This window comes from Nerophis ophidion, linkage group LG03 (assembly GCF_033978795.1).
Source record: "Nerophis ophidion isolate RoL-2023_Sa linkage group LG03, RoL_Noph_v1.0, whole genome shotgun sequence".
NCBI lineage: Eukaryota > Metazoa > Chordata > Actinopteri > Syngnathiformes > Syngnathidae > Nerophis > Nerophis ophidion.
In genome coordinates, this window is record NC_084613.1 from 56,691,458 (window position 1) to 56,763,546 (window position 72,089).

The window sequence follows — 72,089 nt, forward strand, 5'->3', positions numbered from 1 at the left end:
TACTGACTGTCCAGAGTCGAGACCCAGGATGGACCGCTCGTCGGGACCCAGGATGGACCGCTCGCCTGTATCGGTTGGGGACATCTCTACGCTGCTGATCCGCTTGAGATGGTTTCCTGTGGACGGGACTCTCACTGCTGTCTTGGAGCCACTATGGATTGAACTTTCACAGTATCATGTTAGACCCGCTCGACATCCATTGCTTTCGGTCCCCTAGAGGGGGGGGGGTTGCCCACATCTGAGGTCCTCTCCAAGGTTTCTCATAGTCAGCATTGTCACTGGCGTCCCACTGAATGTGAATTCTCCCTGCCCACTGGGTGTGAGTTTTCCTTGCCCTTTTGTGGGTTCTTCCGAGGATGTTGTAGTCGTAATGATTTGTGCAGTCCTTTGAGACATTTGTGATTTGGGGCTATATAAATAAACATTGATTGATTGATTGATTGAAAACACATTTATTAATGTACCTGCAAATAATTCCTCTATAGCTGGGCAGCAGTTGACAGAATCTCTAGTTAACATTTCAACCTGGCTTCAAAAATCTCAATTAACACAGAATGTTCAGAAAACAGTCTTCATTTGCTTATCAATTCAAGCAGAACCTTCAAACAACTTATTTAATGTATACATAGGTAATTAAATTATCCAAGAAGTTAAAGAGACATAGTATTTGACTTGACAATAATCTAAACTTCCAGAGCCAAGTAAAAAGTGTGTGTAAAAACAATTTGAACTGCTTTCATTTCATTAGAAGAGAACTGTGTCAAGCTGCTCTGTTGTATCTACACACGATATTCCTTCATTTCTCCTGTTGTCCCCCTCATGGTCGTAAACTTCACCCACAGTCTGACGGAAAACAAACAATGACATTCGACTACAAAATTACAACACTCCAAGAGAATACGAAACAATATGATCTTCACTTACAGACATTCATACGGCAACACAAATGATTGGTGAACAGGAAAGTATGGAACTGAAAGCTTTCAGCAGCATAGATTACAATAGTCTAGAATTAGGTAAGGATTTAGATGCAGATACAAATGTTTTCTTCCACACCAGGAATAATTGTTTTTTTATACAAACTAACAATATGACGGAAACACAAAACAAGCTGTCGATTATTCATTTTAACAGCAAAGTTTGTATGCTAACCACAACAATGTGAAGCATTTTTTGAAACAATTCAACAAACCCTTCAAAGTTATCGCTATCTCAGAAACATGGATGGATGCAAAAAAGGGAATGGATTTTGACCTGGAAAGATATGAACTAAATTATATAAATAGAACTAACAAGAACGGAGGGGGAATAGCTGTGTACTTGATGAAGAACCTCAACTACAAAGTGGTAAAAAATGTGTCACTAGCTATTGCTAATATCTTAGAATGTATTACCATTGAAATATGTCAGGAAAAAAACAAAAACGTACTCATCAGTTGTATGTACGGATCACCAGAGTCAAACATTGATACGTTTGAGAACTGGATTAAGGCAACTTTTACTGAAATCAGTCAAACAATAACTTTCTTATGTGGAGACTTCAACATTGACCTCTTGAACCCAAACAAACAAAAGCCCACAGATTACTTTGACACAATGTATAGCCTGAGTTTTTATCCTAAAATCACAAGGCAAAGCAGAATCTCAGGACGCAACGCCACAATTATTGATAATATTTTTACTAATACTACAAGTGGTCTGCTAATATCCGACATCAGTGATCATCTGCCAGTTTTAATAATCTATGATGGAAACTACTGTATGGTTTTCAGGAAAGAACACACAGAAGCTACTAGAAGTAACAGAAGAAATTATCAAATTAAAAAGATAGTTTGACAGAAACAGACTGTCTTTGAATCTCAGTAAAACTAAAATAATGCTATTTGGTAACAGTAGAAGGGAAAGTCAAACACAAATACAAATAGAGAGAGAAGACACTGAAAGGGTAAAAGAGAACACATTTTTGGGTGTAATAATAGATGATCAAATGAACTGGAAATCTCATATAGAAATATACAACAAAGTAGCAAGAAACACGTCAATAATTCATCAATTTCTACTGCTTATTCCCTTAGGTGGGTTAGGGGTTAGTGCATGTGCATCATAATAAGAAGGTCCTGGGTTCAATCCCCAGGCTCGGGGACTTTCACTGTGGAGTTTGCATGCTCTCCCCGTGACTGCGTGGGTTCCCTCCGGGCACTCTGGTTTCCTCCCACATCCAAAGACATGCACCTGTAGATAGGTTGACACTGATGAGGTGGCGACTTGTCCAAGGGGATCCCCGCCGTTAGCTTGGTTAGGCTTCAGCACACCTGCTACCCCGAGATGCACAAGCGGTAGAAAATGGATGGATGGAATAATGGGTGCATCAACAAAAGGATTGAGCAAAGATTGTGAATACTTATGTGCTTGTGATTTTTATCTAGAGAATTTTTAATACATTTACGAATATTTAAAAACAACTTCAAATTGTCAGTATGGGGTAGTGTGTGTAGAAATTCGAGGACAAAAATGGAGTTATTCAATTTTGGACTAAGGCTGTAACTAAAGTTGTCCCAATACCAATAATTTGGTTCCGGTACCAAAATGTATATTGATACTTTGATACTTTTCCAAATAAAAGGAACTACGAAAAACTTTAGTATTGCCTTTATTTTAACATAAAATCTTACAATATAATAAACATATGTTTTCTATTGCACTCAAATAAGAATTTTAGAATGTTAAAATATAAATTAAAGGGTATTAAACACATTGGGCTTTTCTTGTTGCACTCAAAGAACCATTTACAATGTTCCATATTACATATAGTCTGCCATAATCAAGGATTAGATCAGAATATATTAAAAAGCTTTATTGACATTACATTAAATGCTTCATTATTTATGGCTGCCACTCCTGGTCTGTGCTTTAAGAAAAATACATTTATTAGTAAGTACTAAAAACAAAACTTGGGATGAATGTACCCGGATAAGATACATAGCAGGTAAAACACACATTTGTTAAAGAGAAAACACAAATTGTAGCAATTTATTTCACAATTTAGTCATTTCACTTGATTTAGTTGACATGGGCGGTTTTAACTCCGCTAATATTTGGCATCAAGCCATGTAGCTCTGTGCGTGTCTACATGTTATGTATCTACATGCGCACAGCAGGGGAGCTGGTTTACCTATGAGAGTAGCGTGTGTGTGTTTGCAAGAATGGCCACGTGTTGTCTCAGTGATGTCAGTGAGTGAGTGGGTGAGTAAAGAGAAAGAGAGGTACCGCGTGCACTGCGCAGTAGAGTGATGAATGGTTCCGGTTGTGTCCTGCAAAACTATTAACAAAGCAACCAGATTGTCACGAATCGGCGGCCTCATCATTCTGACCGGAAAGTGGAGCTCAGCAGACCCTTTGCCGGGTAAAGTGAAGAGTGTTACCCCTGACGAAAACATCAACCCTGCAAGGAACGTCTGCCATGTGATCCTTGACTATGGTCTGCACCGGAGCTGATCAGCAGGACAGGTATAACAACTACATTATTACCTGTCACTCTTTGATTGATTGATACTTTTATTAGTAGATTGCACAGTTCAGTACATATTCCGTACAATTGACCACTAAATGGTAACACCCGAATAAGTTTTTCAACTTGTTTAAGTTGGGGTCCACGTTAATCAATTCATGATCTTCATAACTCATTGTGCAGATCTGAATGCTTATTATTTAAATGTTTACCTAAGTTTGAAGCAACGGTGGTAATACTCCATATTGCACTTCACTCACCTTCTTTATTAACCAGTAGTATTGTCGCTTTTTGCCATTCTTCTCCATCACGATGTTATTGCTTGTATGTCCTTCGTGTGTGCGTCTTGACACACTTAGCATCATGCGCCTCAGATCCGTAGTCACCGCCGCACAACGGTATTTGGATGAAAGAACGGTACCGGTATTTTTCAAAGGTAGTATAGTAACCGATTTCAATTAATTAGTATTGCGATACTTTATTAGCACCGGTATATCGTACCACCCTTGATGTAACATAACGAAATGTGGAAAAACTGGAGCGCTGTAACTACCTTCCGGATGCACTGTACCTATAGCGTGTGTGCTATTGTGTGCTTAGCCGTTGTGTAGCTGATAGCTCCAAGTAGCCTATTGCCTACAACGTTTTCCCTTTGTGAATGACTTCACTAAAATGCAAGGAAAGACCAACATTGCGTGCTTATTGGAGGACATTTTGATAACTGGGTGTCCCACTTTCCACAAGTTAATGGGCTGTAGGACTGCTTAAATAGAATACTTTAAACTAATATCAAACCAATATTAATATCGGATCAGGGCACCCATGAAAAATTCCATAGAACTCTTAGTTGCAGTCTAAATTTTATCTTATTTATCTCCCTATGAACCCAACAACACACAAAATCTAACTTGGCCTTTGTTATAAAAGTTGACGCGACAATGTACATGTCTAGCAAAGGCAGCAATGTAGAAGAACTTAAAAAAAAATATATATATATATAAATAAATGGGTTGTACTTGTATCGCGCTTTTCTACCTTCAAGGTACTCAAAGCACTTTGACACTACTTCCACATTTACCCATTCATACACACTCTGATGGAGGGATCTGCCATGCAAGGCACTAACCAGCACCCATCAGGAGCAAGGGTGAAGTGTCGAGGTTGGCACTAGGTAGGGATTGAACCAGGGACCCTTGGGTTGTGCAAGGCCACTCTTCCACTGCGCCACGCCGTCCCGCGAATAAAAAAATAGATATCAAGTTTGCCTAGCCACCTCTTACTAGAGGTTTCTAAAACTTTCTGCATTTACAAAATCAACAACAAAGTTAAATATGTGCTTATTCAGTGATGTAATTTCACAGTTAAATCAATGCTCTGTGCCAAATACTGCACATAAAGAATGGTTGACAAAATACTCTCCTTTCATTAAAGTAAATCTGCCTCTTACTCTAATCTACACCATTTTCCACAGCTACTTTCATGTGAAACCACCATAGGTCTCCTGTCTGACCCTGTGCTCCGTAATGACAAGTAATGACACCAGTGACACTTGAATTCCTCAGGCGGAAGCACTGCCAACTCAAAAAGCAGCAGTCTGAAAACCTTAGAACTACCAATGACTGTCTGTACTGATTCATATTTACAACATGAAATTATAAGGCAAAAACCCTGAAAATGTGAACTGATCGAGTCGTGCGTGAAATCCCACAGTAGCAGGGACTGTTTTCCACTTGCTGCAGCACATTTTCAACCATCATCTGTGGAAGCTGGAGCAATGAACATTTCTGCGGGTGAAGGTGCCACTCTTTCTTGTGAAACACTGATTAGTGTGCATAAGTTTAACTTTGCCACTGTTTTGCCTTCACGCTTATGATAATTCAACAACACATGCTGTTATAAGCCTATAGGAGAGCTGTCAAGTTACCACAGCAAAGTATACAATTAATCGTTAAAAAAAAAAAAAAAAAATCATGTATAAATGCAGATTAAACACGCAATTTACATTGACCACGCATGCTCCCTTTACCATAACCGTGGAGGCCAATGCATACACCAGTGCAAAGATGATGTGTTTACTAGTATATTATCGACTGGTATACATCAACCCCCTAATTTGCAATATTATTGCAGACTTTTTCAAAACGTGCACTTTTCTCATGAATGTTCTGACATCTTGATGATAAAATAGCATTTGTGTAAAAAAAATATTGGGGTACTTTGACTATTTTTTATTTAATTCCCCCAATGTCAAATGAAAACAATTGATATGTTAAAATGAATCATGAATGAAAAGGATCATAAATAAGTATAAACCAATAATATGTGAACCCTATTTACACATGTACAACATTCTTTAACTGCGATGACTATTAAGGTGCCATTTTGATTTTATAACACACAACAAATACAAACAAAAAATAAATAAAAACATAAGTTTACTCTGTTATATCTTTTCATGGTCCTGCTTTTTTAGTTGAGTTTATTAAATACAGAAATAGATCCCCTGTCAAGTTTGTTCCATAAACTAACACATTTGACTGAGATGTATCTTTCTATTGTCACTTTCTAAAATTTGATCTTTTTTTAAATTTCAGTTTCCTTTAGGTTATAATATTTTTTTTCTTTTTACAAAACTGTGCTTTATAATTTTTTTTTAGAATATTGTACTCTTACCATTTCAATAGATTTCAATAATTTGAATATTGGGTTTGTGGGTTCCTTGTATCCACTTCCACCAATGACTATTACAGAATATTTTCTGTAAAAGGATTACTGGATTTAAATATGTTAAGTCAACTACGATCAATTGAAATTAATCAAAATGATAACGTATCTGATTTTAAAAATGTATCGTTTGACGGAATGCTTAACTATGACGGTACAGTAGTTGAATTACAAAACCAAAATGGTCATGAGATGTGCTGCGAAACTTGAGGTGACGCTTCCTTTTAGACTGAAGACAGAAATGTCATTGTATTAGGTTTTTATCCAATCCATCTTCAACCTATGTGTACCAGTGACGTGCTGTCAGGGGAGGCAAGTGAGGCAGTGCCTCACCTGCCACCTGGTGGCTCAATCATGAGATGTTCCAAAACTAAGTAATAAAATAAGTTTTAATATTTCTCTTTTGGTTTATGCTTTCTATGTGATTTTGGTGTGGTTCCTGTATATATTGATAATTTTCATGGTCAAAATCACAGAAATTCCATGTTTCCTGATCAAAACAATGCAGCAGATGAGAAGTGAGGCAGACACAGGCGGTGCCTCCACGGCTACACACAGTGTGTATTGGGCGTGCGTGTAAGGGGGCGCATGCTTGTTGCCACGTGGAAAAGGCAGGTCTTGAGACAGCAAGTACCTCTGCCTCAAGGTAGGGGGCGATATATTGCCAACTTGCGGTTAGATGCCTCAGCAGTATTCTGATTTGCCACACGGTGAGAAGTGGGGGCGCTCAAGCTAGCAGACGCAGGTCTTTCCAGCAGAAATCAGCATTTTTGTATTTTCTTTTTAACTGTATTTATAACAAACATGGCCTTTTTATTAGAGTAAGCCAGTGTTGGTGAGGATTTTTTGTCAGATGCAAAAATATTTTTTAATTTCTTGGAATGAAATTGAATTAAATGAATGTTTCTGCCAATATGGAGGATTATATACTGTATCCAAGATTAAATACTTCTCTAAACTGGACTTTAAAACAAAATGAATGCGAACATACAAAGTATGTTTTCATGGAGGATAGCTATTACTGCTTCAAATACAAATACAGAAAGATAATATACACTCACAATACTTGATTTAATTTGTTAAAAGCAAATGTGACCAAAAAGTATTTAATAACTTTATCAAATGTTTTTTGGACCCATTTATCATATCATAATATCATTATTATAACGTTTTTATGAAAGCGACTAACTCTTTTTTTTTTGTTCCTGTAACTTTAATGTGCAACCTAAATCAACAATGACTAGAGCTGCACATATGAATTCAAGTAAAAAAAAAAAAAAAAAAAAAAAGAAGAAAAATAGTATGTGTGCCTCACCTGGTGTTTAGTTCACCGCACGTCACTGGTGTCTATTTACGTATGCGTGAAATGGCGGCACAGAGGCTAACAATAAATCTGTGGGGATGAAAGTACAGCACACATTCGGTCTTTGTAAAGAATGTTGCCTGCAAAAGGGGATCCACAGTAAACATTAGTTGCACAGTAAAGAAACAGCAAACGCTTACATGGTCCAAGGAGAAGACCTCAAGACTTTGTTAGACAACAAAAATGTTGGCATAACTAGCTCTTACTAAGAGTTAAATCATCAAGCCACATTTCAATAATGTTTATTTTACACAAAGAATACAATCATATACAAACATTAATAATTTAATCATAAAAAAGTCAACCACACATACAGGTAAATAGCCACAGTGGAGATCTTACAAAAAGGAGTGAGGGAAAATGTAGAAATGGGTTTAACCTTTAGGAAGTAAATCATCTTAGTATATGTAGGCAAGTACTAGGAAAGCATAACAATCCACCAGAGAAATGCACATTAAATGTGACCCAGAAATGTCAGTGGTGGGAAAAAAAACCCTAAAATATTACACACCCTGGTCCTTGAGTGAAAAGGTTTACAACTTACGTGATTTACTATAAAGTTGCGCTGTACATCGTTTCCTCTAATTTAAGGTAGTGTAAGGCAGAAGGTGATCCATGTGACACAACAACTTCAAACATCACCAAATATTTACATTACAATGACTTGAAATTATTTTGAGACTTCAAAATTGACAACAACCCTGCTGTATGGCACTGGGATCTCATAAGTTGCCGTTCACAGCAACACGGTTTCAAGTTTTCTAAGGCGTGTGCAAAAGGCAGGAGAAGAGCAAGTAAAGGCCATGGACAGGAATTCTTAACTGCTTCCCTCAAACTGTTTCAAATAACGTGAACAGAGAGGAAGATTTCTGCTGACTTTGGCACATAACTGAAACACATGTACACATAATTGATCTGCTCTGTTGTTCACCTCGCTGGGTGTCATTTGCATTACTACAGTCATTTCTGTCAGTGCGAGCCCCCAAAGGCAAATAGTAGCAAGGCCATGTCGTCAGAAGAGGTGTGTTTGTGGCTCCTGATGGGCTTTTGGCCAATATTTACAAGATGAATACAATACAATGAAGTGGGGCTGGGTGGGAAAAAAGTGTACCTTGGTAGGTAAATATCAAATGTAATATATTCCAACAATAAAAACGGCAACAAAAATTGTATTTGATGCGGTCAGATAACAATATATATATATATATATATATACACAATAAAAATTGTATACAATAATAATATATGTATACAATAATACAGTGTCTGGTTTACTTCAGGAATAAAGTGACTATATTCTCAGAGTGTTTTGGGGGGGATTTACAAGGAAACTTTTGCTAATAATATATTTTGTGATTTCCTCATGAGACTATTTCTAATAACAAACAATGCTTTTCAGCTCATAATGTTTGTTTTTCCTTTAACAATTATCCTTGAATTAGCTGTAAGTTGTTTTTTTAAGTCACCAGTGAAAACTTGATGACCTTGGTGCTGCCACAAGGCTGTTGTGTACAGTCAAAACAAAAAGCAATCTCAGAATAGACACCTTTCATCAAGGACTTATGAACGAAACGTAAAGAAAAACGTTCTCTTAGGACAATAGATAAACTTGGGTTGGAAAAAAAAAATACTTAATCTGCCCTACAATGGACTTTGTCTGTCCTCATCTGGTGGAATTGTGCAATGAGAGACACATAAACCCTTTTGACTATACAGACTACTGCTATGCCCACCTTTTTAAATACTCTAAAAACACCAATATGGTGTATGTAATAACTTATATGTTCAAACATATACTGTACATCATTTTCTAAATGGTCAACGCACAGAAAAGAAGTGTGGAAGAGGAAAACAGTCGATTTGATCATGATTGAGATATGAATAAGACATTTGGCCGACATTACATAAATAGAGCTGATAGCAACAGGATCACAGGAAGCTCAAATACTCTGGATTTTCATTTGTAAGATAAAGAAAACATTCATTTGGCTCGGTGGTTTATCCTATTCCTACCCCAAAAGCGCAATGGGGTGTCCAATTTTTTTTTTTTTTTTTTTAAACAGTTCACATTAGAAAACCTTCCAATACCATTACAGTTCATAAGACAGTTCTTTGTTCTTTCAAGGTTCTGTATTGTTCTCCTTTGAATATTCCTCGACAAGCGTCTCATAAGAGTGGCTCTGTTCAGATACATCACTGCTAAAAACACAGAAGTCTGACACTGAACTCTGCTCCTCTTTGGAGTCGCTTTCAATGTTCTCATCACAAGTTGTTATAGATAATTTCGCTTTGGAATCGTCGTTATCCTCCTCCTCCAGATTGCTCAGAAAGTTTTCCTCATCGATGAAAGTAATATTTGCATTTTGGAACGTAAGGGAATGATAGTCTTTTGAATCCCACCTCCTTCGACTACTTCTTCCACAATCTCCCAATCCCGGATTCTCCAAGTCCACATCTTTGTCAAGTTGGTTCTCATATATTTGGTCTTGGTCAAGTTCGGCATCCCTGTCGACATGATCCTCCGTTAGCAGCAAACCGCTGTCAGAGCCCAGGAGGTAGTTTTTAGACTTTGAGAAAGCAACAGTGACACAGTCACTGAAGCTGTATCGCCTCTTGTGCCGTGGTGAACGCTCTAAACTAAGAATCGTGTGGCCGTTAAACATAGGGGCGTCATTGCAGCTCTTAGACCTAGACATGTCTTTGGCATCGCTGTTGGCGTTCCCTAGGCTACTATTGTCTCGCTCATCACTTTTTGTGCCAATTTGTTTGATTAGGTCATTGTAGCCTTCTTGCTTCTTAGACAGGAATCCAAAGATGTTGACATCCTTAGGAGTGGGTGGCAGGCGAAGTGCGGCCTTGTGAGACTCTTTGTAAAGCCGTAGCTCATCGAGAGATAGCTTGCGTAACTTGCGTCGTTTCTTCAGTGCTTTGTGGGCTTCGACCACCATTCGTACTTTCCAGTTGAAGAACAAGGAAAGCCAGGCCAGCCCAAGATAAATCCACACTTCCACAAAGTAACGATACAGCGTTGGGTAATCTTTGGTGGGTTCCACACCTGACAAGACAATACAATGCAGGTTATTGTTGCTGTCCGAAGGGATTTTTCATCATTATTCAAGTATCTTAAAACATACCGAAGTGACTATTTTTTAGACGGATAAAAAACAGGAAAATTAACCTGTTAGGACAGTCAAAATCAATCCAGATAAATCAAAGTGCATTATTAATTTAACCGAAATTGCAATACATGCGCAGCCTAATGACTCATATTCCCACAATTCCAATCACTGGTGGGCCAAATGCTATCTGACGGCAGAACCAACTTGATCAATAAGGGGAATTGAAAGTGAATAACGTCCCTCTCAATAGGAAGTCTCCAGTAAATGTAAACAGTACAGTTTTAACAGAACATGCAGGATAAAGTCAAAGTTAAAAGAGTGTAAAGTGGATTTATGAGATTATCGTAAGAAGTGATTATGTTTAGTAAGATAAGTTTCGAGGTGGAAACTTACCTGCTACCAAGTCACCAAAACCAATCGTTGTCAAGGTGACAAAGGAAAAGTACAGGCCTTCAATATATGTCCAACCCTCCTGGGACATGAAAACAAAAGGTGGAAGGACTAAATGGATCAGCAACCCCCAGAGAAGAAATATAGCTGTGCAGGTAAACTGAGCCTTTCTCTGGAATAGAGCGAACAAAACAGTTCAGATGGCTTTTTGTTCAGGAGATGTACAAGCCAATATCAAATTACCAGTGAAAATCCTTTCTTGGTTAGATATTGGCCAAAGTGCTTGGCTCGTCCACCAAAGAACTTCCCAAGCTCGCTGATCCAGGTAAGACACAGAGGCACACCAAAGAGCCCATAGAAGATACAAAACACACGTCCAGTTGAGGTTTTTGGAGCAATGTTTCCATAACCTTAAAGAAAACAGTGAATGAGAGTGAACAAACAATTTACCTCAACAAGACAATTTAAATTCATTGTCAAAATCTTTACTATAACAAAATATCGATATGACCATTTATCACAATATTGCAATTCATGTTTTGATTATTGATGCGATGATTGTTTTGGTGCTTTAAACTTCTTTCATCGTTCCTTCCAAATGGGACTAGTCACCGTTTTACATGTCATACAGGACCCGATACAAATAATTTGGTGCCGGTGCCAAAATGTATATCGATACTTTTCCAAATAAAGGAAACTACAAAAATGTTCAATATTGGCATTATTTTAACAGAAAATCTTAAAATACAATAAACATATATTTTCTATTGCACCCGCATAACAGTTTTACAAGGTTAAACTATAAATTAAGGGGCATTAAACCCATTGTTTTTATTGTTGCACTCAAAAAACAATTTACAATTTACATATATAGCCAGCCATAATCAAGAAATAAGTAAGAGTAAAATGAAAAGCTTTATTGACATTACATTAAATGCCTCATGATTTATGGTTGCCACATGGTATGTGCTTTAGGAAAAAACCCTCGACCCCAAAATGGACAAGCGGTAGGAAATGGATGGATAGTAAGAACAAGTAAGTAAGTAAAAACAAAACTATGGATAAATGTACACATATAAGCCATGCAGCAGGTAAAACACATTTGTTAAAGATAAAACACAAATTGTTGGAATTTGTTACAACATTCAATTATTTCACTTGCATTAGTTGACATGGGAAGTTTTAACTCCGCTAATATTTGGCATTAAGCCAGGCAGCTGTGTGAGCATCTACTATCTACATGTGCACAGCAGGGGAGCTGGTTAACTTATAAGAGTATCGTATGTGTTTGTGAGAATGGCAACATGTTGTCTGAGTGACGTCAGTGAGTAAGTGAGCAAGTAAAGAGATAGAGAAGGAGCGCTTGCACTGCGCAGTAGGACGTAACCTGCAAAACTATTAATAAAGCAACCAGATTGTCACGACTCGGCAGCCTCGTCATTCCAAACCAGAAGCAGAGCTTAGCAGACTATTTGCCGGGTAAAGTGAAGAGTGTTACCCCCGACGAAAACATCGACCTTGGAAGAAATGTCTGCCATGTGATCCTTCACTACGGTCTGCACCAGAGCCGAACAGCAGGACAGGTGTAACAACTACATTGTTACCTGTCACTCTATAACTCCTAGTGCACTTCTGAATGCTTAGTATTCAAAAGTTTACCTAAGTTTGAAGCAACAGTGGTAATACTAATCAGCACATTTGGCGAGGCGTGTTTTAAAGCAGAAATTGCAGCACGGTGCTTCCCTGTTTAAAGTTAGTTAGTTTTGAAGCCCAAAAAACTCCATATTGCACTTCAAGCACCCTCTTTATTTACCAGTAAAAAAATGTTTTTTTTGCCATTCTTTTGCCATTCAAGATGTTATTGCTTGTATGCCCCTTGTGTGTGCGCATTTTGACACACTCAACAGCATGCGTCTTGGCTCTATAGTCACCCATTAATTAGTATCGCCGTACTTAATTAGTATAGTAATATACCATAGAACTCTAATAGGCACATACATACGTACTTTCACACACACATATAGCACAAGAATACGTACACATAAATACATGCATTCAACCTCTGTCCTGTCCCCCTGTTGTCCTCATAATTCCCCCCTCATCTCAGAAAGTAAAAATTGAAAGACACTATAGTGAGCATTATTGTTTTACAGCAGGTGTTAACATTGTCACTTTAAAAACATGCAGGTGTAGGTTTTTAAAAAATATATATTTTCTTGAAACAGTGGATGTCCCTGCACAATTATTTGCACTTAACAATAGTAATACATATGATTACAACATTTTAGAATTATGCTTGTCTTCAATTAATTAGAGTAAGTGTTTTTTATCCGAAACATTCCTGTCACTTAATTTTTCATTTTTTTGGACATACAACAATATCGTATTGTTGCCTTAATAACATGATAACATCGTACGGTTAGATCCTTAGTTTGAAGTACTGCAGATTGTAATCTTGTTAAATAATGCTGCAAAGTAAAAAGTATACATTTTTGTTTGTTTTTGTTCGACCATAAAAACACACGACTTTTTTGCAAAGGTATTAGAAACAATATATCAATAATCATGGTATGGCCATATCTAGATAGAAATGCTATTGTGAGCCTTGTATAACATAATGTTTTGTGAGGTAGCATTACATTCCCAGGTCTAGTACTTACCTATAGTAGTTATGACAGTGGCGGCAAAGATGACAGCGTTGGGCCAGTTCCAGTTGTTGAAAGTCTTGTTGCCAGTTATAGTGACCCCTTGGTCAGCAGCATCGGAGACTATCTGAAGACAATCGAGATAGAAGAGTTAAGTGTATTTAGAACATTCTAAAATATCACTTTGTGTTAATTGTCTAGGCTCAAATTACCTCCCCAACATCCTCCCTGTGAAAATGGTGATGGTATCTAGTGGCACAGTCGATAAACTGTATTAATGGTACGGCACATTAAACTCCAGATCTGTATCGTTCTAACCACTGCTTACACACAGGAAGGCCAGTATTACTGTACATCTCCTTGAAGATCTGTTTAATTCCAAAGCAACATGGAATGTGTACATCAGTAAAAAAAAAACAATTACATTACTTTGTTCTATTACCCCTATCTCATCCGACACTGAACTTATTTTGGGTTTGGCAGGTGTATTACTATAACTTTTCTGACTGAATTATTTTGAATCAAGCTCTTTATATTGTGCAAGGTTGAGGTAATTATTTACGTGCAAAATTATTGATCTCATTATTTGTACAAGTCCAGGTTTAATGCTGCATGTGCTCCCTTATGAGCAACTGCGACAAGTTCTGGCTTAACTTTTTTCAACTAAACTGGGGCCAGGGAAGCGCACTGTGCTTGAAGCACAGATCATCCAACAAAGCAGACTTCAAGTGTCAAGTCTACCCAACCAAAATACAAATTGCTTAGTGTAAGTGTGCCCAAAAAAACGGAATTAACCAATCTTTCTTTAAATGTTTGATTAATTTTTTATTCTTAATATACTGCCTGAGACACATTACACTTACATTAGGTAACATAGGGCGAAGTACTTCAGTAATTATTAGGTGAATTCCCTGGTCAAAAGAAGAAATAGTAAATAAAGAACCAACTGTAAAATAAAATAAGTTTTTGATTAGGCCGATTCACTGATTTGTTAGAAAAAAAGCATACCGTATTTTTCAGACTATAAAGACACACTTAAAATTGTTTAATTTTTTATAAAAAATTACAGTATGCCTTATAACCCGGTGCGCCTTGTGTTTCAATTACTTATAGTTGGGATGACTTCGAACCAGTTTTACATGATGTAATGACAAGTGTGACCAGTATATGGCAGTCACACATAGGAAATAAGTGTGGACTGCAGGTTGAATGAAGCCATTTAAATAAATGACTCCAGCTAGCAGTGGTAAGACAAAACCTTTGATGTTTGATTGCGAATATAGAACATTACAAAGAGCGCAAAATATTTGATGCACATTCTAAACGAGTTGTTTGGCGGAAGTGTGAAGGAATGCAACAATGTCATAAATATCCCCACAATACTTCCACGGTTTGATTTCAAATTTTTGGGACTTATGCAGATCCCAAATACACAACAGCAAGTACCAATAGGTAAGAAAAGTTGGTTTTGCATAATAGAGCCCTAAAACACTGAGTTGGGGGGGTTAAACAGATTTACGGTGTAGCGCAGTCCCTGCATCCCGTACACATGGGTGCGGCCTTTTCCAAGGGCTCTGAAAGCAAGCGGCATCTCTGACGTGTTTATTTCCAAATTTGTCGTATCTTGCGCTGGTCAGAGCTCTGCCAGCCTGTCTTAGAAATCACTGTGTATGATCAGAAACGCTTTAAATGTATCCAAACTCTCGTAGTCTCACTGTATAGTTTGAGCTTGTGTTTTAGCTAGTTAGCCTTAATGTAAAAAAGAAATAAAGATGATTTACAAAACTTAAATATCACTATTTTTCTTATAATTTTTCCCTGTAATAATTGATTGATGGATTACTCAATCACTGAAATAATTAATAGCTTTGATTGATTGATTGATACTTTTATTAGTAGATTGCACAGTACAGTACATATTCCGTACAATTGACCACTAAATGGTAACACCCGAATAAGTTTTTCAACTTGTTTAAGTCGGGGTCCACGTTAATCAATTCATGGTACAAATATATACTATCAACATAATACAGTCATCACACAAGTTAATCATCATAGTATGTACATTGAATTATTTACATTATTTACAATCCGGGGGGTGGGATGAGGAGCTTTGGTTGATATCAGAACTTCGGTCATCAACAATTGCATCAACAGAGAAATGTGGACATTGAAACGGTGTAGGTCTTACAGTAGGATATGTACAGCCAGCAGAGAACATAGTGAGTTCACATAGCAAAAGAACAAGTATATACATTAGAAGTACATTTGAGTTGTTTATAATCCGGGGAGATGGGATGTGAATGGAGGAGGGTATTAGTAAAGTGTTGAAGTTGCCTGGAGGTGTTGTTTTAGAGCGGTTTTGAAGGAATATAGAGATGCACTTACTTTTATACCTGTTGGGAGTGCATTCCACATTGATGTGGCATAGAAAGAGAATGAGTTAAGACCTTTGTTAGATCGAAATCTGGGTTTAACGTGGTTTGTGGAGCTCCCCCTGGTGTTGTGGTTATGGCGGTCATTTACGTTAAGGAAGTAGTTTGACATGTACTTCGGTATCAAGGAGGTGTAGCGGATTTTATAGACTAGGCTCAGTGCAAGTTGTTTTACTCTGTCCTCCACCCTGAGACAGCCCACTTTGGAGAAGTGGGTTGGATTGAGGTGTGATCTGGGGTGGAGGTCTAAAAGTAACCGGATTAGCTTATTCTGGGATGTTTGAAGTCTAGATTTGAGGGTTTTGGAGGTGCTGGGGTACCAGGAGGTGCAAGCGTAATCGAAGAAGGGTTGAATGAGCGTTCCCGCTAGAATCCTCAAGGTGTTTTTGTTGACCAGAGAGGAGATTCTGTAGAGGAATCTTGTTCTTTGGTTGACCTTTTTGATCACCTTGGTTGCCATTTTATCACAGGAAAGATTAGCCTCTAGAATGGAACCTAGGTAGGTGATCTCATCCTTCCTGGTGATAACAATGTCACCCACTTTTATAGTGAAGTCACTGACCTTCTTAAGTTTGATATGGGACCCAAATAGGATGGATTCCGTTTTACCTAAGTGTATGGATAGCTTGTTGTCAGCGAGCCAGGTGCAAATATTGAGGAGTTCAGCACTGAGGATTTGTTCCACCTGTGACTTGTCTTTGCCGGATACCAGCAGGGCCGAGTCATCCGCAAACAGGAACAATTCACAGTGGCATGCTGATGGCATGTCATTCACGTATATTAGGAACAGTAAAGGTCCTAGTATACTCCCCTGAGGGACTCCACAGCTTACTGAGAGGGGAGGGGACATGGTGCCGTTCACCTCTACCACCTGTTTCCTCCCCTCCAAGTAAGATTGCATCCAGCTTGATGAGGTTTCGTCGAATCCGATTGCTCGGAGCTTATCCAACGGTATAGCATGGTTAACGGTGTCAAAGGCCTTCTGTATGTCCAGCATGACCATGCCGCAGTATTTGCCCGCGTCCACCTCATGTTTGATGTGGTCGGTCAGATAGAGAAGGCATGTGTCAGTGGAGTGGTTAGTTCTGAAGCCGTTTTGGAATTTGTACATTACTTTATTAGTAGCAAGGTATCTATCAACCTGTTCACAAACTATTTTCTCCATTACTTTCAAAATGGAACTGAGAATAGAAACAGGTCGGTAGTTACCAGGTTCTAATTTGCTTCCTTTTTTATAAAGGGGGGTTACTCTTGCTATCTTGAGTACTTGGGTACTTGGCCTTGTTTGATTGAGAGGTTTATTATATGAGTGATTATTGGGGCAATGGTGGTGGCAGAGTCCATGAGGAATCTGGAGGGGATATTGTCAAGGCCGGTGGCCTTGTTTGGGTGGAGCTGAAGCCCTAAACTGAATTAGGAATAGTTGAAAGATGAGGTTAATAATACCATGAACAAAGTGACAACTTTCAGTTTCCCAGGGAAGATGTGAATAGCATATACAAATGGTTGAATTTCATGAAAAAGCAAAACACTGACTCAGAGGAAAACCATAGGGGTAGAGTACAAGCAAAATCATGGAAGTAGGTGTTGATCACTAAATGTCAGTGCATAAACATGATAAATGGCAAAACTTTCTTTAAAAATGATATAAGATAAAGTAAAACATGATAAAATATTGATGATTTTGACCATCACATTCTACAGTAAGCTTTCTATAAGATCGCAATAAACATAAACAGGTGAATGGCTGAGTGTTTAGACTTTGCGATGTGAAAGGTCTTTAAAAGCTTAGAGTCACACGCAGGTCAACTAATAATGACACAAATGACCCTGAGACAAGGCAAAATCGAGTGAAGCATATGGTAACAGACATTTTGTGACAACCTAACAAGGGGAGTTGCTGAACTGGCTTGTCTAAGGCGTTTTCACAAACCAAATAGTTGGAGAACTGGATTTTCTAATTAAAGCAAATAGTATGGATGCGCTAACAGTAAACTAGATCATTTAGAATGGCTCAAGATCAATTTGCCAATTCACACACAAACACACTATAGCCACTGATAAAATGTCAAATGGACAATTTAATTCAAAGAATGGTCAGAAGTAGCCAGTATTGAAACATGATTGGGGCACCCTTAAAACAACAATAGTGTTACAATCGACTGTTGTGTGCCACATCCATATAGTACCTCTCAGGTCACCCAAGAACATCATCATGCATATCTTTTCAACCTATACATCTTTCCTTGATGCTCCTTCTACTTACTCTACAGGCTGATGCTTATTTATCTATAAATATCTAATTTAAAATATATATATATTCGGTTAATAAAGTACAAAGGGTTCTTCAATAGAGCCAACAATATTTTTTTTGGAACCTGCGTATTTTATTTTTATATGTAGTGTTTTTTGTTTTTGTATCTTCCATCTATCCATCCATCTATCTTCTTCCGCTTATCCGAGGTCAGGTCGCGGGGGCAGCAGCCTAAGTAGGGAAGCCCAGACTTCACTCTCCCCAGCCACTTTGTCCAGCTCTTCCCGCGATATCCCGAGGCGTTTCCAGGTCAGCCGGGGGACAGTCTTCCCAACCTTTCCTGGGTCTTTCCCGTGGCCTCCTACTGGTCAGACATGCCCTAAATACCTCCCTTGGGAGATGTTCAGGTGGCATCCTGACCAGATGCCCGAACCACCTCATCTGACTCCTTTCGATGGATATCTTTCATCTATCCATCCATTATTGATAATAATTAGTAATATTTAGCCTCTATTACCACCATTCCTATCATGTATTTTATTGTTTAATTCTATTTTATTGTTTTGTTTTATTCTATTTTATTGATGTTTTTTATTATATTCTGTCATTATTAATTGTTTATTTATTGTTTGTGGATCCCCACATCTGCGATCCCCTCCAGGGTTTCTCATTGTCATACCATTGGGTTTGTCAAACAAGGACTTGGACGTGGATTGTTTCCCCGACGCAGAGGGAAGTTAGCATGAGCGAGATGTGAATGTGAGTACATCTTTTTATTTTAACACTATAACTAACAAAAGACAAAAAAAAAGCGCTCACAGTGGAGGTACAAAACTTGGCTATGGAAAAAAAACACTTGCACTATGGTATAAACTATGAACATAAAGAAAAGACTTAGCACAAAGGCAATTAACTATACACAAAAACTTACACGACATGGAAATGTGAACGAGGGCATGAAGGTAGGAACAGCATGGTAGGGTGTGAAGATGCCAGGACGAAGACAAGAAAAAGAATGACTTAAATAGCAGCTATGATCATTAGTGAAAAACAGATGTGAGGCTGAGAACAGGGACGTGACTAGGAGACCAGGTGATACTAATGGGTTGGCATGGAGACGAAAACAAACCAGGAAGTGAAAAGACAGAACTGAATGTCCAAAAAAGCAAAACATAACATGACCAAACATAACAAAAACACAACATAATCCACAGGAGTGACAGGGTTGAGTTCTTTATTGTCCTGATGTGGATCTGAAAAGCGGATGTCGTTGTGGCTTGTGCAGCTCTTTGAGACACTTGTGATTTAGGGATATATAAGTAAACCTTGATTGATTGATTGATTTCAGGGATGCAAAACTTCACGGAGCTACTGTATTTATTTATTAAATTTTTATTTAAATTTACCGAATAAGAGATGCTACTGTGCCAAGGAACTCCCTGCTCTTTTTGTTTGTTTTTATTAACTTGTTTTTTTAACAGACATATTTCATGCATTTAAAAAAAGTTAAGAGTTAAAGTTTGTAATATCATTGTTCTAAATTTTGACACCAATATGTCACTTCTACTGTACATGAATACCGGCTCCAAATATTGATGATCAACTTCCTTCAGTACTAATAATTTGTAATGACCCTGAAAAAAACATTTCGGTCGATCTCTATTACTAATCATGAAACAAATTCGTGATAATGAATTTACAAACTCTACATTCATAAAAAAAATAGGACAGTCAAGTGATAAAAAAAATGTTTTAAATCAGATGAATCACATTATTAAACTTGGCTTGCTTTAATAAAATGTGCTTAATTAAATACCCCAATATTTGGATACAATTGCAATTTTGTAGTCAGAATGCCATAGAAGAACACTTTTTAAATGTTTTACTGAACTGCAAGACATTGATGTGTTTAAAATTCGGTGACTGTAACTATAGTAAGAATTAAGTACATATTTTGAAATTGTCTGCGATAATGTAGCAAACAAGCTACAGATGTACAGCATATTTATAGATAATGTAATAAAGACATCCATAAACAACTTTACATGGTGCAACATTTACATATGCATTTACTCTTTAGTTGGTTAAACAAATGTAAGCCGTTTTCATTTTGTTGGCAATGTTGGACCGAATGTGACGTGTCACGCTATTTTTGTGAAGAAAGTGTGTGTGTGTGAGTGTGAGAGAGAGAGAAAAGTGTATTGACGAGAGACGAGACAATTGTCAATACGTCAAACGTGCCTCTCGATTACCTTGTTAGGGTTTGTCTTTTCTGCTGGGTTTCATATAATTACAAAACCTCGATTACAAAAACTGCTTATATTTTTTTCAAATGACAGCGCTGATCTCTTTTTTATACAAACTATCTCCAGTGTGTAGGACGTTAGTTGGCGACATGAACGACATCATGCAGCACTTGGTCCTCACAGATGTATAGTGTCATGTGCTGTGGCTGTCCATTTCGAAAATACTTGTTTAATTTATCTGTGGTAAATGCAAATAAACTCAGCCAGCATAGTTTGATGTCCTTTGTTTGCTGTCCATGTAGCATTAATGCTCGCAACATCCTCATGTTCAAGTTTCGCTCTAAGATGCCATTTTATACTGGATGTGCGCCAATGATAAAGCTGCAATACTAACTAATTACCTCAGTTTTATGTAAAGTTCAGTCAGAGTTTGTTTGGAATGGGGCTGAGTATGGCTGGACAATTAATTTAAATTTTATTTCGATTTTGATTATGGCGTCTCACCTTTATGAAAACATAGTAGTCGAAAAAACAACAACGTCTTTGGGCGTGGGTGGGAGGAAGCTGAAGGACCTGGAGAGAACCCACGCACTCCAATTTTCAAATAAATGAATAATTGTGATTGCAATATCAATCAAAAATAATTTTGATTATTATTTTTCCCATAATCATCCAGCCCTAGCGCAGAGCACATCATTCTAACTATCATCACACCGGCATGTGACGTGATCACTGCCTGTGCGATGCGCACTGCCTTCCGTTGGTAACAACAAACAGTGATTAATCATCTTTCAGTCATTGTAAGACAATCATTTTTCTTTTATTAATCACATGCGTCAATGTCGACAGCCCTATAACAAAAATACAAAAAAATGCACATGGTGTCTTATTAGTATTTTGCGCCAAAAATAATAGCAAAAACTCTGCCATAACCCAAAATTGCAAAGAAAATATTTCTTCTTTCTTTGAAAAAACGAAAACAAATTGCATGCTTAGCAGTCTCTCTTTTTGGCTTTGATAACCAGAGAACTGTACTAACCACAATGACTAACTCCAACAGTTATCTGGAGAGCTGGCGACTGTGCATGCTGCTTCATTCCGAGGTATTTTTCCACTTGCAGCACTTGAGCACGACATAGCCAAACAGCTGCAATGTGGGCGATTTAAGAACATGCAAAGTCACTCATGTTCTTGTTTTGTATTGACTACTGGAACAGAAGTGAATGGATTACAAACAATGTAAAGAGCGAGTGGTGTCTGTCTATGAAAATACTGCCAGACCAAAATGTGGTTAAAACAAATATCTCGTAGATGGAAAATTCTTCAGCGTTGTGGACATGTGCCGGAAAATTCTTCAGCGTTGTGGACATGTGACGTTTAATTTATTCCAAAACATCAGCAAGTTTTTTAGGCAATTATAAAAAGAACGTATTGCTACAAGGATAAGAAGGAGCAAACAATATGACCTTATTTACTGCTTTGTTTGTATATTTGGTAAAATCATAAAAAAGGGATAGGCAGTTTAAAAAGAGGCAGAACAAACATCCTAACACTGTTAGGATGTTTGTAAGTGATTACTTTAAAGTTCCTTGTTAACATTCCATGAGATAACAAGATTTGTCTAATTTAGACAACATACAAAGTAGCTTTTCTTCTTATTAAACCTTTGTTAGTTTGATTTACATTTCAATGCTGACAATGTAGCTCCCAGCTGGCTAGACCCCCTCCCAAACTGACTGGACCACCACCAACAGCTGTGCTCTAGCCTACAGTATGACTCCTGTGCAGTTGTATATCTTATCCCTATGTTTATAATTTAACTGTCAATGTTGTGTTTTTGACAAACACAGGTGATGGCTATATAATAGTGGATTGCTTACGGATAATCATTATAAAAAAAAACCCAGTCATTAAATATGGGATTAGTGCATAGCAGCGCAACAAACTTATTCTTGCATTTGAAACTGAAGCCTCCAGTAAAGTGAAGGAAATACAACTGTTAACGAGACGAACAAGACCGTAAAAAACAAACTACAGGCTAAAAATCAGCCTACTGCCATGTATGATGAGAAAGAAGCACAGGGAAGAACGATCACTAAAGCAGTTGCTCTGCACACTGTCAAGATGTGTGCGAATGAAAAATCTTGTGTTTATCTACTAACTGAAACAAAAACAATAGTCCTTTCAATGTTTTCCTTGATTACTTATTTGCATACAATGTACAATACTACATTGTATATCCATCCATCTTCTTCTGCATACCCTAGGTCGGGTCGTGGGGGCAGCAGCCTAAGCAGGGAAGCCCAGACTTTCCTCTCCCAAACCACTCCGTCCAGCTCTTCCAGGGGGATCCCGAGGCGTTCCCAGGCCAGCCGGGAGACATAGTCTTCCCAACGTGTCCTGGGTCTTCCCGGTGGCCTCCTACCGGTTGGACGTGCCCTAAACACCTCCTTAGAGAGGTGTTCGGGTGGCATCCTGACCAAAGGTCCGAACCACCTCATATGGCTCCTCTCGATGTGGAGGAGCAGCGGCTTTACTTTAAGCTCCCCCCGGCTGGCAGAGCTTCTCACCCTCTCTCCAAGGGAGAACCCCGCTATCCAGCGGAGGAAACTCAATTCGGCCGCTTGTACCCGTGATCTTGTCCTTTTCGTCATAACCCAAAGCTCAGGACCATAGGTGAGGATGGGAACGTAGATCGACCGGTAAATTGAGAGCTTTGCTTTCCGGCTCAGCTCCTTCTTCACCACAACGGCTCGATACAGCGTCCGCATTACTGAAGACGCCGCACCAATCCGCCTGTCGATCTCACGATCCACTCTTCCCTCACTCGTGAACAAGACTCCTCGGTACTTGAACTCCTCCACTTGGGGAAGGGTCTCCTCCCCAACACGAAGATGGCGAGAACCATGCACTCGTACTTGGAGGTGCTGATTCTCATCCCAGTCGCTTCACACTCGGCTGTGAACCGATCCAGTGAGAGCTGAAGATCCTGGCCCGATGAAGCCATCAGGACCATATCATCTGCAAAAAGCGGAGACCTAATCCTGCATCCACCAAACCGGATCCCCTCAACGCCCTGACTGCGCTTAGAAATTCTATCCATATAATTTATGAACAGAATCGGTGACAAAGGGCAGCCTTGGCGGCGTCCAACCCTCACTGGAAACGTGTCCGACTTACTGTCGGCAATGCGGACCAAGCTCTGACACTGATCGTACAGGGAGCGAACCGCCACAATCAGACTGTTGGATACCCCATACTCTAAAGCACTCACCACTGGACTTCCTGAGGGACACGGTCGAATGCCTTCTCCAAGTCCACAAAGCAAATGTAGGCAAATGTTAAGCAAACTCCCATGCAGCATCAAGGACCCCGCCGAGAGTATAGAGCTGGTCCACAGTTCCACGACCAGGACAAAAACCACACTGTTACACCTGAATCTGAGGTTCGACTATCCGGCGTAGCTTCCTCTCCAGTACACCTGAATAAACCTTACCGGGAAGGCTGAGGAGTGTGGTCCAGTGTGTAGGACGTTAGTTGGCGACATGAACGACATCATGCAGCACTTGGTCCTCACAGATGTATAGTGTCATGTGCTGTGGCTGTCCATTTCGAAAATACTTGTTTAATTTATCTCTGGTAAATGCAAATAAACTCAGCCAGCATAGTTTGATGTCCTTTGTTTGCTGTCCATGTAGCATTAATGCTCGCAACATCCTCATGTTCAAGTTTCGCTCTAAGATGCCATTTTATACTGGATGTGCGCCAATGATAAAGCTGCAATACTAACTAATTACCTCAGTTTTATGTAAAGTTCAGTCAGAGTTTGTTTGGAATGGGGCTGAGTATGGCTGGACAATTAATTTAAATTTTATTTCGATTTTGATTATGGCGTCTCACCTTTATGAAAACATAGTAGTCGAAAAAACAACAACGTCTTTGGGCGTGGGTGGGAGGAAGCTGAAGGACCTGGAGAGAACCCACGCACTCCAATTTTCAAATAAATGAATAATTGTGATTGCAATATCAATCAAAAATAATTTTGATTATTATTTTTCCCATAATCATCCAGCCCTAGCGCAGAGCACATCATTCTAACTATCATCACACCGGCATGTGACGTGATCACTGCCTGTGCGATGCGCACTGCCTTCCGTTGGTAACAACAAACAGTGATTAATCATCTTTCAGTCATTGTAAGACAATCATTTTTCTTTTATTAATCACATGCGTCAATGTCGACAGCCCTATAACAAAAATACAAAAAAATGTACATGGTGTGTTATTAGTATTTTGCGCCAAAAATAATAGCAAAAACTCTGCCATAACCCAAGCTCTGACACTGATCGTACAGGGAGCGAACCGCCACAATCAGACAGTTGGATACCCCATACTCTAAAGCACTCACCACTGGACTTCCTGAGGGACACGGTCGAATGCCTTCTCCAAGTCCACAAAGCAAATGTAGGCAAATGTTAAGCAAACTCCCATGCAGCATCAAGGACCCCGCCGAGAGTATAGAGCTGGTCCACAGTTCCACGACCAGGACAAAAACCACACTGTTACACCTGAATCTGAGGTTCGACTATCCGGCGTAGCTTCCTCTCCAGTACACCTGAATAAACCTTACCGGGAAGGCTGAGGAGTGTGGTCCCACGATAGTTGGAACGCACCCTCCGATTCCCCTTCTTAAAGAGAGGAACCACCATCCTAGTCTGCCAATCCAGAGGTACCACCCCCGATGTCCACGCAAATACTTCTACATTTTATAGAAGTATTTTATTCAAGACATAAGTTTGATGTTTTCACTTTATTGATCTCAATATTGGAGATAAATGTGTATTTGCATCCAATGTGCAATGTTAGTTTTTGTTAACAGAAGTATTTTATTCAAGACTGACGTATTGGTAACCAGAGTAAGCTCTTAATTTAGTTATTTGAAAATTATTCCATAAAAAGTGAATTTTTTATCTGTTGTTAAAAAAAAAAACATTCAAATTTGCACTTTGCCAAAAGTAATTCAGATGCAGTGTATGCAGTCTCATTTTAATCTAATAGTTTTTGATTAAATAAACAAAACAAATGTTTTAATTATGTATTCAAAGGTTTCTTTAAAAAGTAGGGAAAAGAATTCTGAAAAAATCGTTAATCAAACTGTATCGCCAAGGCCTACCATAACTATACCAATACCTGGTCTTAATGTCGCATTTAGGTAAAGTGGAACTTACATTTTCAAACATAACTGGTTCTAGAACATGATTAGTAAACCGAAAAGTTTGCATAGTAAAGCAGAGTTCCCTGTAAAGTAAAAAAAAAAACTGCCCATTTTGAAGACACTAATTAAAGACGCACGCACGCACACATAGGGCTCAAATTTAACCATAGCAATTCAACCAAATGTCGCGACCGCCCTCGTCATTTGATGTAATGCCCTAAAAAATTGACCAACATCGGCGGCTGGAACATGCCGTGACTGCTCTTGACTTTTTACTTGTTATGGGACTAGGGAAGTAAATGGTATGATGATAATTTGCGACAAAATTCCAGACCGTTAGTAACACCGTCTAATTTTTTAATTACTGAAAAAAAGCCATTTATTAATGCATTTTAGGCAACATGAAGTCAGGCACATGTTCACAAGCATCGTTTGGCTTGATAATCATGGCGGATAAACTACACGGACTTTGCTGCAGAGATTTCCCCTCGGAATAAACGGAGCCAAGCACTTGGTTTAACGTAGGGCTGGGCGATATATCAATAAACTAGATATATCGCGGGTTTGTCTCTGTGCCATATAGAAAATGACGATATCGGGATATTCTAGTATACGTTCTGACGCAGTTGCTATTAGCTGCTGGCATTACAGTACAGGCTCTCCTCGCTCTTTCTTGTCTCACCTTCTCGCAGAAAGACAAACGCACCTTCTTACACACGTCACATACTGTCACGTCATACGTCACATACGTATACGTCCTCGCGGAGCAGAGAGGTAGCAGCATGGGTAACGTTAGCTGTGATGCAAGCCCAGCCGTGCGAGTGGTAATATGAGAGAGAGAAGGTGCGAATCTGGTAACAAATGAAGGAAGAATTAATTCCCCCAAAAAACAGCAGGGGGTCCATCGTCTGGGGGTGGTTTGGCTTCAAGTGGGGATATGTCGAAAAGACAACCGTAATTTGTCAAATGTGGGGCAAAAGTGTTGCTATAAAAAGCAGCATTACTACTAATATGTAGCATATTTTGAAAAGTCACCTGCTAGAGAAGGAAGAGTGCTTACTCCGCATGTCAGCATCTCCATTCGGTGCAACACGCCCACACCATCAAAATGCATAGGCAAACATTTCCAGATCAACACCATATGAAAAAAAATAGTGATTTTGTTAGTTGTGCTTTCCATCTCTGCATGAAAGTTTAAAATGAGCCTATATTAATGCAGTATGAACAAGAATGTTTTAATGTAGACACACAGAATCATCATACTGCTGTGATTATATGCATCAAGTGTTCATTCAAGGCTAAGGCAAAATATTGAGATATATATTGTGTATCGCGATATGACCTTATAATATAGCGATATTTTAAAAAGGCCATATCGTTTAACGTCATGTTTCCCTCGCTTCCAGTGTGCGTTTAATAGCGCATTTATGGCGTCACATTAGTTCCAAAAATCCAAGCGCATAAAAACTGTTATCGCGCGCTGATTTTCCACTTCGTGCGCGAGCGACACCCTTTTGCGCGTGTTTGTTGCCTTTGTGCGCGTCTTCGTTTTGGCACTTTGGGGGGTGTATGCTTAGACGGCCCCTCCTTTCTAATTGGTATGGCGAAAAAAACTCAGGGCCAATCAGAAGTATAGCAGGGCGGGTCATCGTCAATATGTATCAAGATGATACAGCTCCTGTCGACAAACAAATTCTAAAAAGTCCAAATTTATTGGAGTTGTGGAAAATGCCAATTGAATTTGATCTAAAAGTCTTTGAAGAAGGTAATGTTTCATCTGTTGAGAGAACATCACATAGTTAATGAAGTTAATACGATAGACCTAGTGCTTGTCAGGGGCATCACCGTTTCCAAAGTTACAATACTCCCGTATACTAAAGTATTGTCTGATCATTACCTTATAAAATTCGAGGTTCAGACGCATGTTCGTCAAACTAATAATAATAATAACTGCTATAGCAGCCGCAACATTAATACAGCCACAACGACAACTCTTGCTGACCTACTGCCCTCGGTAATGGCACCATTCCCAAAGTATGTGGGCTCTATTGATAACCTCACTAACAACTTTAACGACGCCCTGCGCGAAACCATTGATAACATAGCACCGCTAAAGTTAAAAAAGGCTCCAAAAAAGCGCACCCCGTGGTTTACAGAAGAAACTAGAGCTCAGAAATTATTATGTAGAAAGCTGGAACGCAAATGGCGGACGACTAAACTTGAGGTGCACCATCAAGCATGGAGTGATGGTTTAATAACTTATTAACGCATGCTTACCTTAGCTAAAGCTAAATATTACTCAAATCTCATCCACCGTAATAAAAACGATCCTAAATTTTTGTTTAGTACGGTAGCATCGCTAACCCAACAAGGGACTCCTTCCAGTAGCTCAACCCACTCAGCTGATGACTTTATGCAATTCTTTAGTAAGAAAATTGAAGTCATTAGAAAGGAGATTAAAGACAATGCGTCCCAGCTACAACGGGGTTCTATTAACACTGACACGATTGTATATACGGCGGATACTACCCTCCAAAATACTTTCTCTCGTTTTGAGGAAATAACATTAGAGGAATTGTTACAACGTGTAAATGGAATAAAACAGACAACATGTTTACTTGACCCTCTTCCTGGGAAACTGATCAAGGAGCTCTTTGTATTATTAGGTCCATCAGTGCTAAATATTATAAACTTATCACTCTCCTCGGGCACCGTTCCCCTAGCATTCAAAAAAGCGGTTATTCATCCTCTTCTTAAAAGACCTAACCTCGATCCTGACCTCATGGTAAATTACCGACCGGTGTCTCACCTTCCCTTTATTTCAAAAATCCTCGAAAAAATTGTTGCGGAGCAGTTAAATGAACACTTAGCGTCTAACAATCTATGTGAAACCTTTCAATCCGGTTTCAGGGCAAATCACTCCACGGAGACAGCCCTCGCAAAAATGACTAATGATCTATTGCTAACGATGGATTCTGATGCGTCATCTATGTTGCTGCTCCTCGATCTTAGCGCTGCTTTCGATACCGTCGATCATAACATTTTATTAGAACGTATCAAAACACGAATTGGTATGTCAGACTTAGCCCTGTCTTGGTTTAACTCTTATCTTACTGATAGGATGCAGTGTGTCTCCCATAACAATGTGACCTCGGACTACGTTAAGGTAACGTGTGGAGTTCCCCAGGGTTCGGTCCTTGGCCCTGCACTCTTCAGCATCTACATGCTGCCGCTAGGTGACATCATACGCAAATACGGTATTAGCTTTCACTGTTATGCTGATGACACCCAACTCTACATGCCCCTAAAGCTGACCAACACGCCGGATTGTAGTCAGCTGGAGGCATGTCTTAATGAAATTAAACAATGGATGTCCGCTAACTTTTTGCAACTCAACGCCAAAAAAAACGGAAATGCTGATTATCGGTCCTGCTAGACACCGAACTCTATTTAATAATACAACTCTAACATTTGACAACCAAACAATTAAACAAGGCGACACGGTAAAGAATCTGGGTGTTATCTTCGACCCAACTCTCTCCTTTGGGGCACACATTAAAAGCGTTACTAAAACGGCCTTCTTTCATCTCCGTAATATCGCTAAAATTCGCTCCATTCTGTCCACTAAAGACGCTGAGATCATTATCCATGCGTTTGTTACGTCTCGCCTCGACTACTGTAACGTATTATTTTCGGGTCTCCCCATGTCTAGCATTAAAAGATTACAGTTGGTACAAAATGCGGCTGCTAGACTTTTGACAAGAACAAGAAAGTTTGATCACATTACGCCTGTACTGGCTCACCTGCACTGGCTTCCTGTGCACTTAAGATGTGACTTTAAGGTTTTACTACTTACGTATAAAATACTACACGGTCTAGCTCCATCTTATCTTGCCGATTGTATTGTACCATATGTCCCGGCAAGAAATCTGCGTTCAAAGGACTCCGGCTTATTAGTGATTCCCAAAGCCCAAAAAAAGTCTGCGGGCTATAGAGCATTTTCCGTTCGGGCTCCAGTACTCTGGAATGCCCTCCCGGTAACAGTTCGCGATGCCACCTCAGTAGAAGCATTTAAGTCTCACCTTAAAACTCATTTGTATACTCTGGCCTTTAAATAGACTCCCTTTTTAGACCAGTTGATCTGCCGTTTCTTTTCTTTTTCTTCTATGTCCCACTCTCCCGTGTGGAGGGGGTCCGGTGGCCATGTACTGCTCGCCTGTGTATCGGCTGGGGACATCTCTGCGCTGCTGGTCCGCCTACGCTTGGGATGGTTTCCTGCTGGCTCCGCTGTGAACGGGACTCTCGCTGCTGTGTCTTGGATCCTCTTTGGACTGGACTCTCGCGACTGTGTTGTATCCATTGTGGATTGAACTTTCAGTATCATGTTAGATCCGCTCGACATCCATTGCTTTCCTCCTCTCTAAGGTTCTCATAGTCATCATTGTCACCGACGTCCCACTGGGTCATTATTGTCACCAATGTCCCACTGGGTGTGAGTTTTCCTACCGAGGATGTCGTGGTGGTTTGTGCAGCCCTTTGAGACACTAGTGATTTAGGGCTATATAAGTAAACATTGATTGATTGATTGAAGTGTCAAAATCAATATCTCTTTTTTCATACACATACAACCAGTCGACAAATGTCAGTCAATGATGGAAATTATATTTTCAAATATGTTTTCTTTCCTCACTTGTCTGTTTTAAAAAATATTTTTATTTATTTAATATTTGTATATGTAAATATTGAATGTATGCCACAATGTGGGACAATTAATTTTATTTCCTCTATCTACTTTAAGTTTACACCAGAGTCTACCCGAACCCACTTATCCATGCGTGATTAGCATATGGGCCTAATTATTGATGTTATGATTGCAATTACTATTTTAGTAGAATAATGAATGACAGGTTATCACTACAATTAATGAATATGGATTTAATATTACTATAAAAAGTATTTAGGTTTCTGCAAACAACTCAAACTAAGGAAAATTAGATATCAGCCCAGATCAGCATAGATGGCAGAGTTAAAAATATGTATTTAAAAAAAAAAAAAAAGAAAAAGCTAGCTCCATACATTAGGCAAATTAAATCTGAGAGATAGTGCTGTAAGACTTACTTGTTCAGCCATGATAGCCCCATGAAAACGTGACATTTATAACAAATCGAACCGTTTGGAAATTAGTTGAAAATTGAGCAAGTTATGGTTATTTAAATAGTACATGTTCCTTGACAACTATGTACTGGGCGGGGCCAGCTGCCTGAGGTAAGATGGCCGCCACGTTGCCATTGACTGACAGCGCTCAGAGCCAATCAGAAAGAAGGGGCCGTCTAACCATTCCCGCCCCCAAAGTGCCAAAACAAACATGACAGCGCGAGGAGAGATGCCAGACCGAGACGGAGCGCGCGCACAAAGGCACCACGCGCACGCAAAAAGGCACCACACGCTTGCAAAAGGATGTCACGAGCACGCGCAAAGTTGAGAATCAGCGCGCGATAACAGTTTTTATGCGCTTGGATTTTTGGAACTAATGTGACGCCATACGCATTGCTGTTATATGGCGACGGGTGTGGACAATATTGGAGACGGACGCATTTGTCCCCACACTGAAAGCATACAGCGAAAGAGAAAAACTATTTGATGCTACTTTTATTTTCTCAATACTGCGTCCATCAGCTGCTGTGACTGAGAGTTAATCACGTGAGGAAAGATGCAGCGGTGATCAAAGTATTTTTGGAGGTCAGGTTTTCGGTACATCACTTGTCAATAGTGCTCAAATAATAGGCTATATCTATCAATTCATATTGTAACGACCAGCTAATGTTATTCTTTCATGTGGTTTGGATTTGATGTCCGTTTTTCCATGGTCCAATGGCGCTGCACAAAGTGTCTCAAAACAAAAACAAAATATTTGCAAAGAGTGAAAGGAGAAAATCTACACATTTACTCCTAACAAAATTCTGTTACTATTTATGATACTTAGAAGTACAGAGAGCGGAAACAGAGATGGACTTAGCGGCTACTAATGAATGGAAAAAAAGGAAGAAAGAAAGTGATTGCAAGTCATTATTTTCTTTTTTAAGCTATGTACTCTGAACTGTACATTTGGCACATGACAAAAGTTAACTCGCACGGAAAACCGTGTTCCATTTATGGATGGGTTTGATTCTGACCAAGGGCCACACTTCAGTATGATAGCATTAATAAATACATCTCTTGTGTTTTCAGATCCTTCACTGGGCCATGCAAACGTGACCAGACGGTAACATGCAACACGCCCACCTGCAAGCACTTTTAAGATCACACTGAAAATGTTGGAAAAAAGTCACTGTTTGGTACAAATGCTTAAAGTAAAACAGAATCTCTGAAACACAGTTTACTCTATACTGTCACTAAGTAATTCATTATTGGTGGAAGATTCTCAAACTCTTGCAAAATCAGTTCAAATGCCACACACATATCTTCCCTTTTTCTAGAAACATACTTCTCCATTTTATTCGGATATGGTTCCCAATCCATATAGTTACTAATGTCTGTCATAAACAGCTGCAAAGTATGCGCAGAAGTATGCCATCTGTTGCTGTGTAATGCAGGGGGCCCTTATAGTCTGAATTTCATGCTCCAACTTATAAACACTGACCCCATTGTTGTGATTCCCAAATCATTGCGCAGATGTATTCCATTTGAATATGTTGCTTGTTAAATATACGGTAAAAGGAATTTCAATATTTTACTGGCTGTAAAAAAATGATTGACAAAAATAATAAGTGTGCTTTCAGTTTCTTTTGAATGCTGAACTGCACCAACCCGGATGATTGAATAACGCAGTGTTATTGGCAAGACAGATAATGATGATCCTTACCCGAGCCTTGCTAGATTTTTATGACACCTCAAGTGTGTCTACATCGACGGGCCATAAAAAAAAATCGATAAACGGTGACCACTTCAAGGAAACAGTTAATAATAAACTTTTACAAGTAGTGCCGTCTCTTGTAAAACATGAAGCGTTACAATGCTGAAAGACAAACTTGATATATTATTTATAAGTAGTATTCTGTCCTTTTTTATCAGTTTCCAGATTCTTCTTTGCAGAAGAAACAACAAGACTGCAAGTTTAAGTCTAAATGTTGTTAAGAGGTATAATATCACCTGGAAACTCCACAAACTGTGCTAAAAGACCTTGGCTGCTATTTCCAAGGCCACTTTGCATGCAAACATTAAAAAAAAACTGTTAACTGCTTATTCAGCTGTTGCAGGCAAGCCTTAAATTACAATTCTGAAATGTCTATAACGTTAATATCCTCATTGAAAATGAGGCCATTGTAAGGCTTTTGCTGTTACAAATGTGCAACAAATGGGGGAGGTTCATGAGCATATCCTTTTCAGTCCCCCAAACACAGAAAGGAGAAGAAAAGAAAAGAGGGGGGAAGGAAGGGTAATAAATAGTGATGTGGGCCCAAAATGGGGGACACGTTAAGACATGCCTCCTGTCTGCCTTAAAAGTGGAAAAGTTAAATAAATAAAGTAGAACACAAAAGTCAATGTGGAGTAAGACAGGGGTTATGTTTCATATACAATGTTAAATAGAAATATAAACAGATATTTCCGAATGAAGTATGAAAGAAGGCCCACACTTAAAGGAATGGAAAAAATTTAAGAAGTGGAAAAGTATTATGGAAAAAACACCTGTGGAATAAGAATGTTACCCTTATTATGTGCTCATTGGAGGGAGATGGACAAAACCGCAGGTCACTGGTTCACGCTTCGCCAGAAAAGCGGTTTTGGGCACTGCCAACATTTGACATAGCAATAGAACACCATGTACTGCAGCATTTTAACACTGAGATTACAGAGGGCGACTTCCTCCACTGCCACCATCACATTTGCTGACCCGTGCTTTTAGTACGCTCAGGTTGACGATAGCAGAGAGTGGAAATAAAAACAACTCATGGACACAGATGATATGGAATATTGTTAATAAAGGATGATAAGCCATGTATGGCTGTATATCAGTGATTATCAAACTCTGGTACATGTAGCACTAGCGGTACATGGGCTTCATCTAGTACAGGGGTCGGCAACCTATACCACTCAAAGAGCCATTTTGACCCGTTTCACAAAATAAAGAAAATAATGGGAGCCACAAGACTCTTGAAATTTATAATGAAATAACACTGTACCCAGAGTTGTTTTTTTTGCTTTGTGCCATGTATAAACCAGGGGTCCCAGACACGCGGCTCGCATTTAAATTTGAAGATTTGATGTTATTCCGGCCAGTGAGTTTTATATGAATGCCCCTTATTAGCATCACACATACAATTCCTCCCGATTTGACCGGCAGACTCGCGGGTTACAGAGTAACTATTCCCTCGGACGTGTGCTGAGCAAAACCCAATCACCAGAAATTAGGGGGTGCTACGATGGCACTGTCTTCAGTGCCCCCCATGACTTGTACAAACAGCTTACCAGTCAGGTCTATTGTTGTATGTGATTTCTGCACACGCACACATGCCACTGCAAGGCATTCTTGTTCAACAGCCATACAGGTCACACTGAGAGTGCCAGTTTAAACAACTTTAACGCAGTTACAAATATGCGCCACACTGTGAACCCACACCAAACAAGAATGACACATACATTTTGGGAAAGCACCCGCACTGCAACACAACAAACAAATACCCAGAATCCCATGCAACCATGACTATTCCAGGCTCCATTATACACTCCGCTACCACCAACCCCCCTCCCCACGCCCCCTCCTGCGTCAGTTGTGGTGGGCGGGGTTGGGGGGGTCGGTGTGTATAATGTTGCCTGGAAGAGTCAGGGTTGCATGTGATTCTGGGTATTTATTATGTTGTGTTTATGTTGTGTTACAGTGCAGATGTTTTCCCGAAATGTATTTGTCTTTCTTGTTTGGTGTGGGTTCACAGTGTAGCGCATATTAGTAAGAATGTTAAAGTTGTTTGTATCACAACCTTCAGTGTAACCTGCATGGCTGTTGAACAAGTATGCCTTGCAAACGATTGAGGTATGTAATAGAGGTTTCACACAATACGTAACCGGCTGGCATGCACATAGTGTTGTGTAACAGCGGGCACACCTACATGTATCAGAAGATGTAATGGATATTGCCATCACGGCCCGCCCTCAATGTTACTGTCCGTTGTCCGAGTGAAAGTCGCAGTATGCAAACCTCAGACATCCAACCTCAGACAATTTTAGGGAAAAGCACTGAGGTCAGAAATCTCCCGGTAAATTCTGGAAGGTCAGCAAGTTTACAGCTGAGCCACACCAGAGTGATCGAAGAGCCGCATGCGGCTCCAGAGCTGCGGGTTGCCGACCCCTGATCTAGTAGTAGGCCAAAAATCACTTGATTAAAGTACAGTGTTTTATTTTCCTAAATTCAAACACAATGTTACTACTCAAAATGTATGTAATGTTACAGTGGACAAAAATATTACACACACGTGTTAATAAAACCTCTTTGTTTTTAATGAACATTTAGGCCTATGCAACTGTATTCTAATATTGGTCATTATAGTGATACTTGGACAGCCAAGTGTTTTGGTACTTGGTAAAACAAATTTAAAAACCACATATGCTATGTTTAAAGCAGTGGTTCTTAAACATTACTCAGTGAAATACCGCCCTGTGGTATATAAAAGTGGAATATAATCTGATTTAATACTGCTCCAAATGGTGCTCATCTGTAGTGATCTTGTTTGTAACGCATACATATGCCAACCAACCTTCTTTAGCAATATTAATATCATCTGTGCATGCTGGCATTTGTGCACATATAATAATGATCAACTTAAAAGTGACCTCTTTAGGAAGATATCATATATGTCTTCTTAGATGCATATTCTTAAAATGGCTGCCAGAATTTTGACCGATGCACCCAGAACCGCCCATATCACCACCGTTTTATCCAGACTTCATTGGCCTCCAGTTAAATTCTGCATTGAGTTTAAGATTTTAGTCCTGACATTCCATGCGTAGCATTGCGGGGCCCCTCTGTACATCACTGACTTCCTATGCCCCTACTCTTCAGGGCGCAACCTTTGGTCCTCCGCCCAGGGTCTTCTAAAGATCCCCAAAAGCAGTTTTAAAACCCGTAGAGACCTGGCATTCCAGGCTATAGCTCCCAGACTCCGAAACAATTCTCACCAGTCCCTTTAATGAGCTTGACTGTGTTGACACTTTTTAAAGAAACATTTGAAAATGTCTCTTTTTAGTAAAGCTTTTAGTTAATGAACCTTTCAACTATCATTTTAATCCACTGTGTCTCCTTTTATGATGTTGCCCCTGCTCAGTGGCCTAGTGTTTAGAGTGTCCGCCCTGATATCGGTAGGTCGTGAGTTCAAACCCCGGTCATACCAAAGACTATAAAAATGGGACCCATTACCTCCCTGCTTGGCACTCAGCATCAAGGGTTAAATCACCAAAATGATTCCCGGGCACGGCCACTGCTACTGCTACCCTTACCTCCCAGGGGGTGGAACGAGGGGCTGTGTCGAATGCAGAGGATAATCTCACCCCATTTAGTGTGTGTGTGACAATCATTGGTACTTTAACTTTTGTTTTAAAAATTGTACTGTTATTTTACTTCCACTATGTTTTGTACAGCGTTTTGTGATTTTATCTGTGAAAAGTGCTGTATAAATAAAATGTACTTACTTACTTACTATAGACTTTAGTTTATTCTAGATTTATTTTACATTTGATCTTATTCAATTTAAATAAAACTATGACTATTTACATCTTTGTTAGGGGATAAACTTAAAAAAATAGCAGGGATAGAATATTTATTTCCACACTGTACATAGTTGTGTTATTTTAGGTACTCCAAGGTGTGCCTTGAAGTACCCCTGGGGTGATTTAAGAAGTACCGTATTTCCTTGAATTGCCGCAGGGCATATAGTATGCGCCTGCCTTGAATTACTCCCGGGTCAAACTCGCTTCCCAAAATAATTAGCGCCTGGTCAAACTCGTGATGTCACGAGTGACACTTCCCATGTCATCATTTTCAAAATGGAGGAGGCTGATTTCAATACCGGTAATTTGAAATCGCATAAAGGGAAGAAGATTAAGAGCTATTCAGTAGGATTTAAGGTCCAAGCTTACATCACACTCAAATTTTTACTGCATAGCTTTGGTAAGTGGCAGAGTGAGAAGAGGTTTTAAAATAATTAGCGCATGCTTACTTTTACCGCATGCCTTTGGTAAGCGCAGGAGTGAAAAGAGGGTTTAAATTAATTAGCGCCCGGGCGGCAATTCGAGGAAATACGGTAGTTGTGTTATTTTAGGTACTTCCAATGTGTGCCTTGAAGTACCCCTGGGGTGATTTAAGAAGTATATGCAGTATTTGAAATGAGTGTTGACTTAACGTCGAGACATGAACTGACATGGCAGTTTATCATTCCTCAGCAGCTGAAGCTCCTACCAAAACATCCATACCTGTAATATTTTGTCCAAATCATCTTTCGTCAGACAGGGATAGTCCTTCAGTATTTTCTCCTTCTGTTGTTTGTAGTGCTTTGCAGCCAGCTTCCAATTGGGCTCCTCCAGGACTTGAAAAATGGCTGCCCCAATGGACAGGTAGAAAATAATTGCCGATGTCAACAAGGGGCCTTTATCTACCATAATGGTGTGCGCGGACTCAAATTAGAGAGAGCGGGATTAGGGGGGGAAGAAATAGAAGGGTGAGGCTGACACAAGAGCGGAGCTCAAACCGGAGTCATGGTCGTTGAATGTTGGAGTTTGTCCCTCGTTGGTTGCTTCGCACCACAGGTGGCCGCGTTTGTCGTCGCGTCATAGCCGAGGAGCTCAGGGCAAAGAAGCGTTTAAGAACGCAACAACAGTGCAGCCGCTCTTCTCGTGGCTCCACGTGCGCGGCCGGAGAAGTATAGTGTGAACGTGGGAGTAGTGCAAGAGTTCACAAGATACGCCCACAGACTTTGGGGGGAGGAAGAAACTCTAGTAGACAACCACAACATAGAGGGGGAGTCGAGTCTGTCGACTTCTGCTCGGCGTGTTTATCCGCTGGTGCTTGACGGCAGGTGTGCACGCGCATACGAGAGGTTACATTTTTCACCAGGGACGGGCGATACTGTGTCTTCTGGTGTCGAACCGATAAAAAGTACATAGAGTGGCACTAGTGCCAATACTTTGAATTGAAATTTGTCTAGAATCTGGTTCTCAACCTTTTTTCAGTGATGTACCCCCTCTGAAAACATTTTTTAGTACCCCCCTAATAAGAGCAAAGCATTTTGGTTAAAAAAAAGTAGATAAAGAAGTAAAATCAAGCACTATGTCATCAATTTCAAATTTATTAAATTGTATAACAGTGCAAAATATTGCTGATTTGTAGTGGTCTTTCTTGAACTATTTGGAAAAAAAGATATGGCACTCATCGAGGATGGACGCTCCCCTTTCCTCTCCCTTATCTCTCCTGCTTGCTTCTTTGTCTTGTCTTGTCTTAACTTTCTTGTTGCCTCTTTTTCGAGATGCTATCTCAGTAGAAGCATTTAACTCTCACCTTAAAACTCATTTGTATACTCTAGCCTTTAAATAGACCTCCTTTTTAGACCAGTTGATCTGCCTCCTCTTTTCTTTTTCTCCTCTGTCCCCCCCCATCCCTTGTGGAGGGGGTCCGGTCCGATGGCCATGGATGAAGTACTGGCTGTCCAAAATCGGGACCCAGGATGGACCGCTCGCCGGGACCCAGGATGGACCGCTCACCTGTGTATCGGTTGGGGACATCTTTACGATGCTGATCCGACTCCGCTTGGGATGGTTTCCTGTGGACGGGACTCTCGCTGCTGTATTGGATCCGCTTTGAACTGAACTCTCGCGGCTGTGTTGGATCCACTATGGATTGAACTTTCACAGTCTCATGTTAGACCCGCTCGACATCCATTGGTTTTGGTCCCCTAGTGGGGGGCAGAGGGGCACATATGTGGTCCTCTCCAAGGTTCTCATAGTCATCATTGTCACCGACGTCCCACTGGGTGTGAGTTCTCCTTGCCCACTGGGTGTGAGTTTTCCTTGCCCTTATGTGGGTTCTTCCCAGGATGGCGTAGTGGTTTGTGCAGCCCTTGTGATATAGGGCTATATAAATAAACATTGATTGATTGATTGATTGATTGATTGATTGATTGATTTTTGCACTGCTCTCCATATCTAAACATTGGAACTATTTACCTGGCCTCAACAAAATTGACAAGATCTTGGGTTTGGGAGAACCTGCTGTCGTGACAAAGCGGTTGTTGCTGGACACACGACGGACCCTTTGGAGAAGAAGGAGGGCCGCGTGCCTGGTGACCCTTTTCTGTCAAGGACGTGAAGATATCCACCTTTTCGAAATTATGACAAGAGGACATCTGCTGATTGGAGTAAGCGTTATTCTGCTTTGTCGACAAATTGGAAGTTGCTAGCAGTCTTCAAAGTACCCCAAAGCTGCCACAAATGATTGGAAAATGCGGGAAGAACTGTGGATTACATCGGACTGTCTACCCTGCAGTTTTGAGGACCAATCATAGACAATTTAGAGTGAAAAGCAAATTTTATTTTCACCCGCATACAAAATATTCTAATTTGGATTGTCTCCCTGTCTTTGAGACTCTCCCAAAGTACGGTGCTGTGAAGACATGACAAACTCCCTTCTTGTCTCTCATGGACGCACACCTGTTGTTGTTGACTTTGGACTAGCGACTCCAATACATCAAGGCCGCGGAACAGAGACACATTACGGGCTTACGGACACACACATGCACAAAAATATACGCCACACATACACCCCCCCCCTCCGACCCAACGCCCTTGACGCAAATCCCATAGGGGTGATGAATGGATGGTCAGCGCCTGAGAGCTGCGGCCTACCACCATGACCTTGAACTACCTTACCGCTGATGTTAGATATCTCGAGATGTACAATATGTTGTAATATGTACATGTTCTTTGCTTTGGAGGTTTTTTCCCACTCCAGACTGGGCCCCCTTAGGAGCCCAGTCTAGATTGTATTTTTTTACTCATCCTTCCCCAGCATTTTACTTTTTTCTCATCTTTTATGGGGCGCCTGTTTGTTTGTCTAATCTTGAACAGCTTTGTGCTGAAAACAAAGTTTCGTTGTACTCGTGCGATGACAAACACCTATCCTATCCTATCCTATCCGATCCTTTCCTATAAACTCACAACAAATATAAAAATAACTAAAAACTTAGATGTGCCCCCTTTGGGATTGTAATAGAGATCCATCTGGATTCATGAACTTAAGTCTAGACATTTCTTCACATAAAAAGAAATCTTTAAAGGCCTACTGAAACCCACTACTACCGACCACGCAGTCTGATAGTTTATATATCAATGATGAAATCTTAACATTGCAACACATGCCAATACGACCGGTATAGTTTACTAAATTGCAATTTAAAATTTCCCGCGAGGTATCCTGTTGAAAACGTCGCGGAATGATGACGCGTGCGCGTCACATCTCGGATTGTAGCGGATATTTTTTTCCAGCCCGATCCAAGCTATAAGTAGTCTGCTTTAATGGCATAATTACACATAATTCTGGACATCTTTGTTGCTGAATCTTTTGCAATTTGTTCAATTGATAATGGAGAAATCAAAGTAGAAAGATGGAGGTGGGAAGCGGTGCACTGCAGCTGCCTTTAGCATCACAAACACAGCCGGTGTTTCCTTGTTTAAAATTCCCAAAGGTGAAGTTTTACTATGGAACAGAGCGGTCAAGCGAACATGGATCCCGAACACATGTCAACCGGCAGGTTTTGTGAGAAAATTGTGGTAATAAGTCGTCTCTTACCGGACACATCAGCGGAGCTTGCGTCATTCTTCCTGCAGCTGCGTGGCTTTCTTCCCTCAGAGACACTGGCGGTCACTACACCCGTGGCCACAACCCTCCGACTTTCAGGTACTATATAATCTCAATAAAACACTATTAACACAATAGGCAGATAAGGGATTTTCCAGAATTATCCTAGTAAATGTGTCTAATAACATCTGAATCGCTTTCACTGCCCTCACCTTTTTTTATTTTTTTCGTTTTCTATTTTTTTCTAGTCCTTCACTCTCATTATCCTCATCCACTAATCTTTCATCCTCGCTCAAATTAATGGGAAAATTGTCGCTTTCTCGGTCCGAATCACTCTAGCTGCTGGTGGCTATGATTATTAACAATGTGAGGATGTGAGGAGCCCTCAACGGGTGACGTCATCGTCTGCGATTTCCAGTAAAGGCAGGGCTTTTCTATTAGCGACTAAAAGTTGCAAACTTTATCGTCGATATTCTCTACTAAATCCTGTCAGCAAAAATATGGCAATATCGCAAAATGATCAGGTATGACACATAGAATGGACCTGCTATTCGCGTTTGAATAAGAAAATCTCATTTCAGTAGGCCTGTAACATCAATATTTATGGACCATGTCCACAAAAAATCAAGCTGTCAACATTGCATCGTTGCATTTCTTTTCACAGTTTATGAACTTACATTCATATTTTGTTAAAGTATTATTCAATAAATATGTTTATAAAGGATTTTTGAATTTTTTTTGTTTTTAGAATATTTTTAAAAAATCTCACGTACCCTTGGCATACCTTCAAGTACCCCCAGGGGTACGTGTACCCCCATTTGAGAACCACTGATCCAGATCCTCGCAATACGAAGGTCCTGAGTTCAATCCATTTTACAATGAATTGATTAACGTGGACCCCGACTTAAACAAGTTGAAAAACTTGTTCGGGTGTTATCAATTGTGCGGAATAAGTACTGTGCTGTGCAATCTACTAATAAAAGTTTCAATCAATCATTCAAAAAAATCCCGGGCTCGGTATCTTTCTGTGTGGAGTTTGCATGTTCTCCCTGTGACTGCATGGGTTCCCTTTCGGGTACTCCGGCTTCCTCCCACCTCCAAAAACATGCATTGATTGATTGATTGAAATTGTTATTAGTCGATTGCACAGGACAGTACATATTCTGTACAATTGACCACTAAATGGTATCACCCGAATAAGTTTTTCAACTTGTTTAAGTCGGGGTCCATGTTAATCAATTCATGGTAAATTCATGCACCTGCGGATAGGTTAATTGGCAACACAAAACTTGGCCCTAGTGTGTGAATGTGAGTGTGAATGTTGTCTGTCTCTGTGTTGGCCCTGTGATGAGCTGGCAATTTGTCCAGGGTGTACCCCCGAATGCAGCTGAGATAGCTTCCAGCACCCCCTGCAATCCCGAAAGAGACAAGCGGTAGAAAATGGATGGAGGATTCTTATGTGTTTTTTGCCTCGAATATGTTTACAGTTTTTTTCCATTTGCTTACACACAATTCAAATAACTGTCTTTTTTCAAATTATATACACACTTTTCCAAAAACCAAAGTCAATTGTGGAAGGGGCGTGGTCCACACGTCACCTGCGGGCAGGGCATGTGCAGGAGCCGGCTGTGGAGCAGATGCCAGGTGAGTGCATATCTCAGCTGGAATGAGTTATCCAATCACCTGTCTCTTTATTAGCAGCGTTGGTGACCGCAGGAGAGGGGCTGAAAAGCCAGAGGAGCTGAAAAGCCTGAGCAGGAAAAAGGAAAGAATTTGGGAGGGAATGGAAAAGGGAAAAGACTTTGTAATACTGAAAATAAAAATACATTGTAACCTTGGCAACCAGCCTGGCCACAGTCTGTCAGTCCTGACAAGAACCCTGCAACACAGATCTGTCACATCAATTTTCTTAATTCCTAGATTATTAGCAAAATGACACACTTTGGTCAAAACATATGCCCATTCATCAAAATATTGGTAAAAATTATGTTTTATTTTCATCTCACTCAAACAGACTTCAAATGATAAGACACAATTGGAGTGAGTTACCCAGAACAGTGATAAATCAGAACCAAAATAGTTTTATTAGCATCATTTGAGAACGGGTTCACACTCTAGGAGTTTTTCTTGGTGCAATTGTGCAACATAAAACACATACAACACAGAATAGGTAGTAAAAAGAGCTGTAACTGAGCTATCAGGTGTTGTTATTGTTCATGTGTCTGATGGCCGAGGGGAAAAAACTGTTCAGGTGGCGGGAGGTGTGGGTCTAGATGGACCGTAGTCTACTGCCTGAGGGGAGAAGGGAGAATAATTTGTGTCCAGGGTGAGTAGAGTCAGCTGTGATCTGACCAACATGCCTCCAGGTCCTGGAAGGATGGAAGCTTGCAGCCAATCACCTTCTGAGCAGCACGTACGATGCGCTGCAATTGATGCTGGTCCCAGATTGTGGCGCCGGGAACCACACGGTGATGGAGGAGGTGAGGATGGACTCGATGATGGCCGAGTAGAACTGCACTAGCATCTCGCTTGGCACTTTAAGTTAAGTACATCTTCTGCTAGGCCTTCTTGATGAGGGAGCTGATGGTCGGCTCCCACTTGTGGTCCTGGGTGATGGTGGTGTCCGGGAAACGGAAGGAGTCCACGATGGAGACGGGGGTGGGAGAGTCCATCAGGGTGGGTGGGGATGGTGGGGATGTGACTTTCCTGAAGTCCATGATCATCTCCACTGTCTTCAGCTCCAGGTTGTTGAGGCTGCACCACGACGCCAGCCGGTCCACCTCTCTCCTGTAGGCGGACTCATCGCCATCCAGGATACAAAACAAATTTTGTAAAAAACCCTATTTTATGATACGAAATTACATGTTTGGGGCTTATTGCCCGACCTTTTAAGCATATGTGATGAATGATTACTGTAACTTGACAAAAATGTATTGGCAAATCCATAGAAGTCGTCATTATTTACTTTGAAGTGGGCCTATTTGTAAGGACCTAAAGAGAAAGTAAAAATATCCTTTACTCTTTTCAAGAACTGCTCATTGATGATGCTGCAAACTGAAAATATTTATTTTTACCACACTCTGGAAAATTAACATATCACAGTAGTCAACAATGGCATGCAGTACAAATAAAAATCTGGGACAAATAAAAAGGTTTGAAAACAATCTGGAGATAAATAAAAATGACAGCATAGAGTATAGGCTACATGTGTAGTTTTAGGCAACAACAACTCTATGAAAGAAAATATTCAAAAGCCTCAGTTATTGATTCTCATCATCCCCTGCTGGATCAGGTCATAGTATCTCATCCACAACACATGTGCAAGATGTGTGTAAAGCATTGTTTGTAATAATTCACAAAAACTGTGAAGCAGTGTCTATGCCTAATATTAGGCAAATCTCCACTGTGGTTTTGCTTACTGTGTGTAGACTTTGTTAACTGTGTAAAAATGAAAAATGTAGTGTGTAAGCCATAGGAAAAAACTGTATTTGAAAGGATACTCATTAGCTGATGCCTCGGCAGTAAACACTACATATTACGAAACAGTTAAACAACCATTGCAAAACACATAAAAATTATGAAACTACAAGATTGTATTATATGTGTTCACATTATAGTTCATCAATATTAATATATGTAAAAACATATGTTTAAAAAATAATTGAATTGGATCAATCAATATAAACTATCAACACTGGTGCAAAATAACTAGCCATCAGCCATACATTTGTATTTTTAATCAAACGAGAAGTGTTGAGGCATATTTGTTTCCAGAATTCAGGGTCACACATCGTAAATACATCTGAGTGCCATTTGGATGTTGAGATGTTATCTTTTTTCATAATAAAGCATATCATTTGGATTAAGCTTTGAGAGTTTAGAGTTTGAAGAATTTACGGTAGTGGGATTACCTTCTCATGTTGTGTGTGAATCTTGTGCTCATTACATATTTGATTTGTATATATTCTGGGAATTGGTTAGGATTTAGGGGCAGCACGGTGGAACAGGAGTTAGTGCATGTTCCTCACAATACGAAGCTCTTGAGTAGTATGAGTTCAATCCTGGGCTCGGGATCTTTTTGTGTGGAATTTGCGTGTTCTCCCCGTGACTTTGTGGGTTCCCTCCGGGTACTCCGGCTTCCTCCCACCTCCAAAGACATGCACCTGGGGATAGGTTGATTGGCAACACTAAAGTGGCCCTAGTGTGCGAATGTGAGTGTGAATGCCGTCTGTCTATCTCTGTTGTCCCCGCGATGAGGTGGCGACTTGGCCAGGGTGTACCCACCTTACGCCCAAACGCAGCTGAGATAGGCTCCAGCGACCCTAAAAGGGACAATCGGTAGAAAATGGATGGATGGTTAGGATTTATTGTATATTGTGTTATTGAATCTTATAAAGAGATATAAACAGTTACCATTGATGATATCTCAAAGGCATTTGACGTTTGGGAGTTCTAGACCCCCATATTCATTGAGTTCTGTAATGTTTTAAGACTGATTTGTGTTGGTTTACTTTTCCAAAGAAACTGATTGATGTGTGAGTCTAATGATTTAAACAACATTTAAGAAGGTCTGGTGGGAATCATTGAAAAAAGATAATTAGCCATCGGCAAGACCATCTTGAAGAGAAGAATGTATATTTTGTAGGAAAAGTAATACATTGTCATCATAAAGGCTTATTTTATGATGAACGGTTTCAGCCTTTAATATTTGCATTCTGTCGAATAACAAATTAATTTAGTTCAAGGTTATTCCCACAACTATAGTCATTTTCCATTCCAGTAAATACCTTTATATTCTTTTTTTTAAAGACTAATTTAAATTTTTTCAAACAAATATTGCTATGGAGTGCCAAATGTAAAAGCTCAGTCACACTTTTCTAGCAGTTATTTTTCTTAAATGTAGCTAATTTTTCTAACATCTAACACATTTTTCTTACATTTGGCTCATTTTCATCACATTTAGGTTTAAATTAAATGTTGACTCCAAATATGATATCAATTTTAAATCTATGTCCATTCATCCATTTTCTACTGTTTGTCCCTTTTGGGGCGGCGGGGGGTATTGAATATGGGTTGAAAAGGATTTGCAAATCATTGTATTTTGTTTATATTTACATTCAACACAATTTCCCAACTCATATGGAAACGGGGTTTGTAGATACAAACATAACATACCTCGTTATCAACGCATTAGGCATCGCCAAGGAAACTGTTCTCATGAATAGGAAATCAGAAAATAATTCATGTGTAAACCTGTACAAAAACATTTTATTGGATCATTTAATTTTGGAAAGAATGTCTGCTGAATCAAAACAACTACTGACAGACTTATGATCTCTTTGGGCACCTCTCATTAATTTCATGACCTGTGGCTCTGCCCCTATGGGTCTCACTCCCTGGATGGAGGCTCCTGGATGCTGGGGGGCTCGGGTACTACGGGGTTGGGTGGGCTTGCAGTGTGCTCTTTGGTTACGGCGCTTTCCCCCCTTGTTGGGGACCCGGCAGTTCTGCCCAACTGCCCTCTGTTGTGGGTTTAAATTTTTTTAAAATGTATTTATTACCTTATTTATTTATTTATTTAGTTGTTTAATTTATTTGATCTTTTTCTCAACTATTATTTTTTTATTATATGTATATGTGAGTGTATACATGTATATGCGTGTGTGCCTGGGTGTGTATGTATGTATATACAGTATATGGTGAAATCTGTGTGTATGTATGTACAAATGTATGTGTGTGTCTGAGTGTAATTATGTCAATGTGTATGTAATGATATATGTGTATGTGTATATTTGTATATACATGGGTAAATGTTTAAGTGTGTGTGTATATACATACAGTGTGTGTGTGTGCGTGTGTGTGTGTGTATGTGGGTATACGTGTGTTTGATATGCGTAAATGTATATACGTAAATATATGTGTGTTTGTATATGTATGCACGGTATGGTACATGTACATATGTATGTTTTTTTTCCTGCTTTGTTTGTCTGTGTGTTGAGTGTATGTGTCGCTGCCACGGCGTGCATTGCCAATTGCAGCGGTGGGTCTTCTGAGGTGCCATGGCGTGCCGGCTATATGGCCTTTTTCTGGATAGGATGCCTTGTGGGTGGTGGGCGGGGGGTCTGGACATGTGGGAAGGATTGTTGGGGTATGGTGGCGCTCGGCACTTGTGGCGACCAGGCCTCTGTTTTTTGGGGGGTTTTTTTTAGAGGAGTTGGTAGAGTGGACGTAGGCGGGATCTACAGGCAGGTTTGGGGACGGTCGGACTGATGGCGGATTGGCTTGGGTGCCTGCTGCGTCCACTGCACAAGACGTTGGTTCACAGAAGGTAATGAATGGTGGCGTTTGAATGTTTAATGCGGTTTGGAAATTTTGTTTAAAATTTAAAGGCACTGCCTTTGCGTGCCGGCCCAGTCACATAATATCTACGGCTTTTTACACACACAAGTGAATGCAAAGCATACTTGGTCAACAGCCCGACAGGTCACACTAAAGGGTGGCGGGATAAACAACTTTAACACTGTTACAAATATGCGCCACACTGTGAACCCACACCAAACAAGAACGACAAACACATTTCGGGAGAACATCTGCACCGTAACACAACACAAAAACAACAGAACAAATACCCAGAACCCCTTGCAGCTCTAACTCTTCCGGGACGCTACAATATACACCCATGTTAGCCCCTATCCCCCCCACCTCAACCCCGCCCTCCCCAACCCTGCCCAACTCAACCTCCTCATGCTCTCTCAGGGAGAGCATGTCCCAAATTTCAAGCTGCTGTTTTGAGGCATGTTGAAAACAATAATGCACTTTGTGACTTCAATAATAAATATGGCAGTGCCATGCTGGCATTTTTTCCATAACTTGAGTGGATTCATTTTGGAAAACCTTGTTACTGTTAAGATCCGTTACTCGGATCTTCGCATATTATTGTTTATTTTTCCATCTTTGTTTTCATTCTCCGTTTGACCCTGTTATTTCCTGTGTTAGTCTGTTACTATGGTTACTCAGTAGTTCACTTGCTACTCACGTCCGGCACACCTGCTACTAATAATCACCTTCACTATATAAGCCTTCCTCTTTTCTTTGTTCACTCTCGGATCCTAATTTGCCCACGCGCAACAGTGACGACTCTCATCCTTCGACCGTATGTTTTTTCTCGCTAGCTCTTACGCTAAGCCACTTGTTTATTCCAGCTCTCATGCTGAGGAATTGTTTTTCTGTTTTTGTGTGCTTTCGTGCCAGCTTAGTTTGTCATTTTGTGCATCATGGTTCTCATACTAGCGTTTTTGGTTTGCCTTTTCTTAGCTCCTGTATTTTTGTTCCTAGCCTTTTTATTACTTTAATAAATCCATTTATATCTTACCTTGTTGTGTTCATCGCTTCAACGCATCCTCGGAAAAACAACACCGGCAACCATGCCGAAGAAGAATTGTCACAGTTACTTTCTTTAATGCATCCAGCGGTGCATCACAACAAAATTTGACATTTTAATGTGCTAATTCCACGACTGTATATATCGGTATCGGTTGATATCGGAATCGGTAATTAAAAGTTGGACAATATCGTAATATCTCTATATAAAATGGAATTGATCATCATACTTTATCATAAAAGATTTGTCGAGTGACTATCCGTCGGTCGCGTTCCCAAACATATTGAACTATCTGGTGCTCCAGATGTCATTCTACATGACAAAACAGATGGGGAACTTAGAAAAGCATGGATGTGTACAACTTCTTTGTGTGTGGCTGTGTCAAGGAAATTAGTATTAAGACTCTCCCGGAAAAGTAGGCATTGTCTCTATTCGAGTAAGGTTGCATTTCATGATTTAACTTCGCGTCTACAGCCGTTTGTGATGCTGTTGCGCGCGCCGTTTACGAGTAACGTGTTTTCCCCATCTTTATCAAAATATAACTATAGATGTCAATATTGTGTATGTGCTGAAAACATAATTTACGATTGTTGCCTTTGGTAAAAAAGCTTAACTGTTTTAGGTTTTACTCACCTTCGCTTTCTTTTGTTTGGACTCGCCTCGTAGCTAACATATGTTTAAGAAATACAAATGATATCATAATTGCATAAAATCTTGCACTCTCTCACCCTTTTTGATTTCCTCTCAAGGAACTCTGAAGAAACATTCATCCTTTTTGCTATTTGAACGATTCGTACAGCCGAAAACGACACAATTATTGGGCATTTTTTCTTCGAGAAAGTCTACAAGGCGCCAAGTACCAATTGTGAATAGGTTAGATAGTACTTTATTTATTCCTTCAGGAGAGTTCCTTCAGCTTGAGCACCACCATTTAATGGGCGGGACGTGACCTGGACGTGAGGTCAATAAAATCCAAGAAATAGTACACAACCCAAAACCAGTGACTTTGGCACATTGTGTAAATCATAAATAAAAAAGAGAATACAATGATTTGCAAATCCTTTTCAAGTTATATATAATTGAATAGACTGCAAAGACAATATATTTAATGTTTGAACTGAGAAACATAATTTTTTTGCAAATAATCATTAATTCAGATTTAATGGTAGCAACACATTGCAAAAAAGTTGGCAGAGGGGCATTTTTACCATTGTGTTACATGGCCTTTCCTTTTAGCGACACTCAGTAAACGTTTGGTAACAGAGGAGACCAATTTGTGAAGCTTTTCAGGTGAAATTCTTTCTAATTCTTGCTTGATGTACAGCTTAAGTTGTTCAAAAGTCCGGGGTCTCCCTTTTTACTACAAAGGCACGCTGTTGTAACACGTGGCTTGGCATTGTCTTACTGAAATAAGCAGGGGCGTCCATGATATCATTGCTTAGATGGCAACATGTGTTGCTCCAAAACCTGTATGTACCTTTCAGCATTAATGGTGCCCTCACAGATGTGTAAGTTACCAATGCCTTGGGCACCAATACACCCCCAAACACTCACAGATTATGTTTATTTTTAACTTTGCGCCTAGAACAATCTGGATGGTTCTTTTCCTCTTTGGTCCAGAGGACACGACGTCCACAATTTCCAAAAACAATTTGAAATTTGGACCCGTCAGACCACAGAAGACTTTTACACTTTGCATCAGTCCATCTTAGATGAGCTCGTTTCTGGGTGTTGTTGATAAATGGCTTTTGCTAGGCATAGTAGTTTTTACTTGCACTTACAGATGTAGCGACAAACTCTAGTTACTGACAGTGGTTTTCTGAAGTGTTCCTGAGCCCACGTAGTGATATCCTTTACACACTGATGTCGCTTTTTGATGCAGTTCCGCCTGAGGGATGGAAGGTCACGGGCAGTGATTCCTACAGATTATGTGAGCCTTTAGACGATATTACAGACAGTAGATGGTGAAATCCCTAAATTCCTTGCAATAGCTCATTGAGAAACGTTGTTCTTAAACTGTTCGACAATTTTCTCACGCATTTGTTCACAAACAGGTGACTCTCACCCCATCCTTGTTTGTGAATGACTGAGCATTTCATGGAAGCTGCTTTTATACCCAATCATGGCACCCACCTGTTCCCAATTACCCTGTTAGTGTTTGATGAGCATTCCTCAACTTTCTCAGTCTTTTTTGCAACTTGTGACAGCCTTTTTGAAACATGTTAGAGGCATCAAATTCCAAATGAGCTAATGTTTGCTAAAAATAACAAAGTTTTCCAGTGTGCTCGTTTCCACCTAAGTATCTTGTCTTGGCAGTCTATTCAATCGAATGTAGGTTGAAAAGGATTAGCAAATCATTGTATTCTGTTTTTATTTACGATTAACACAAAGTGCCAACTTCACTGGTTTAGGGTTTTGTACATGGTGTTTAAGACCATTGATGGTCAGTCTTAAAATATTGCATATTTAGTAAAACATTGCATTTTTACAAGATGCTCGTGTCATTTGTGCATTATAAATACTACAAGGCCACTAACTTCCAATTTGGAGAAATTTCTGTTGAGTCATAATCCCATGATCAGTGCTGTCACAAGACTTCAATTTTGCTGTGATTACACAAGTGAACGTCTCTGTCGCAATTCACAGCATGCAAGGCTAACTGACATCCATTCACTTAGCCCCTTCAGGGGTCACGAGGGTGCTGGAGCCTATCCCAGCTGCTAAGGGCGGAAGGCGGGGAACACCCTGGACAAGTCGCCATCTCATCGGAGGGCCAACACTCACAAGGAGCGCAGTTGCTACTAAATGAAAAAATGTAGTGGCACAGAAAATTTTAGTAGCACAGAAAAAAATAGGAACAATAATTATGAAGTGTCCTAAATAACACAAGGTTCCTAATACACTCAAACAATGTACAAAGTCACACACTCAAACATATATGCACACAGTGCTATCATAAGGCCTCTTTGTCCCACAGATTTGTAATAATAAAATAATACAATGTCATGCCACGTTCTGAGGTACCCATGATAACAGTCACATAACATGACTGACATCACATTTCATTACTGATCATAATGCTACAGTACTTATACGTGTGGACCGCTTGCCTGTGCATCGGTTGGGGACGTCTCTGCACTGCAAACCTGTCTCCGCTCGGGATGGTCTCCTGCTGTCGTCATTATGGACTGGAATCTCACTATTTTGGTAGATCCACTATGGACTGGATTCTCACAATATTATGCAAGATCCATTCGACGTCCATTGCACCGGTTGCCCTATGGGGAGGAGTTGGGTAACATCTGTGGTACTCTCCAAGGTTTCTCATTGTCCCACTGGGTTGAGTTTTTCTTTGCCTTCATGTGGGATCTGAACGGAGGATGTCGTTGTGGCTTGTGCAGCTCTTTGAGACACTTGTGATTTAGGGCTATAAAATAAACATTGATTGATTGATACACATGCCGGCAGTGACGTGCAGTCAGGGGAGGCATGTGAGGCAGTGCCTCACGTGCCATCATGGAAAGAAAAAAAATGTAAAAAGAAAAAAAACAATTACATTGTTATATATAAAATTATAAAATTATTGTCCATTTAACTTCACCAGCTTTAGATTATTTTTATTCAAAATCGCTGAATTTTCACATTTGACATTCAAATACTGAGAAGAGACTTGCGGTGAGTCAGCAGCCAGTTGAGCTTCACCAGTCACCATGGATTATGCAATGACTCGGCTAACCGCTGGCTGCTGTGCAGCGAGACCGTGTTAATATATATGAATTATATTATACATTTCCATAGTTTAGTTAGCTGAGGTATATAATGTACAGTGTATTTTGTCAACAACTGTATGTGTGTAACGTATTTCTTGTGCTGGGCAATCATAAAACGGCTGCGAAGACGCACTGGGTGAGGCACCTGTTCTCCCGCCTCATGGCGGTAGAGGGCGCTAGTGATCCCAGGGATCATTCTTGTGTTCACTCGGCTGCAGAATAAGTGACAACAAGCTACAGTTAGCAAGTCAAGTGCAGCGGCAGCGATCGTTTATTTGTTCCACTCACCTGGACTTTTAACATAAATGATTACATATCTAAAATAAAACAGTTTTCTAAATTGGACTTTCAATCGAAGCAGAAGGTAATAATTAAAGAAAAACCAACGCCGGAGCTAAAAGGTTTGCTTCAGACAGTGATCTCCATCAAAACAGAGATACTTTTAAAACTGAAGAAAGATAAGGAAGACTTCTATAAACAAACAAGTTATCGATGCTTTTGTTCAGAAGGAGCGGTGCATGGACTTCATTTATAAGTAAAGGTAAGACCATAATAAAGTTTTTTTTATTAAATGTGCTTTTTTGTGTGCTACAGTTTGTATGTGTAAAGAATGCTGGTATGAGCTTTTAAACACAACCCGTTAACTGCTGCCAATCAAATGGTGAATAAGATACTCTTTAGGGTTCATATGTTTATAAATCTGTCTGTGATGAAGTCAGTGCCTCACCAGCCATGAACCTCACCGCACGTCACTGCATGCCGGAGCGACCAGTGATGTTGATGGGCAGTCAATGCAGTGAGTCCCCAGGACCCACAAATGGTAATTTGTATCAGTCCTTGGAAAGTTCAGTGGGACCCAACAAAGAGAGGCTGTTTAAAACCTTTAAGCATATATGTCTAGAGGTTGTTAACTTTCCAAAATATTTTAAGCATTATAGCATAGATTATTTACAGCTTTTAGCACATAATGCCATAACTACACTCACACGTAACATTTGCACATGCATTGGTTTTGTGTGTTGCTCTATAATGATCTAACGTTAGCTATCATTTAATATATTTGATCATAAAAGCAACATGATTGCAAATTGTTGATTCTCTTGGACTGTTTTGTATGTGTGCTCACGCTCCCTCTGTGTACGAGACAGTGTTGCTTGACAAGCATGAAGGCCAAAATAGATCCTTCAGACCGATGAGCAATTTTTATTCAATATAATTAGTATTTTTTGATAACATAGACACTACAAAAATGGTTCCAGTAAACCACTAATGCAGGGGTAGGGAACCTATGGCTCGCGAGCCAGATGTGGCTCTTTTGATGACTGCATCTGGCTCTCGGATAAATCTTAGCTGACATTGCTTAATATGCCGCTGCTTATAACAGAGCGACAGGTGATTACATAACAAGACCCAGGTGGGCCGTCTACGCACCTGTCGCTGATTTCGAGGCCGGTCCTGGCACACCCCAGTTCGCTGCAGGCCAGCAGGCCACACCCCCTCCACAGTTGGCTCCTGAATAACAATGTTATTACAAAGAAGAAGAGACCTATTATACTCTACAAATGTTGGTCTTACTTAAAAATGCACGCGTTTAGTTTTGTTCAGTGTAAAAAAAAATATTATATGGCTCTTACGGAAATACATTTTAAAATATTTGGCATTTTGGCTCTCTCAGCCAAAAAGGTTACCGACCCCTGCACTAATAGTAACATAATCAAACCTGTGGGGTTCTTTTTTGGGGGGAATATTTAATTGAGAGAATGTTGCAAACAACTGAGCCCCTTTAAAGTTGTTGCATTTTTTCTAGTTCTTTTCTTATTTTTCTAAAAATGTTGTATTGAATTCCTATGGGGGGTTTCTGATATGATATGGTTATAATAACAGATGTTTTGATATCTGTAGAAAATGTATCTGGAATTAAACACAACTATCACAATCACAATCAGAATCAGAATAGTTTTGCTGCCATTGTTTGAGAATGGGTGCACAAACTAGGAATTCTTTTTGGTACAATCGTGCCACAAAAGACTCATATAACAAGGGCATGAAATACATCATTCTAATAAAATGGCATTTTTTAACAACATAATTACTACCTAAAAAAATTGGGAAAATTCTAATGAAAACAACTAGCACAAAAATATCAATGAAAGTGCAGATCGCTAGTCTGATCATTAGAAGGGAGGCACAACATATACCGTATTTCCTTGAATTGCCGCAGGGCATATAGTATGCGCTTGCCTTGAATTACTGTCGGATCAAACTCGCTTCGCAAAATAATTAGCGCATGCTAAGTATTACCGCCTGGTCAAACTCGTGACATCACGAGTGACACTTCCCCTGTCATCATTTTTAAAATGGAGGAGGCTGATTTCAATACCGGTCATTTGAAATAGCATAAAGGGAAGAAGATTAAGAGCTATTCAGTAGGATTTAAGGTCCAAGCTTACATCACACTCACATTTTTACTGCATACCTTTGATAAGTGCCAGGGTGAGAAGAGGTTTTAAAATAATCAGCGCATGCTTACTTTTACCGCATGCTTTTGGTAAGCGCAGGAGTGAGAGGAGGTTTTAAATTAATTAGCGCCCCGGCGCCAATTCAAGGAAATACGGTAGCTGCAAATGTCTGCTGGCCAGTGATAAAAGCTTTTATCCTTTTCTTTAGTTTCATTTTTGCAACTCATCAGATGCAGCATGTATGCGCAGACACCGTCCGAGCAACAGAGAAACTCAGAAAGACGTTCAAAGTATTTTTCATGCCCGCTAACAAACTGTTTGCATATTTCATTACCGCACGTCCCCTTAAATTTCAAACACCATCAACATGAACAAGCACAATATCGAACAGTGGAAACGTAGGTTTATTTACTGTGAAGTTCATATCATTAGTGGCTGAAATGGCTGGCTATTTTTTTGGCAGCAGCCAAGCTAGCATGTCGCGACTCGCGAGTGTACACATAATCACGTCAGCTCTAAGCAGATGCGCAGAGGATTTGCTATGGCTTTTGTATGGTCTGTGAAACTGTAGAGGGGAGAAGAAGACGACACAGAGGCAGGTACGTCGTCTGGCCTATGGTGTATTTTTTATCAAGATGAAATGATGTGTATTTAACCAAAAGACTTGGTGTGAGACTATGTGATGCGTTTAACTGGAGAGTGTTACCGGCAAGTGTTAAAGGTGCATGTTGAGAGGAATGCGGACGTCTGAAGAGGGAAAGGCTGGCTTGGAAGTCTGTGGGCAGGCGAGAGGTCGAGGGCAGGAGATGGACGTCACGGTCTGTTAGCAGGCAAGAGGTCGAGATCCAGGGAAGCAGCAACAGGTCCAGGGGGAGTCTGGGGAGGCGAGACACACAGCTCGAATCCAGGGAACAGAGGGATGCTGGAGGGCGACAAAACAGGACACAACACAATGAGCACAGAGGAGGGGAAGCAAAGAGAGCGAGAATGCACATGAAGAGGAGCTAGAGACGTTAGGGATACAGGTGGCTACGTTCTGGCACTGGAACACAGGATACATTGTTGTGCGGCGTCCTCATCAGCGTCAGATGTGTTGATTGATGAGTGAATGCGCAGCGGCAAGCACCCAAGCCTCAACTGTCTGTTGACAACAATGGATCTTTTCCCCAAATTCACTTTTTATGTACAAACCCCGTTTCCATATGAGTTGGGGAATTGTGTTAGATGTAAATATAAACAGAATACAATGATTTGCAAACTATTTTCAACCCATATTCAGTTGAATATGCTACAAAGATAACATATTTGATATTCAAACTGATAAACATTTTTTGTGTGTGCAAATAATCATTAACTTTAGAATTTGATGCCAGCAACATGTGACAAAGAAGTTGGGAAAGGTGGCAATAAATACTGATAAACCTGAGAAATGCTCATCAAACACTTATATGGAACATATAGGCTAATTGGGAACATTTGGGTGCCATGATTGGGTATTAAAGCAGCTTACATGAAATGCCAAGTAATTCACCAACAAGGATGGGGTGAAGGTCACCACTTTGTAAGCAAATTGTCGAATGGTTTTAGAACGACATTTCTCAACGAGCTATTGCAAGGAATTTAGGGATTTTACCATCTACAATCCATAAAATCATCAAAAGATTCAGACAATCTGGAGAAATCACTGCTCGTAAGCGATGATATTACGGACTTTTGATCCTTCAGGCGGTACTGCATCAAAAACCGACATCAGTGTGTAAAGGATATCACCACATGGGCTCAGGAACGCTTCATAAAACCACTGTCAGTAACTGCAGTTGGTTGCTACATCTGTAAGTGCAAGTTAAAACTTTACAATGCAAAGCCAAACCCATTTATCAACAATATCCTGAAACGCCGCCGGCTTGGCTGGGCCCGAGCTCATTTAAGAAGGACTGATGCAAAGTGGAAAGGTGTTCTGTGGTCTGACGAGTCCACATTTCAAATTATATTTGGAAACAGAGGACGTGGTGTCCTCCAGAACAAAGAGGAAAATAACCATTCTGATTTTTAGAGGCGCAAAGTTCAAAAGCCAGCATCTGTGATGTATGGGGGTGCATTATTGCCCAAAGCATGGGTAACTTACACATCTGTGAAGGCACAATTAATGCTGAAAGGTCCATTCAGGTTTTGGAGCAACATATGTTATTTTCAGCAAGACAAGTGTTACAACAGCGTGGCTTCGTAAAAAAAGAGCGCGGGTACTTTCCTGGCCCGCCTGCAGTCCAGACCTGTCTCCCATCGAAAATATGTGGCGCATTATGAAGCGTAATATACGACAGCGGAGACCCTGGGCTGTTGAACGACTGAAGCTCTACATAAAATAAGAATGGGAAATAATTCCACTTTCAAAGCTTCAACAATTAGTTTCCTCAGTTCCCAAATGTTTATTAAAGAAAAGGTGATGTAACACAGTGGTGAACATGCCCTTTCCCAACTACTTTGGCACGTGTTGCAGCCATGAAAGTCTAAGTTAATTATTATTTGCAAATAAAAAATAGTTTATGAGTGCATTCAATTGAATATGGGTTGAAAAGGATTTGCAAATCATTGTATTATGTTAATATTTAAATCAAACACAATTTCCCAACTCATATGGAAACAGGGTTTCTATTTATTTTTGCAACTGCACATGCGCAGTCTGATTCTCCCTCCGCTGCTGGAGCACCTAGAGGCTCCGCTGTGAGCCACGCAGGACACGTCCCCGTGCTCTTTGCGCAGACCGCGGCCACGCGCTGCCACAGCCGGAGGCAATCTGCAATCGGCACACCTGGGATTTTGAGAGGCGACAGGATGAAGAGCCTCGCCGCTGACTTCTCTTTGTCGGAACATAGCCCTGTGAACACTAAGCTTCACATCTCTGACTTCCCTCCTGCTCTGTCTCGCTTGCGTGTCTCCCTTGTGCCTTATCCTGATATTTCTTGTTGTCTCTTGTCCCTCACAGTCCTCAGTGTCTCAGCTTTTGCTGTGCGCTTCTGCTGCTGCTCTTCCCCTTGGACCTTGATTGGCTTCCCTGATCCTCGACACCACGCTTGGACTTCTGGACACCTCTCTCCTGCCCCACGACCCCGCTCAAACCACAGACCTTTTTTCTTCTTCCCACTGGACTTGACTGCTGCCACATCCAATACGCACTCGAACAAGTCCTCCGGTATTTACATACGGTTAACTTCCACACATAGTATTCCATTCACACGCATAGTAGCATACACACCCCTCGTAATCATCAATTGCTCAATAAAACCTGTTGAGCTTGATCCTTTGTTGTCATGCCGTCTCTTTCCCCCTTGTCGACAATGCTTGATGCAATCATATATGTGCAATATGTATTATGTATTGCATATTTGTTTTTTGTTTGTCATTGTTTTGATTTGAACTTTTTGTAGAAATGGCGCCATTGATATGGCAGCTGATTGCATCAGCTCTGTGCCCTTTTAATGTTTTTTTGTCCTTAATGACTAATGATGTTTCCTTCTTGTTTTTAATGCGTTTTTACCTTTAATTGTGGACTTGCACTGCAACTATATAATTTTCCCGTTGTGGTATGAATAAAGTCGATCCAAAGTCTATCATAGTATCCTGTATATTCCCCTCATCAACACTAACAATGTATGACCGTCTTCCACTTATGAGTATTCCAGGCAGTGGTTGCTAGCTATTAGCTTGCAAGCTCCTCACTTGGTGGCCAAGAAAGGTCACAACAAAAGCAAATACCACAACAAACTCAAACACTACAGCACAACAACATGAAGCCACACCAGGTTTAGAAAGTTTGGAACTGATCGATATTCTTAGACTTTTTCTGCTTTGGGATCCACACACCCTTCGCCTAACTCCACTGGTCTGTTACCTTGCACCTCCTCTGAATCCTCCTTAGCCTGTGTAGTAGCTTTGGGTAGTTCTTGTACACCTTATGATGTACTCTACAGAGACCCGGAGCAGAGCTTGCTCTTGCCCTTTTATCTACTTCCTGGATTTCCTTCCAACAGGGACACGCGGTAGAAAATGGATGACTGGAGGGACGGGCTCCTTCTCGTTGACCTTCACGGCTGGTGCAGAGGTAAAGTAATCAAAGACCTGAAGGGGCCTACGTCTTGCTCTCTGCATTCATTGCTGCAGGTCTTCTTGAGGTGATGGTCAACATTAGTTTTGGAGGGGTCAAGTTGACCGCTACACTTCTGTCCTAGCACCTGTTTTGTGTACCCAAATGGTTTTGCTCGGAAGGTAGTTCGCCTGCGAGACCTCTCTTTCCTTCTCCTTCTATGCCAATCAGCTCTCCTCAACCTCTTGCGGATTTTGCTGCGCAACTCCGCAAGAGGGCTTCTCTACTGTTCGATAGGAACATTGAACTGCTGCCTCAAGCGTTTCAGTTTCTGTTTGACCTGATGGACCTTGCTAGCTTTGTTGTTCATGGTGTAGGGGTGCTTCACTGCTTGCTTTTTTTCCTAGCCTGGACCTTTCCGCAGTCAGGCTGGTGATGATCGCAGTTGTCTTCAACAAAATGAAGCCACTCTTCCCATTACTAGCTTGGGGTCACTTCACCCGACAATGCTCTGATGTCCAGCGTGTATCAGGTGCTTGCATCACCTGGCGTTTCTGGGCTTTGTGGGGTGACTCCGGGCCAGGCTCCCCCTAAGTTCACCAGGCGTAGTTCCTGTGCACTATGTCTATACCACCTTCTGCATACACTTCATCTTGTCCTGGTGGATCCGCAGGCCCAGGTGGTTCTTGCATATCTTGCCACATATGTATTCCATAGTCATCATCGTGTTTCCATGTGGCTTTATGGTGTTTTGTTGTGGCGTTTGTATTTGTTGTGACCTTATTCAGCCACTGTATCTTTTTCTGTGAATAACATTCTACCTCTTCCTCCAGTGATAACAGAACAGATGAACGGCAGTTATTTGCCGCAATGAAGGATTATTGACTTCGAAGAGCAGTTCCATACAGTGGATGGCGATACAGTTAGCTGCTAGCCGCTCCTGTGGCAGCTAATTATTTCAGTTGTTGAAAAGAGCGTTAAATATAGGAATCAACTTTTTTCCGGGAGAATCTGAATGTAAGTCCCGATACCCAACGATCGATTCCCTTCCTTATTTGCATACGCAACCAGAGTGCTTTCACATAATAGTCTGAACAATTCCCAGCGAACCAAAATGGGTCATAAGAAACCACATGACAGTGCTCTCTTTTCCAGTTAGTCAAATATGTAAAACATGTCAAACATGTAATGACGTGGCATTAGGGTTGCCAAAAAAAAGAAACACCTTACAAGGCCGGATTTTTTCCTTTTTTAGGCTAAATATATATATTTTATATATATATATATATATATATATATATATATATATATATATATATATATATATACATATATATATATATGTATATATATATATATATATATGTATATATATAAATAAATAAATGATAAATGGGTTGTACTTGTATAGCGCTTTTCTACCTTCAAGGTACTCAAAGCGCTTTGACACTACTTCCACATTTACCCATTCACACACACATTCACACACTGATGGAGGGAGCTGCCATGCAAGGCGCCAACCAGCCCCCATCAGGAGCGAGGGTGAAGTGTCTTGCTCAGGACACAACGGACGTGACGAGGTTGGTACTAGGTGGGATTTGAACCAGGGCCCCTCGGGGTGCGCACGGCCACTCTCCCACAGCGCCACGCCGTCCCTATATATATACACGAACACACACACACACATATATATATATTTATATATATATATATATATATATATATATATATATATATCAATTCATATACATATATACATATATATATACACATATTACACGTGGCGCAGTGGAAGAGTGGCCGTGCGCAACCCGAGGGTCACTGGTTCAAATCCCACCTAGAACCAACCTCGTCACGTCCGTTGTGTCCTGAGCAAGACACTTCACCCTTGCTCCTGATGGGTGCTGGTTGGCGCCTTGCATGGCAGCTCCCTCCATCAGTGTGTGAATGTGTGTGTGAATGGGTAAATGTGGAAGTAGTGTCAAAGCGCTTTGAGTACCTTGAAGGTAGAAAAGCGCTATACAAGTACAACCCATATATATATACACACACACACATACATATATATGTATATATATATATATATAAATATACATCCATCCATTTTCTACCGCTTATTCCCTTTGGGGTCGCGGGGGACGCTGGTGCCTATCTCAGCTACAATCAGGCGGAAGGCAGGGTAGACACTGGACAAGTTGCCACCTCATTGCAGGGCAATATAAATATATATACACATAAATACACATACATATTTTTTTATATATATATACAAACACATATGTATATACAAATATATATATATATATATATATATAAATACACATATATATATACATACACACGCACACAGATATATATATATATATACAAACACACACACGTATATATATACTTATACACACACACACACACACATATATATATATATATATATATATATATATATATATATATACATATGTATATATATATATATATATATACATATGAGCTGAGCTGATACCTTGTCGTGGTAGAGGAGTTTGCATACATACATACATACATACAGTACATACATGCATACATACATACATACTTATATATAGTAGGGCTGCGAATCTTTGGGTGTCCCACGATACGATTCAATATCAATTCTTGGGGTCACGATTCGATAATAGATCGATGTTTTCGATAATAAACAAGAGTCAAAACTGCTCAAGAATGTCCTTCCTTGGTGGTCAATGGAACCCGCACGACGGCAAGAGACCATCACACAGCCCTTTTTGGAGTCCCTACAATGAGGGACTCCAAATGGCAACGACAAGGATGAAGAGGCGTGATTGGGAGAAATGACCGCCCTGATCTGAACCAAAATGGTGTTTGGTTATTGGACTTTTGTGCTTGTCACAGTTTGTCATTGACAAACACCATGTTAAAACATAAGGGTGTCCATATGTTGGCATCAGGACACCATAGGCTGCAGTTTGATGATCGACTTTGTGGTTATTTCATCGGATCTGCAGTCTCACGTTTTGGACACTTGGGTGAATAGAAGGGCGCAGTTTTCAACAGACCACTACCTGGTGGTGACTCGGCTCCAATGGTGGGGTACGATCCCAGACAAACATGGAATGCCTAAACTCATTGTGAGGGTCTGTTGGGAACGTTTGGCAGAGTCTCTGGTCAGAGAGAATTTCAATACTTACCCACTTTGGGAAGAACTTCAAACATGTTACCGGGGAAGCGCTGTACATTGAGTCCTAGTGGACTTTGTTCCGTGCCTCCTTTGTCGAGGCAGCCGATCGGAGCCGCAAGGTCATCAGTGCCTGCTGTGACGGTTAACCCAGAAACCGCTGTTGTACACCAGCGGTGAGGGATGCTGTCAAGCTGAAGAAGGAGTCGTATTGGGTCTTTTTGGCCCATTGGATGTAATCCATGTAATTTGCCTGAGTGGCTTGACAGGACTCAGACAAAAAGAAAGAAAGAAAGAAAGAAAGAAAAAGGCCTCTGCCCCTACGACTACACTTTGAATAAGCGGAAGAAGATGCATGGATGGATCATCCTGGGAGCAGCGGAGCAGAAAACCCGGTCTCCCATAGTTTGTAGCTTTGTCCTTGTAGGTTGGAGGAAGTTAGCCTGTTTGGAGCGGCGGTGTTGTGTGGAGGATTTGGGGGTGAGCAGTTCTTTAAGGTAAACGGGGGCATTTCCATGGAGGCACTGGTGAATCAGTAGGGAGACTTTGCATTCAATCCTGAGTGGAACAGGAAGCCAGTGAAGGGATTTGAGAGTTAGTGATGTGGTCGTATTTCCGCACTCTCTTCAGGATCCTCGCAGCACTATTCTGTAGGTACTGCAGCTTCTGAATGTTCTTGCTGGGGATCCCGACAAGAAGTGCGTTGAAGTAGTCAAGCAGTGCAAGCCATTGAGCTAAGAGCTCAGCTAGCACAACTCCAAGGCATAAGGCACGCATATGTCATATAGCCACATCAGCTGGCATTCGTTACGTATGCAAAATAATCTACCAATTACATTTCACTTGGAAAACAAAGTTGTATTTGTTTTAAGTGCTTTGAAAATCTAGAGAAGGCGATAAAAGATTATTTTAACAGCTACATTTGTAATAAAAATGTTGTAAACATAAAAATCGCTTAAATATAAAGACACTCTTTAAAAAATTCACACATAAATTTTGTGTCCTCCTGAGATACTCCATGCTGTTTCATCTGTTGATATATGATTGACCACCCGGTGGCACATTACAGTTTGTGTGCAGGGGCAGATGGCCTAGGGGGCTGGGCAGGGCCGCTTTACCCTAAGAGGGGCATTGGGATAAGGTTTTTTTTTTTTACCCAATCCCTAAAAAAATATCCACAAACCTCAACACTCCCACCCAGGGGCGTAACTCGGATTTGACAAATACGGAAGTCAAAAATTGGTGTTACAAGAGGAGCTTTGAAAAGCTGAAATCATGTGTATCCACCATGTAAATAATATTACCTTGAGCAACACAATGATTTTCCAGAACAACAAAAGCTTTCATTGAAACAGAACTATCACTTGGTAAATTATCTAACGTCTTTGACAATCAGCATGATTTTGTAATAGCCCACTTTTTTAATAATATGCTGACGTTTAGCATATTCAACAATTAAAACACATATTAAAAACCTTGCCATATTTTCTATGTTAAGCGGATACCGATCCCACATCTTTTTGCTTGGCAAGTGGGTATTATTGACCGGCACCACGAGAGCTACCGTAAGTTTTAATGGGAAATTTGTTACCATATTCTTATCAGTGACAGAGCACAATGTGGCAAAGAGTACGTTTGGGCTAATATTTTATATGAAGCGCCTTGTCATCCAATAATGTAAGAACCGCATTTCAATATGAGTTGGGAAATTGTGTTACATGTAAATATAAACAGAATACAATGATTTGCAAATCCTTTTCAACCTATATTCAATTGAATGCACTACAAAGAAAACATATTTGATGTTCAAACTCATAAACTTAATTTTTCTTTGCAAATAATAATTAACTAATAATTTCATGGCTGCAACATGTGCCAAAGTAGTTGGGAAAGGGCATGTTCACCACTGTGTTACATCACATTTTCTTTTAATAACACTCAATAAATGTTTGGGAACTGAGGAAACTAATTGTTGAAGCTTTAAAAGTGGAATTCTTTCCCATTCTTGTTTTATGTAGAGCCTCAGTCGTTCAACAGTCCGAGGTCTCCGCTGTCGTAATTTACGCTTCATAATGTGCCACACATTTTTAATGTTGACAGGTCTGGACTGCAGGCGGGCCAGGAAAGTACCCGCACTCTTTTTTTACGAAGCCACGCTGTTGTAACTCTTGTCTTGCTGAAATAAGCAGGGGGGTCCATGATAACGTTGCTTGGATGACAACATATGTTGCTCCAAAACCTGAATGGACCTTTCAGCATTAATTGTGCCTTCACAGATGTGTAAGTTACCCATGCCTTGGGCACTAATACACCCCCATACAGCACAGATGCTGGCTTTTGAACTTTGCGCCTATGACAATCCGAATGTTTATTTTCCTCTAAGTTCTGCAGGACACCCCGTCCTCTGTTTCCAAATATAATTTGAAATGTGGACTCGTCAGACCACAGAACACCTTTCCACTTTGCATCAGTCCATCTTAAATGAGCTCGGGCCCAGCCAAGCCGGCGGCGTTTCAGGATATTGTTGATAAATAGGTTTGGCTTTGCATAGTAGAGTTTTAACTTGCACTTACAGATGTAGCGACCAACTGTAGTTACTGACAGTGGTTTTCTGAAGTGTTCCTGAGCCCATGTGCTGATATCCTTTACACACTTATGTCGATTTTTGATGCAGTACCGCCTGGGGGATCAAAAGTACGTAATATCATCGCTTACGTGCAGTGATTTCTCCAGATTCTCTGAACTATTTGATGATTTTACGGACCGTAGATGGTAAAATCCCTAAATTCCCTGCAATAGCTCGTTGAGAAATATTGTTCTAAAACTGTTCGACAATTTGCTTACAAAGTGGTAACCCTCACCCCATCCTTGTTTGTGATTTACTTAGCATTTGATGGAAGCTGCTTTTATACCCAGTCATGGCACCCAAGTGTTCCCAATTAGCCTGCACACCTTTGGGATGTTCCCTATAAGTGTTTGATGAGCATTCCTCAACTTAATCAGTATTTAATGCCACCTTTCCCAACTTCTATGTTACGTGTTGCTGGCAATAAATTCTAAAGTTAATGATTATTTGCACACAAAAAAAATGTTTATCAATTTGAACGTCAAATATGTTGTCTTTGTAGCATATTCAACTGAATATGGGTTGAAAAGAGTTTACAAATTATTGTATTCCGTTTATATTTACATCTAACACAATTTCCCAACTCATATGGAAACAGGGTTTGTATATTTTAATGTGCTTTTTTTGAGCAAAGCACCCCCGCCCCACGGATCCCATAGACCTACGCACGGCTAAGTTTAGGGCAGGCGGGCTTAATCTCTGTCAGCAGAACTTGGCTGACATGACAGCTGTATCTGCGTTTTACATCAATTTCATTCAGGTGAAAGCAACATTAGTTACGTCAGTACAATTTAATGTTAACGTTATGTTGACAGCACATTTTGGATCAGATGATGTTTATAGAAAAACTGCACTTGGAGCAGTATAGCTCGGTTGGTAGAGTGGCCGTGCCAGCAACTTGAGGATTCCAGGTTTGATCCCCGCTTCTGCCATCCTAGTCACTGCTTTTGTGTCCTTGGGCAAGAAACTTTCCCCACCTGTTCCTAGTGCCACCCACACTGGTTTAAAAATGTAACTTAAATATTGGGTTTCACAATATAAAGCACTTTGAGTCATTAGAGAAAAGCGCTATATAAATATAATTCACATCACTTCATTGTGTTATGTTGCTGGTGTTGTGCATGACCAAAGATCGTACATTGTGAGAGGGTGGTCTACCTCATGGTGATGTACAGGCACTGTACAGTATGTACAGATGTGCTACATGAAGTGCTACACAAAGTCAGTCATATAAACTTGTTTTTGTCAATTACAAAATACAGATGACATGACTTCGGTGTCCTAAATGGTAGTTATAGCCATGCTCCCACCAACGCCCACTCCCTGCCCTTAAAGCACAGTTTGAAAAACAAAACAAAACAGGATTTTACTCAACAGAACTGAAACAATACCAAAATATCATCCATTTTAAAACTAATTGTGTTCATGCACATCTCTGCGAGTGCAACAGAGACCAGTCAACCTTAAAAATAGCTCTGGCAAAATAACCTGTCCCTTTATTTAGCACGCTCGCCTCTCAGAGCCGTTGGAAAAAAAACAAAATGGCCAAGAGAGTGAGTACACAATTGCTACACAAAACAGAGCTGTCTGGGAGTGACAGCTATGAACACTAATCATTGCATTCCCCATCAAAATTGGGGCCCCCTGTTTGGTAAGCCCATGCATTAAGGCAATATACATAGAATGGGGACCGAAAATGTCAGAATGTGTGTATAACTCCTTGATATTTTTGATATTTGTGTTAGCTTTAAAGGAAGATGCAAATCTAGAAACATAGAAATATAAAATATTTTAGGCATTTAAACATGCTTAGATTACAGTTTAGGCAGTGGAAATGTATTAGTTTACTGTGTGCAAAATAATCACTACAAAGTAGAGAAGGGTAAAAAATGTTTTACAGGAGTTCTATGTAAGATTTGCACCTTCTACAAAGCTGTCTACAGTATCCCTGTCGAATTGGCATCATGGGTTGTCTTGCATGTGACAATGATCAAAATCAATTAGGCATATTTGAATTTTTTTTTTTTTTCTCAGATCTGTTGATAAAAGTGATATGTTATTAAGACAGCACATTGAATACATTTATTAAAAATGACTTACGTCTGGGCCCTCTGGCCTGAAGTGTGTGAGCAGTGTATTCTCAAATCACAGGGGTTAAATTAAAAGTTTTTTCAGATTGCTGACAAGGGGACTTCCAGAGTTTCAGGCAAATAAGATGAGACAACAGAGCAATGTTTTACAATCACAGTGACAAAAATGTTCCATGTTGGAGTCTTTTAATGCGAAATCAATTCACTCTTTGTCCTTCAGAGTTTGTTTTTAAAGGGAGTATAATGACCGGAGGTGGGTAGAGTAGCCAGAAATTGTACTCAAGTAAGAGTACTGTTCCTTTAGAGATGTATTACTCAAGTAAAAGTAAGGAGAAGTCACCCAAATATTCACTTGAGTAAAAGTAAAAAGTATGTCGAGAAAAAACTACTTAAGTACTGAGTAACTAATGAGTCACCTGTTCGTTTAATGATGACGGCAGCAAATAATGCAGAAAAACACAAGAATTGCAGTGAACAAATTCAGAGCCAGGAATATCTCTTAAGCAACTAAAACAATAATATATCAGAAACAGAAATCAGAAATACTTTAATAATCCATGAGAAGGAAAGAAAGAAAGAATCCCAGAGGGGAAAAATATATTATTTTAAAAATGTTATTATTAATATAATATTATATTAAAATATTAAAGTAATAATACATTAAAATAAAACCAATAAATGCAAATTGAGCCACAATAACTTAACAGCACCACAGGCTCAGTAGGCAGAGATTTACAAAGGAAAATAAAAAGTTAGCCTTTACGCAAATCATAAACTCTGAGGATGTCGTAGTGGTTTGTGTTGTGGTTTGTGCAGCCCTTTGAGACACTAGTGATTTAGGGCTATATAAGTAAACATTGATTGATTGATAGGTGTGGGCTGCACCTGGGAACACATGTTTGTATGCATGCGTGAGTGTGTGTGTCTCTGTCTGTCTATCAGGCTGCAGTACCCAACGTTACTTACCGCCATGTGCTTCCTCCAATTTGACATTGAGTTCATGTAAGCTGAAATGTCCACTTGTTTGGGGAGACACATATGACAACGCCCTACATAACTATTTTTTTGGTTGTCTGAAGCGTGAACATCAATTTTATGTGAGGCCAGGGGTGTTTGTGTTCGTTGTTGTCTCTGTAATTGTTGTTGTTTGCCGCTGAAACTTTTTGGGCAGTTAATCATGTGACCGCCTGGCTCTGTTTAATTGGTAAAACGGAGTCAAACGTCACCAGTGACTGCATTTGATTGGTGAAACACAGGCATGCGATAGATCCTACTTTGAAGGTCTTTCTGACAAACCAAAACAAAAAAAATGTGTATTAACCGATCGATAATAATCAATAGCGAGTAGCAAGCTGAATGTAGATAAATGGAGCGAAGTAAAAGCAGCGTTTCTTCTCTATAAAAATACTAAAGTAAAAGTATGTTGCATTAAAACTACTCTTAAAAGTACAATTTATACCAAAAGTTACTCAAGTAGATGTCACGGAATAAATGTAGCACCTCTGTTGTTGACTCATACAAACCAAGACTGCATGAACAAATGATAACTGGTGCAGAATACCCTATTTAAAAGAAGTGTTTGCTTGTACTACACAGCTTTAAATATATAGAAACTCATTTGTTGCACATTCATGTAATTATGCTCCTTCCTCTGGCATTTTGCTATATTTTGAAGCATGCAGCAGACCATTATATACCCTCTTTTCTAGGTATTTTAGAAGCAGTCTTGCAGTGCATCTACAATGGAATTTTTTTTTAGCACACTGAGGCTGGCACCAAATGTAACTAAATTGTAATGGAATTGATATAGAAACGACAAAAAAAAGGTTAGTAAGGAGATTTCAAAACCGTTACCATACATCGACCACCTGTCTTTTCACACAGGCATATTCCATCCATCCATCTTTTTCCGCTTATCCGAGGGTGGGTCGCGGGGCCACTGCCTAAGAAGGGAAGCCCAGACTTCCCTCTCCCCAGCCACTTCGTCTAGCTCTTTTTCCGGGGGATCCCGAGGCATTCCCAGGCCAGCCGGGAGACATAAACTTCCCAACGTGTCCTGGGTCTTCCCCGTGGCCTCCTACCGGTTGGACGTGCCCTAAACACCTCCCTTTGGGAGTCGTTCGGGTGGCATCCTGACCAGATGCCCGAACCACCTCATCTGGCTCCTCTCGATGTGGAGGAGCAGCGGCTTTACTTTGAGTTCCTCCCGGATTGGCATATTTCCAAACAAAATGAAAATAGAAAAAAAGTTATACCAATTTATAAGACTGGGTACAAACACCAGTTTACAAACTACAGACCTCGCTGCTTACTTCCACAATTTTCTAAAATTATTGAACAACAGATTGGACAAATTCCCCCCAAAAGTGGAACGCTCGCTGACAACCAATACGGACACTGAGCTAACATCTCAACATCGATGGCATTAATAGAAATAATGTAGGCGATTACCAATGCAACAGATGTGGGCAGTGTTTATGGATCCAACACAATTAATCACAATATCTTCATTAATACATTAGAACGGCACTGCATCAGAGGGTTGGTCTTGAACTGAGTAGGAAGCTACTTAACCAAAAGGAAGCAATACGTGAAGATATCAATCAATCTGTCAAAGTATGTTTATATAACCCTTAATCACAAGTGTCTCAAAGGGCTGATCCCACATCAGGGCAAGAAAAAACTCAACCCAATGGGATAAAATGACAAACCTTGGAGGGGACCGCATATGTGGTTATCAAAACAGTGAAAGCTAACACCGTATTTTCGAATGATGTCACCTAGCAGCAGCATGTAAATGCTGAGGAGCGCAGGGCCAAGAACAGAACCCTGGGGAACTCCGCACGTTACCTTAACATACTCCAAGGTCACATTGATATGGGAGAAGCACTGCATCCTGTCAGTAAGATAGGAGTTGATCCAAGAAAAGGCCAAGTCTGACATATCAATTTGTTAAGAATTCTCCATGTTATGTACGTTTCAGATACTTTATTTTGAAGCATTTCTTGACAGTGTCACTTCCGCTTCTTTCCTGGAGGTGTCACTTCCGCTTCCCGTTTGACGTGTGTTAATGTGTGGTAACTTGTTTCTCTGCTACGTTTAATCGGTACTCTAGTCTTTGACGATGTATGTTAATTTTTATATAAGACTCATTTAGTTTATTAATAGACATCACTGTGTTTGTGTAACATTTACTGGTGTTGGATTAATATTAGTGCAGTGTTGTCAGAATTCTACGAGCTAACATCTCCCTGTTAAAGGCCTACTGAAACCCACTACTACCGACCACGCAGTCTGATAGTTTATATATCAATGATGAAATATTAACATTGCAATACGTGCTTATACGGCCGGCTTAGTTTACTAAATTGCAATTTTAAATTTCCCGCAGAGTTTCTTGACGTCACGGACCGTCAGGAAATATTAGTGCAGCACCACTTGCGGCTAAAAGTCCTCTCTTTTCATCGCGCAATTAAACAGTATTCTGGACATCTGTGTTGCTGAATCTTTTGCAATTTGTTCAACTAATAATGGAGAAGTCAAAATAGAAAGATGGAGTTGGGAAGCTTCAGCCTTTAGCCACACAAACACACGGTGATTCCTTGTTTAAAATTCCCGGAGGTGAAGCTTTACTATGGATCAGAGCGCGGTCAAGCAAACATGGTTCCCGACCACTTGTCAAACGGCAGGTTTCGGTGAGAAAATTGTGTTAAAAAGTCGCCTCCTACCGGAGATCTGTGGAGTTTGCGCCGTCCTTGTATCTGCCGTGACTTCCCTCAGACACTGGCCTCAAGACACCCGTGGACACACCCCTCACTAAAACACTCGCAACACAAAAGAAAGATAAGGGATTTCCCAGAATTATCCTAGTAAATGTGTCTAAAAACATCTGAATCCGTCCCAATGCAATCGCCTTTTTTTTTTAACTTTATTTTTTTTATTTTATTTTTTTCTAGTCCTTCCCTATCAATATCATCATCCACAAATCTTTCATCCTCGCTCAAATTAATGGGGAAATTGTTGTTTTCTCGGTCCGAATAGCTCTTGATGCTGGAGGCTCCCATTATAAACAATGTGAGGACGTGAGGAGCCCTCACCCTTGTGACGTCATCGTCTGCGACTTCCGGTACAGGCAGGGCTTTTTTATCAGCACCAAAAGTTGCAAACTTTATTGTCGATGTTCTCTACTAAATCCTTTCAGCAAAAATATGGCAATATCGCGGAATGATCAAGTATGACACATAGAATGGACCTGCTATCCCCGTTTGCATAAGAAAATCTCATTTCAGTAGGCCTTTAAGGATAGCATTGCTGCTGCTAATGCGTCTAGCTCGCATGCCATTGTGAAAATGCAATATGTTATGTCTGTAGTAATTTACTTAGAGCATATCTATAGGCATATAATACATATAGTTGTTTAGTTAAATTACATACTGTAAATGTTGATGGGTGTTTGTTTGTGGTTTACAGATATCAACTGAACCTCATATAAACCAATATGCACCATTAAAGTTGGAAGAGTCCAAATGATGACTGTGTGTTCTCTGACCGGAACCCCAACGTGGTCAATAGCCAAAAAGACAGTCGCAGAGTTTATTACTCAACACAATTTGTGTTTTGATAAGTGATAATAAATAGTCTGATCGACGGTATCCAAAGTCCATCCATCCAGTTTCTACCGCTTATTCCTTTCTGGGTCGAGGGGGGCACTGTCCGAAAGGAATAAGTGGTAGAATTGGATGGATGGGTATCGAAAGCAGCGCTAAGATCAATAAGCAGCAACACGGATCATGCATCAGCATCCATAGTTAGCAATAGATCGTAAGATAGGCGAGCACACGTCTACAAAGCTGGATATATCTTGCAGGGTACCACAGGGATATCAGGGATCAATACTGGGACCAAATCCGTTCCATTTTTATACAAACAACATTTGCAAAGTTACAAAGGACTTAAAGTTAGTATTATTTGCAGATAATACAACTGTGTTTTGTTGAGGAGAGAACACGCAGAAGCTAATACAAAAAATAACAGACCGTTGTGTCTTGGGCACTTCACCCACCTTGCTCCCAGTAGCACCTACACTGGTGTGGGAATGTGTAGGACTCTCTTACAAAAGAAATCCCTAATCTCAATGCGACTTTTCTGGGTAAATAAAGGTGTAAAAAAGAGATGGTTTGATAAAAACAGATTATCTTTAAATCTCAGTAAAACCAAAATAACACTATCCTGTACCAGCAGAAGAGAAGGTGAAACACCAATCCAAAATACGACATAGACATTAAAAGTAGAAAAAAATAAATCACATTTTTTGGTGCATTAATAGATGATAAAATGAACTACAAATCTCATGTAAAAATATACAACAATAAGGTGGCATTAAATAGTTGTATAATAAATAAGGAAAAATATGTTTCAGAGCAAAAATCACTCCGTATTCTTTGCTGCTCGCTACCGTACGTTACCGTACAGTATCCATACATAACTAAAACAAACACTTCATTCACTAACCGTGTTACAAAAAAGGTCAGTTAGAATAATACCTACCTATTGTTGGACATAGACAATATTCAAACTCTTTATTTATTGAATCCGAAATATTTAAATTAAATGATTTGGTGCATTTGCAAATAACTAAAATTATGTACAAAGAAAACTATAACCTACTCCCCAAAAAGGTATTTTTTTTTCTCAACTAGCGGCAGTATAGCTCGGTTGGTAGCACGGCCTTGCCAGCAACTTGAGAGTTCTAGGTTCGATTCCCGCTTCCGCCAA

At 40.1% G+C, this 72,089-nt stretch overlaps 1 protein-coding gene across 1 annotated transcript; it reads right to left on the reverse strand.

The window, feature by feature from the left end:
• Positions 1-7,821: 7,821 nt before the first annotated feature.
• On the reverse strand, positions 7,822-37,929 carry kcnk5a (potassium channel, subfamily K, member 5a). The gene is made up of 5 exons (XM_061895675.1): positions 37,360-37,929; positions 13,765-13,876; positions 11,348-11,514; positions 11,108-11,276; positions 7,822-10,650 (listed from the first exon to the last, which is right to left on the reverse strand). Exons 1-5 carry the CDS (start codon positions 37,543-37,545, stop codon positions 9,716-9,718), a joined length of 1,569 nt encoding a protein of 522 aa, XP_061751659.1. The 5' UTR covers positions 37,546-37,929; the 3' UTR covers positions 7,822-9,715.
• Positions 37,930-72,089: the final 34,160 nt, after the last annotated feature.

Bases quoted from the DNA above. Each gene is read 5' to 3' on its own strand.
- kcnk5a (XM_061895675.1), bottom strand. From the start codon at position 37,545: ATGGTAGATAAAGGCCCCTTGTTGACATCGGCAATTATTTTCTACCTG. The intron at 11,515-13,764 runs GTAAGTACTAGA...GTTTTCTTTAAG, and splicing joins CACTGTCATAACTACTATAG to GTTATGGAAACATTGCTCCA. The intron at 10,651-11,107 runs GTAAGTTTCCAC...TTGTCTTGTCAG, and splicing joins TTTTGGTGACTTGGTAGCAG to GTGTGGAACCCACCAAAGAT.